Here is a 61,687-nt window from a genome sequence, read left to right as displayed (position 1 = left end):
TTTCACACATTCATATTCTAGACAATAAGTATCACATTCAAACATTTTAGTGACTTGGTTTAGCGTCCCGAACCACTTCCGACTAGGGTCACTTTGGGCTGTCACACTCTCCCCACTTAAGAATTTCGTCCCCGAATCTTACCGTAATAGTTGGGTCGTTCTTCATCGAGCTCTCGGTCTCCAGTGCTTCCTCGATCCCGTGTTTGAGCCATAACACCTTTACTAGCGGAACTCTTTTGTTTCGCAACTCCTTCACTTCACGAGCTAGGATACGCATCGGTTCTTCTTCATAGCTCATGTCGACTTGAATTTCAACCTCTGATGGGCTAATTATATGCGATGGATCAGATCGATAGCGTCGAAGCATCGAAACATGAAAGACGTCATGAATCTTTTCAAGCTCCGGGGGCAAAATCAATCTATACGCAACCGGACCAACTCGTTCAGAGATTTCGTACGGCCCAATGAATCTTGGGCTCAACTTGCCCTTACGGCCGAACCTGAGTATCTTTTTCCAAGGTGAAACCTTAAGGAACACTTTGTCTCCCACCTGATACTCGATGTCTTTTCGTTTCAAATCTGCATACGATTTCTGACGATCCGTGGCTACCTTCAGACTTTCACGGATTACCTTTACTTTCTGTTCAACATCTCTAATCAAATCAACTCCAAAAATTTTACTTTCACCGAGCTCGGTCCAAAACAATGGTGTACGGCATTTACGACCGTACAAAGCCTCGTAAGGTGCCATCTTAATACTTGATTGAAAACTATTGTTGTAAGCGAATTCAATCAAAGGTAAATACCGTTCCCATGAACTACTGAACTCGAGGATGCAACATCTCAACATATCCTCAAGTATCTGAATTATCCGCTCGGATTGACCATCGGTTTGGGGTGAAAAGCAGTGCTAAAATGCAGCTTGGTACCCAGAGCTTCTTGCAATTTCTTCCAAAATCGTGAGGTGAATCTCGGATCTCTATCCGACACGATAGAAACAGGTACCCCGTGTAATCTCACAATTTGATAAACGTACAATTCAGCTAGTTTATCCAATGAAAAATCCGTACGTACGGGGATGAAATGAGCCGACTTAGTCAGTCTATCAACAACAACCCATATCGCATCCTTCTTACTTGCTGACAAGGGCAGTCCGGACACAAAGTCCATTGTGACTCGATCCCATTTCCACTCGGGTATCATGATCGGCTGGAGTAATCCTGAAGGCACTTGATGTTCCGCTTTCACTTGTTGACATATCAAACATCTCGAAACAAAGTCGGAGATGTCCCGTTTCATACCATGCCACCAAAATTGACGTTTCAAATCGTTGTACATTTTCGTACTCCCCGGGTGAATTGACATTCGGCTACAATGGGCTTCGTTTAGAATCATCGAAATGAGTTCCGAATTCCTTGGAACACACAAACGATTTCTGAACCTCAAACAATTATCATCATCAATTTGAAACTCCGATTCCTCGTTCGGAAACACTTAGCCCGTTTGCAACCAATTCATCATCGAATTTCTGAGCTTCACGAATTTGGTGAGTCAATAATGGTTTAGCTTTTAATTCAGCTACTAACACACTGTCTGGTAGAACAGACAAATGCACGTTCATCGCTCGTAAAGTAAACAATGACTTCCGGCTTAAGGCGTCCGCAACCACGTTAGCCTTTCCCGGGTGGTAATCAATGACAAGCTCGTAATCTTTCAACAACTCAAGCCAACGTCTTTGTCGCAGATTCAAGTCTCGTTGAGTCATCAAATATTTGAGACTTTTGTGATCCGAAAATACATGGCACTTCTCACCAAACAGATAATGTCGCCATATTTTAAAGCAAACACGATGGCAGCTAGTTCGAGATCATGGGTCGGATAATTCCTCTCGTGTGGCTTCAATTGTCTCGACGCATAGGCCACGACTCGACCTTCTTGCATCAATACGCAACCCAACCCAAGTAGGGATGCGTCACTATAGATGACAAACTCTTTACCTGATTCGGGTTGCACCAAAATTGGAGCTTCAGTCAAATGAGTTTTCAGTTGGTCGAAACTTTTCTGACATTTCTCCGTCCACTCGAACTTAACATCCTTTTGAAGTAGCTTCGTCATTGGTGTGGCTATCATCGAGAAACCTTTCACAAATCGTCGGTAATAACCGGCGAGCCCCAAAAAGCTCCGAACTTCAGTAACATTTCTCGGAGGTTTCCAGTCAAGTATGGCTGAAATTTTGTTCGGGTCAACTCGAATACCCGACGCGGATACCACATGACCCAAGAAGCTAACCTCTCTTAACCAGAACTCACACTTACTAAACTTAGCATATAACTGCTTATCCCGCAAAATTTGCAGCACTAGCCTCAGATGCTCAGCATGTTCGGTCTCGTCTCTTGAATAGACCAAAATGTCATCAATGAACACCACTACGAACCGATCCAAATACGGTCTGAAGATCCGATTCATCAAATCCATAAATACTGCAGGGCATTAGTGAGCCCAAACGGCATCACTAAGAATTCGTAGTGACCATATCTCGTTCTGAAGGCAGTTTTGTGAATATCTGAATCTCGGATTCGCAACTGATAATAGCCCGATCTCAAATCTATTTTTGAGAACACTGAGGCTCCCTTCAGTTGGTCGAACAAATCATCGATGCGCGGCAACGGATATTTGTTCTTTATCGTCACTTTATTCAGCTGACGATAGTCAATGCACAACCTCATGGTTCCGTCCTTCTTTTTCACGAACAATACTGGTGCACCCCAAGGTGAGAAACTTGGTCGAGCGAAACCTCTATCCGTCAGTTCTTGCAACTGAGCTTTCAACTCCTTTAACTCGGTTGGTGCCATACGATACGGAGCTATCGAAATCAGCGTAGTCCCTGGTACAAGCTCAATACCAAACTCTACCTCCCGAACAGGTGGTAAACCCGGTAATTCTTCCGAAAAAACATCCGGGTATTCACAAACCACCGGCACAGATTCGGGTTTCTTTTCTAATTCTTTGTCACCAAGTACATACGCAAGGTATGCTTCGCACCCTTTTCTTACATATTTCTGTGCCAACATTGCTGATATTACAGCTGGCATCCCCTCCAAGTCCGCAGACTCAATTCGGACTACTTCGTTATTTGCGCATCTCAAATCAATAGTCTTGCTCTTGCAATTCACAATCGCATCATGCGCGGTCAACCAATCCAAACCAAGGATAACATCAAATTCATCAAACGGCAAAAGCATCAAGTTCGCCGGGAAACAGGAACCTCGAATTTCTAGGGGACATTTCTTGCACACTTTGTCGACAAGCACGTAACGACCCAAGGGATTTGACACCCGAATTACGAACTCAGTAGACTCAATAGGTAAAGTCTTACTGGAGGCTAAGGTTTCACATATGTAAGAATGAGTAGAACCGGGGTCAATCAAAGCAATTACATTAGTATCAAAGAGAGTGAATGTACCGGTAATAACATCAGGCGAAGAAGCATCCTCGCGGGCACGTATAGCATAAGCTCTAGCAGGCGCACGGGCTTCGGATCTGGTTATATCATCTCTAGATCCTCTTTGACCACCACTAGCATTGCCCATATTTCCAGATGATCTACCTCGAGCAGTGGTAGCACCCGGTCTCCCACTCTGATTTGTATTCTGTCCCGACAACCTCGGGCAATCTTTAATGAAGTGGTCAACTGATCCGCATTTATTACAGGAGCGGTCAGCAAAATCTACAACTCCCCGAATGCCATTTACCGCAATATCGGCATTTCGTCCTGTCTCGACGTTCATTCCCAACACTGGCGACCGAAGTGCCTCGTGTACCCACAGGGGGTCGATCACGATCTCGTCCAAAAAGGCCCGAAGTGCCTCTAAACTGGCCCGCATCATCTCGAAATCTCTTCGATGTCTGTTGAAGAGACCTTCCCGAGGATCTTTTACGAAACTCTCCAGTTCCCTCATCAACTCTTTGCTTTTCTTTTCTAAGCTCTTCGGCTTTACAAGCTCGTTCAACAAGTACCACGAACTCTCGTATTTCAAGAACGCCAACGAACATTTTTATATCTTCATTCAGCCCATCCTCGAAGCGTTTACACATAATAGCTTCGGACGAAACACATTCCCGAGCGTATTTGCTAAGTCTAACAAATTTTCGCTCGTAATCAGTAACCGACATGGAGCCTTGCTTAAGCTCAAGAAATTCCTTCCGTTTTTGATCAACAAATCTCTGACTGATATACTTTTTCCGAAACTCAGTTTGGAAAAACTCCCAAGTTACTTGCTCTCGGGGCACAATAGAAGTCAGAGTACTCCACCAATAGTAGGCAGAATCACGTAGCAAGGAGATAGCACACTTTAGGCATTCATCGGGTGTACAAGATAGCTCATCAAGTACCCGGATAGTGTTGTCCAGCCAAAATTCAGCTTGCTCGGCATCATCGCTATCCATAGCCTTAAATTCAGTAGCCCCATGTTTTCGGATTCTGTCAACTGGGGGCTTATTTGACCTTATTTGGTCCGTTACCGGTGGTATTGTAGGTGCGGGGGTAGTATTTGTCGGGAATGGAGGTTGTGGAACAGCCATATTAGTTCGAATGTATTGGTTAAACCAATCATTCATCACGCTATAGAATGCTTGTCTAGCTTCATCATTCTGATTACTAGCATTAGGTTGAGAGTTTGCCGGCACTGTCCCTTGTGCGGGAGCAGGCGCTACACTCTCAAGATCATCAGCTACCTCTCGGTCACGATCGGGATCCATTACTATAAATAAACACATTTACAATTGTCAGAAATCACCACACTATCAAGTAATCGCATAAAATGGCATGTATAGCTAGACCCAAAACATTACGGTAGTCCTAGAATCGACTAAACCGTAGCTCTGATACCAATAAAATGTAACACCCCGAACCCGAGACCGACACCGGAGTCGGACACGAGATGTTAACAAACTTTGAAAATTTTTCCAGACACTGCCCAGTCTGAGTACTAGTCGCTTCAAAAATCATATCTTGAGTTTCACAACTCGAAAATCAGTTTTGTGATTTTTCCCTGAAACTAGACTCATGTCCCCACCTATGTATTTTTTTCTAGAATTTTTGGTCGGGCCAATTAGTACAGTTTATTAGTCAAAGTCTCCCATGTTACAGGGGTCGACTACACTGACCTTTTCCCATTACGACTGGGATATCTCTCTGCACAGAGCTTCAATACTGATGCCGTTTGTTTCTATGGAAACTAGACTCAGAGAGGAATCCATAAATATATGGTATGACCCCTAATTATCTCTGGTCAATTTATAGTGAATTTCCAAAGGCGGAACAGGGAATCCAGAAACTGTTCTGGCCCTGTTCCACAAGAACCCGAATATCTCTTACTGTACTGTTCCTATGATTGTTTCGTTACTTCCATATGAAAGTAGATTCATCAAGGTTCGATTAAATAATTTATTCACTAATTAATTCCACTCCTACGAATTCTTGTGATTTTTCCAATCCACACCACTGCTGCTATCAGCTGCTGTTTTCAAAGTAAACCTTACCTAATTTGGGGTTTCATGGACCAACTAGGGCCTTGTCATACATAAGCCCACATATGATCATACTTAGCCATTCTAGTGGCTGATCATTTGCTCAACACTTCCATTCCAACTATAGTTACATCATGAAACCATCTATACATTCATAAATACGAATGGTCTAATGCCATACTCCACTTCTACAAGCCATTTTCGCATGGCTGTACACTTATACATTTCATAAAGTACTCGAAAGACAACAATGGGTAGTCCTATACATGCCATATCAAAATTCAACCAAAATAGTACCCAAAAGAGCCTTTGATAGTGTGGGCGACTTCGACTTCAAGATCCCGAGTCCGATAGCTGGAGAACCAAAAATCTATAAAACAGAGGAGCAATGTAACGAGTAAGCAATTTATGCTTAGTAAGTTTGAGCAAGGAATTCCAGCATGCACAAAGAATAGCACACATTTAGCTAAACGGAATATTTCATAATACGCAATTTACCGATATCAAACTTGCTTCACAACATTAACAACCCTTATGTACATACACAATAAACTAACTTGGCCGAAGGCCGGTAGCTCGTTTATCAACTGAGCGAACATTTATTTGTAAGGGCTCGATTAAATTCAACACATACGTAACATATCCCAATATTGGGATGTTTTCGAGTATTAGCTGGAATTTTACAGCAAGCTCATTCATTTCCAAATCACGTACCTTCGGAATTTAACCGAATATAGCTCCTCGTTCAAGTGCCTTCGGGACATAGCCCGGTTTTAGTAACTCACACAATGCCTTCGGGACATAACCCGGATTTAACAACTCGCACGAATGCCTTCGGGACTTAACCCGGATTTAATAACTCGCACGAATGCCTTCGGGACTTAACCCGGATTTAATAACTCGCACGAATGCCTTCAGGACTTAACCCGGATTTAGTATCTCGCACAAAGGCCTTCGGATCTTAGTCCGGATATATTCACTTAGCACAAAGCCTTCGGGACTTAGCCCGGACAGCATTCAATTAATCATGCACATTCACATTTCATTTTCATTTGCGAAACTCAAACACAAGACACATATCGTCCTTGCACATTCGGCTCAATAGCCACACATAGAGCATGATTTAATCACATTGTAATTTAAGCTCTCTTACTCAAGAACTTACCTCGGGTGTTGTCGAACGATTCCGCTAGCTATTCAACCACTTTTTCCTTCCCTTTATCGGATTTATTTCCCCTTTGCTCTTGAGCTTAATCAAACAAATAAATTGATTTCATCATTTAGGCATCAAAAAGATGAACACAAGGCACTTAGCCCATATTTATACATTAGACATTAAAGTCTCATACATGCAAAAATCATGCATCAACACAACATATTAGCTAATTTCTTTCCCCTTGGCCGAATATGCATGTCTATTTTTGGGGTCGATTTCAACACTTAATACACACATATACACACTAGTAAAGCATCCTCCCCCTTTTCATCAATTTAACACATGCATTGCTCATTAACATGCAAAGTTGCATTCGGCCTTAGCACACATCTTGCTAGCCGATTCTTCTCCATTTAGCAACCAATGCACATATGTGCTCACACAAAAAAATGCTAAAAAGGAGGTTCAAGAATCATCAAGCCATCATCACATGCATCATTAACAAGCTTCATATTTTGCATGCAATGGCATTAACACAACCTCCACCTAGGCCGAATCTTAACTCATCCTCTTGCCTCATCACCACAACATCAAACATCAACCAAGAATGATGCATCCATGGTCAAGTGCCATTTCCATCACATAGCAAGATTTAGACCATGGGCTAGGTAGAACTCAAGCTAACAACTAAAACATGCATGCATCTCATGGAACATCATCAAACATACCTTAGCCTAGCTACATGCATGGCCGAATCTCTTCACCTTTCTTCTTCTTTCCTCCTTAAAATTTTTGGCCAAGGATGAACCAAAGGATGAGAGATTTTTTTTTTCTTTGTTTTTCTTTCTAATTTAGGCTAAAATGAAGGTGAGAAAGGATGAACACAAAATTTTCTCCTTTCTTCTCTTTAGCTCACGGCAATGGGGGGGGCAACCACACATTTTTTTGTTTCTTTTGTTTCCATTTCTTTATTACCCATACTCCTTATTTTATTCTTCCATTAACAAAACATGTTTCATGACATGTTTTGCCCATCATTCCTTGTCATGGCCGGCCACTACTCATTAGGGGGGGAAATTTGACATGCAAGTCCCCCCTTTGTCCACATGCACTAATAGGTCCTCACACATTGACCTATCACATTTTAGAATTTTCTCACATAAGTCCTATTAACTAAATTCACATGAAATCAACCAAATTGAAGCTTGAAATTTTCACACATTCATTATTACATATTCTAGACAATAAGTATCACATTCAAACATTTTAGTGACTTGGTTTAGCGGTCCCGAAACCACTTCCCGACTAGGGTCAACTTTGGGCTGTCACATAATATTTATCTTGATAGTATTTTATTAATTAATATTAAAGTGATTATCTTAATATTAAATTTAATTTTTTATTTATCTTATAAATAAATATTCTATTAATTTAATAGATTTAATATTAAATTTAATCTAATATTTACCTTGATAAGTATTATATTAATTTAATATTAAAGTGATTAAGTTTAATCTTAATTGAACTCTCTAAACTCTCTCTACATAAAGAGAGCATTGAATCATTATTTTTCACACACTTGAATTCAAGAGAATGTTGTAGAGAGAAAATTCTCTGAAGAAATTATTTCAGAAGATTTCTAGAGATATTTTTCGTTTTTATAACTTGACCTAGAATTTTAGATATTGCGAAATTTCCCCACTGGCAATTTTGTGGAAAATTTTATTATTCGAAGCGAGCCCACATTTGATAGACGTGAGTTTGAGCATAGTGGTGAAGACTACTTGGTTGAAACGTTCGTCCTAGACAAATCGAAAAGGTACAATTTTGATTAAGTGTTTATTACTTTAGATATCACAACCAAGTTCTTGTTTTTGGAAAAAAATTAAAACCCTAATTTTTCCCTTAAACTTATTTTCTGCTGCGTTTTCCAAACATGTTTTGTCAACAGTCTTCCCATTGCCTCTTCCTGCGGCTGTCTTCGTAGCCCTACTACCTAAAGATTGGGTTGGGCTTTGTAGGCTCGAGCTACGAAATTTGATTCCTTTTGTAGATGGGTGTTCTAGTTGAAACACTGTTTTGTCATATGAGGCTCGGAAAGGCTCTTCATCATCTTCATCTCCCCCCGGTGTCATCGGAATATTGAATGAGCGCATACTTATTCGGTGGAGGGCTAGTCACCCAAATGACATACCTCTATGCGTAATCGATGCCTATCGAGGACATCTCTTGCATCCATTGTATGGCCCACTCAAAATCTGACATGTAGGGGTGTTCATTCGGTTAACCGAACCGAAATAACATTAACCGAATAAACCGACCTTTCAAAATTTTTAACCGTTAACAAAACCAAAATTTTTTCAAAAAAAAATTAATCGAACCGAAATTATTTCGGTTAATTCGGTCGGTTAACCGAAAATTATACATTTTTTATTTTTGTTTAAAAATTAACCAAATTACCTAAATTAACCGAATTGAATCACTACATAATTAGATTATTTGTAGACTTTTAGACTTTAGTTTTAGTTTTAGTTTTAGAATTTTATTTTTATTTATTAAATTATTTGTAATTTTTATGATTGGGTTGGGTTGGGTAATTGGGTTGGGTTGAATACTTGGGTTTGGATTGGGTTTAGGTAAATAGTAAGCCTATTTATATATTATAATTTTATTTATTAATTTTTTCGGTTAAATCGAAAAAATTCGATTAACCGACCGGTTTCGAACCAAATTAACTGTTAACCAAAAAATCAAAAAATAATTAACCGACCCCTAACCGAAAAATTCGGTTAACTGACCGATTAACCGAATTTGGTTGGTTAACCGAATTTTTTCGATTTTACCCGAATTTTACACACCCCTACTGACATGTACGTCAAATCGGTTAATTGGGGCTAGTTTTTGCTCTTCCACTTGGACGGTGACGGGACGCTTATCTTCTCCTTTCGGCGTTGGTTCCACTCCTTCACCTGTTTCCGCTACAAGTTAACTAATTGACCATACATGTTATACCTGAGAATGCTTTTTATCAGCATCACAAATTGCTCGGTACGTGACATAAGAACCTCCGCCCTTTTGCAGAGGGTTGTCACGAGATTGGGGAAGTACATGTGTAACACCTTATACCTAACCCGATCGTCAGATCTAGGTAGAAAGTTCTACGCTCCAAAATTTCAAGTTTTAACCATCACATTCACTTAATACATTCCACCTAACATATTAATTAATTTCCAATAATATTTAAATTATGAATCAATAATTAACTTTGCCAACCATATGAAATTAATACAATTATATTTTACAAAGTGGCTTTCATATAAAGACAGTTTTATTTAATCTTAGAAATGTCTCCTACAAACCTCTATAATTCCGACTTATGCTTGACCCTGATACTCTACCTCTGGGTCACCCCACTGTATGCATATTACAACAAAAAGCCATTCTGCCTGAGCTCGACGTTTTCTGGCCTGGTCCTTTCACGAACTCTTGAATTTCCCTTGATACCTGCAATACATAATGACACATACGTAAGTTTAAAAGAACTTAGTGAGTTATCCATACCTTGCATCAACAAAATGCTAATAAGCTGCTGATTCATGATTTAGAATTAAAGTCTGATTGTCTGGACTAGGATGGTTTGCCAATTTCATTGGCGTATTATCCACTTCACACGGGCTGACTCACTTGTATATGCTACGTTATCCTCAAAACACCATCACTTATTTATTTGCACATCTTGGAGAACAATTCATCTTACTAACTACCTTTGATCTATTATGAATAAGGGTTAGTATTCGATCGAGTCGAGTTGAATCGAGTCAATAAATTTTGAGTTAGTTAAGCTGACGAATCTTATTTTAGTAACCGAATTCAATTTGAATTTTTTTCAAATCAAACCAAATCAAGTAAAAAAATTTCGAGTCAAGTCGAGTCGAGTTCACGAATCCTATTATTTATACTCAATGTTGTGTTTACATAGACCGATTATTTAGCTAGTAGACAAAGTACAAGATTATTTAACTATATAAACAATATAATGGTTTTGCCTTTTAACTTAATGAGTAAACATTTATGAAAATGACGTAGTTTTTCATTTTAACTTAATGGTTTTGATTTGAACTTTAGAAAGGTAAACATTTATCAAAACGGCGTAGTTTTTCCTTTTCTTATTTGGATTTTCGAATAACTCGAATTGTGTAATTCATATTCAAGTTAAACCAAAAAACTTAAGTTTTTATTCAATTTGATATGAATAACTTGATTAATCAAACAACTCAAACTATTTAATTCAAAATTTGAATTAACTCAAATAACACAAACTATTTAATTCAAAATGAATTTTTTATTGAGTTTTTGGAATCGAATTGGATTTTGATCACCCCTAATTATGGATGACTTGAAAATAGAAGATTTCATATTCGACTATCAAAGCCTTGCACATAAAAATCTATCACTTACAAGACTTTACAGATGTAATATCAAAATGCAGATGAACGTTTGACCTATTGTCGAATTATTCCTATGAACTCTATCTTCATTAGTTACCTATGTGGATCCATATGCAACTACTTCTTTGATAGGAAACCTTTGCAGATTCTTACTTGCGAACTTGTGAAAGAAAACTCATGGATAATTCCCATAGCACACCTTGCATCAATGGTTACAGATAATTTAATAAGCCAAATCTTGGTGAATAGTTCTTATTGTAGATTGCTATTAGCAGCTTGTCCTAACAGACTCAGATTCATGTTACGATCCTCATGGATTCCTATTTCAGACCTAAGTTTGCGGATTCATGCTTTACGAAACATACCGACAGATTCATAAGGAAGACACCCATTACGGATTAATAAAAAGATCAACTCATCTCAATCAAGCTGGCAAATCTGGTGGTTCGTCGTATCCTGCCTCTGTCTCGTAATAATAGATAACTTATTCATAGTGGTACACTTTTAGAAATAGATAGCATGGGGGCGGAATCTTAAGAGCGAATCGCCTATTGCAGAATCCTATATGTAATATAGTCCTAACGGTTTATAATATCTTGCACATACGAACATGCATAAATAGATAGCTCATTCTTAGCGGATGTATCAAGCGGATCTCATATGTGTTGTGACATCAATGTTAACACATATACACAGATTTTCATACGCGATTTTATCTTACGAACCTCCATTGGAATATGCCACCTCGACAAGTCGGGAAAATTCATAATGTGAACTACTTTGCAGACCTCTTTGGATATTTCTATAGCCATGGATTTGAATTTATTCTTATGGCTTAAAGCCTTTGACTTCGTAGAGTCCTTTGCGTCCCATAAAGGGTTGTCATATACTAGTGTGCAGCTTTCTTCATACAGTCCGCCCGAACCTCTGCAAAACCACATATCATATATATACATTTTTTATATAGTTCGTCAAAACCTCTGCAAATCTTCCTTGTTAATTCTAACACTTACATGTTCCCCCACAAGGTCGGGGCATTCACCATTCACAGTTTGCATTTACATGTCATATTGGAGGCAAATCACATATCATTTTCCCTTCTCTGTCTTCAATCTCAATCACATTTCGACAACCCTCCACAACTCCGCATTCATACACATGCATTTCATACATAAACATTCAACGAATACTATTGTTCACATGACACATATTATGCCAAACATCTCATTCATACCTCCTAAATAAACTTACAACCAATCACATATTCTCATATTTACACATAGCATGCATCACAATATATCATCATTCGACCATAAAATTCATCATATTAGAATAGATGTTATAGACCCCACAAGCAATATTAAAACATAAACATCTATTTAAGGCTTGAGTTCTAGAAGTCACCTGGAAGGTAATGCCAAAACCTTCTATTTAGCTTTATCCCTTGGCTACTTGAGCCTCCAGCTTACAAAACAAAATAATCATTTCAGAATCTCCAACAAAGATATTTCATCATCATAAAAACCAAAATTTTTCTGCATGTAGAGACCATTAAAATGGTTATCCACAACTTTATCCAAAACAGAACAGAATTGATGGATAGTTGAAATCCTTAACTTTCTTTCCTTCACTTAAATTCATAACACAAAAAGGTTACAGAGCTTACCAGCTTGAGAAACCATCAGTTATTCATGTAAAAACTTTAGCTACCTTCTTCCATGCAGACCGCTCCTTAATCTTTCTCTCTTTCAACCAGACTAGTGGAGAAGATGAAGAAAGAACAGAAAGATGAGATAACCACCCCAGAGAATAACATCTCTCCCTTATATACTACTCACGCATTTCCTTCACTGATCTCAAATTCAACAGCCAAGTGTACATGTCCATAATCATCACGTCTCCCACTAAGAAACTTTCTAGTTCCAATGTGATCGGATTACCGTTGAAATCTAGTCTTTTATCAACCAGTCCACCAGTTGTTCTTATTTGCACTAAAGCCCGCTCAATTTGAAAAATTCTAATTTAGTACCCAAATTCACTATTTCAGTTTGAACATAGCATTTTTGGGGTGTGACAACATATCTCACTTCTAGCCACTAGTGCATTATAGCATCGCTTGATATATCCACTAACCGATACAGACCAGTTGTCGTTGCAAAATAGAGTGAAGCAAAACCGCACGAAAGGTGGTACCGTGATAGACATTTTAAGTCGGAGAAACAAGGGTGAAAATAAATGGCATCCACATCTTAACCATCCGAAACATAATGGCCTGATTAAACTTAAAAAGTATATTAGAACTGGTTCGGTGAGTCCACTTGCCACACCCCTGGGTGAGATATCTCAAGACCGTGTCTATATCTTTGTCTCGATACACCTTTAAATCAACTAATTCTAAGAAATCATAGGCATAATATGGTGTGTTATAATACAAAAAAATTTCTCGAGGTGTGACCAATACCTGTTTTCCCTGAACTGTTACATATATATGTATGTCACCCGGAACTTTGTGTATTTCATTATTCTTCAAGGAAGCATAAAATTCATAAACAATTGCGTCGATCGCCAGTTCATTTGGGGTCAAACAAAAATTATGCCTGTGGTGGAAATCCATTAACTTCTAAATAGTGTTTCACTTAATTAACAAGGGATTAAACCCCCGTTCTTGAAAGAATGTACATTCATTCATCTGTAAAGAATACTTTTCCACTTTTAGGTTATGAAAACAGACAGCATCAAAATTCGGCACTGCCTCTTGAATGTGTCGTGCTTTACGAGGTGCTATGTACAGTTTTTAATTAAACATAAATAACTATAAAACAAAACATGTAACAAATGAAGAGATTAGAAAGTCAAACCTCGATTCGATCGTGTTTTGCTTATTTCTGATGAGGTCTACCTGTCAAATAAAAGAGAACAATGCCAGAAAAGTAATGAACAAATGAGAAAAGAAGAAGCTACCAGCAAAATTAGCAGTGGAAAGCTCGAAATTGAAGCAACTGCAGTGGAAAAGAGGTGTGACGACTCCTATTTCTCTTGGGTGCTCTATTTGGTGTTTTGAAAGTGATATTTTAGGTTTAAAACCATATAGTTTATATAGAAAATCCAACAGGCCACTCACGAAAATAGGGTGGAAATTGAAGAAAAATATGTCGTGTTGCAACAAAAGAGTACACGTGTCGCGACACACCGTCATAATTTCCCATAAATTTGTGTTGAAGTGCTATGTCGTGTCACGGGTCTAGGCATGTCGTGACACAGGATTAAAATTTTTTTTAAAAATTTGGTTCAAAGTAACGCGTCACAACACAGGAGAACCTGTGTCGCGACACGACCTGGTATTTTCAAATTTTGAGGCTTTGAAGTGGACTGTCGCAACACAAGTGTACCTATGTCATAATACGTACTGTGATTTTAAAATTATTTAGGTCTGAATTAGTGTGTCTCAACACAAGGGTGCCTGTGTTGAGACACGTACTGAGTGATGTAAAATCGATGATTTTTGGACTTGTCAGACTCAGTGGTTGTGCCTAATCACATTAAAACATTTTTAGGGTCATCTAAGCTCTATATTAATCTAATTCCTACCCTAATAAAAATTAGAAATCCAAATTAAAATCCTCAAAATCCAAATAAACGAAATTACAATATTTACAAGCATAATAAAATGTGGTGATTAAAAATATAGTACGGCTATCGGACTCATCTGGTAACCTGCTACTGTCTATCATCACATTTTTTTCTGCCTCTTTCGATCATCGCAACTCGTCCATTGAAGGTCTATCAACTCCAGATCTTTCCATTTGTCTCATTCCTTTGGACCATTTTTTCCGACACACATCACACTCAAAAAATACCTTTGATCAATGTTGTTAAAAGTTTCGTGAAATAATGCAAAACAATCATTCCCTCATTGTTTTTCTAATCTCGCATCTTGGGAATCATAGTTGTATTTAAACACCTCTATCTCACCATTAATTTTCATTGTTAACTCATTTTTCTCAAGACCAATGGTTGATCTAGACGTGGCTAAAAATGGTCTACCCAATAGTATGGGGATCTTTTGATCTTCTTCATAAAATAGGACTACAAAGTCGACATGGACTATTAAATTTCTCACTTTAACCAACACGTCCTCCAGTAGACCTTTTAGGCATACTAATGACCTATTAGCTAACTATAGTGTTATCGAGGTTTTTTTAACTCCCTAATCTGAGTTTTCTATAAATCGATAGAGGCATTAAATTAATGTTGGCCCCTAAATCACAAAAGGGCCTTACTAAAATATATGTTCCCTATCTATATTAGGATTGTAAAACTACTTGGATCTTTCAATTTTGAGGGTATTTTCCTAGCAATGATAATACTACACGAAGCATCTTTGTTAATTTATTCACACTTTTTCAACTTTTTATGTCTTGACATAATTTCCTTTACGTACTTGGCATATTTTGATATTTTATCAATTAATTCTAAAAGGGGTAAATTAACATTAAGGGATTTGAATAGATTCAAAAAATGGTTAAATAAGGCCTTTAGGCCGATTTTGAATTTTTTAGGCCTTTAAGTCGGTTTTACAATTATTTAGGGAAATAAATCGATTTTGAGGGAAAGCTCGTCCAACTGGGAGAGCTTTCCGTAAACTTGTTAGGAAAGCTTTCCTAGCTAGATGTGTTTTCCCCTTAAGTTGCAATTTTTTACTTTTTTAATTTAATTAATTTCTTTGGTCAGATCGTTAAATGCTGGTAGTTTTGTCCTTAAGTCTCAAGTTCGATTCTTTTCCCACTCACATTTATATTTTTTATTTCATGTTGTATTAAGCTTCTTCTTTTTAGCTTCCTTAGTTAAATGATTAAATAATAATTATTTCAAGACCCAATTTTAATTCCCTTTTTCTAAACACATTTGTAATTTTTATTTCATACTGTTTCAAATTTTTTTATTTTTAATTAATAAATATATTATTTTCAATTTTTATATTTTAAATCATTGTTTTAATTAATAACTATTTTATTCATAAAATTAAATAATAACTATGTAATTATATAATAAAAATATATACTTTACATATATCATTATGTTAAAAATATTTGAAACTAATAAATCTTTTATATATAATATAAACATCAACTAATTTTTTAATATATTTTTCTTTCTATATAATATTTATATGTCAAATATTTATTTTCTCCACGTATATTGTGGGTATGGTGATTTCTAAAATTATAAAATCAAATAATTATCTCAAATATAATAATTGTTTTTATATGTAAAATATTTCAAATATCATTGTTTTTTTATCTACATTATGAGTATGATATTTCAAATATTTTTATATGTGAAATATTTCAATTAATTATCTGAAATATCATTATGTTTATACGTAAAATATTTTAAATACACCTACAAAAATATTTACTAATTTACTAAAAATAATCATATTTTTAATAATTATTTGATTTTAAAAATAAAAGAATTATTAATTAAAAAGATGAATTAAAATAAAAAATGGAAAAAAATATATTTTTTAATTAAAAAAACTTTAAATAGTATGAAAAGAAAATTACAAATGTGTTTAGAAAATGGGGATTGAACCTAGGTCTCAAGGATAAAATTATTATTTAACCATTTAACTAAGGAAGCTAATATGTTAAAAACATTCATTAAGAAAAAGAAGCTTAAAACAACATGAAACAAAAAATATAAACTTGAGTGGGAGAGGAATCAAACCTAGGACTCAAGGACAAAACCACCAACATTTAACCATCTAACCAAAGAAACTAATTGTATTAAAAACTTCAAAATTTGCAACTTAAAGGGAAAGTGCATCCAGCTGAGCGAGCTTTCCTGACACATATATGGAAAGCTCACCCAGCTGGACAAGCTTTCTATCAAAATTGGCCTATTTTCCTAAATAATTTTAAAATCGGCCTAAAGGCCTAAATAAATTTCAAAATCAACCTATAGGCCTTATTTAGCCTAAAAAAACTTACAAAATTCGCTTCTTCCCTCTTCTGTTTGTCCTCAATCCTTGATAGGAATGGTATTTTCGTGGTCACAAGATTTGAGATTACTGGCTCAGCTACCAATTCGGCTACTTCTTTACTCGGCTCTTCGGGCTTATTGTTGTCCATAAATTCCTCGAAAAATTTCAGTGAATCCTCGTCTACATGTATGAGACCACTAGTGTTATCAAGGGTTTTACTTGACTGTAGAGAAATTGCATTAACATGCTCTTTTCCATCCTTATGTGGATTATTTTCTTTACTACTGGGGATTATGGTACCAAGTTGCCTTTGCATGTTGCTCATCATCTCCATCATTTGGCTCATTTGGTTTTGGAGACTGTCTTTGAAGTTCATCAATGTTTCGAGTTAAAGCACATTCAAATTGTACTTGTTGTATATACATCTTCATTGACTAGGTCTCTCCCTCTATCCAATCGAGTCATTCACCACATATAGTATGGTCAATCCCCATTGATCTGTCTTAAGATCTATGCACATATGGGGGTTGGTACAGAAGGTTTAGACGATTTTGCAATGTGTTCCCACTTCCTTGATTACCTCCCCACCTTAGATTTGGGTGATCCTTCCAACTAGGGTTATACGTGTTCGAATAGAGATTGTCACTCATATTACCTACTTAACTCATCTCGTCCGATTGGTGCTCCGAGTTTTGTCCACATTTTTGCATCGACTCCATTATGTTTGGTTTAGAGGTTAATTCCAAACTGTTTAACCTCTCCAAAATTAACTGATAAGCATCCACCTTTTGTGTTGATTTCATTAACATTAGTTTTCGATTGTAAGTAAACCTTTTGTTCGACCACATATATGAGTTCATAGCCATATCATCAATTATTTGATAAGCTCGCTTGTATGTGTGGTTTATCAATTCTCCTCTGGATATGCCATCTAGTGTAGACCTCAAATGGTTATCAAAACCATTGTAAAATATTTGCATCTAGAGCCACTCTTGCATTTTGTGATGGGGACACTTCCTTAATAGTGACTTAAATCGATCCCATGCTTCGTACAAATTTTCACTTTCATATTGCTTGAATTTGGCGATCTCACGGCGAAGCTGAATGGATTTGCTTACCAGGAAAAATTTGTGTAGAAATTTTCTCGCTAATTTGTCCCATATGGTTATGGAACCAGGTTCTAATGAATCCAACCAATCAGCAACATGTTCACATAAGGAAAAGGGAAATAACCGAAGACGAACAACATCATCAGTTACTAGAGGAATCGGTTTAAGTGTTGATTTGGATCCTCCATCATGTTCCCTCAAAATTGCAATGAATTTTGGATCATTTGGATTGTAACCGTCTCGATCTCAAAATTATTGGCGTTGATCGTCGGTCTTTCAATACTACCTCGCACATCATCTAGCGTTGGTAATGTGTACTCACGTAACGCCCAGTGAGCCATCAGTAGCTCTCCATAGATCTGTCCTGCAATTCAGGTGGTTCGTCAAAGAGTAGATTTTCCCGAGGCAAATCAGGTACCACGGGTGGATCATTTTCCATCAATTTGCGATTGCATCTCAAAATTCGCTCTGGATCAGGCTATGGCTTAATTGGAACGCTTCTACTTCGGGTTATAAACTGAAATCAGAGATAGAAAAGTGAAAATTAGTAACTAAAACTAAACCTTAATAAATAAAATAAAATAAAATTAAGAACTTATCTATAATTTTTTTTATTTTACTTTTTATCCAACTAAGTGTAGAAAATAAAATAAAATTTAATGCCGAATCTTCCCCAGCAACGGCGCCAATAACTTGACCGCCTTAAAACGTACGAACATTTAGAGTAAAAATCAAGCAAATAAAAAGATATAAAATCAATGCGGTATCAACAAGAAAACAATTCAAGTTGTAGTATAATTTTAGTGTTACAACAGAACACAGGGATGTATTCTGAGGATCGTACCCAAGGGAGGTTCAATTAAATCTAACATTATTTTTTACACTAGCAGGTCTACATAGTAATCACCAAAATTCATATTACGATAAATAAAAGCAAGAATTAATATTGTAAAATAAAAACTAACTACTAAAAACAAAGTTAACAACCGAAAATCTCTCAATTAACAGACAGAAGATTAACTCACTTTAGTGGTTGCAATTAACTCTAGAATTCGGGTTTTATTAGGGAATTAGTTAATAATTAAACAATATTACCCCTCGACCTCTACTGCTTAACTAATCGACCAGTACACGCTTATCTCTTGACCTTACGTTCTGACCAGGATAAATCCATGGTTTACTCAGTAAACTTATCTCTCATCTCTTTTATCCTATATTACTTCCTAGGTTTGTCAACTCTAGGGTTTAAACGAACATGAATTTGTACCAACTAACTTTATTGGAAACCTAATTCTTTCATTAATCACTCCCACATCTACTTATTGATATCCCCACCTATCTAGCCACTCATAAACACAAGTTCCATATTTTCTAAAACCAATTTAATCATGCACAAACACATAAATAAATTAAAACAAGAAAATGATAGAAATTGCTCCGTTTCATGAATTTGATAGGCTTGGAATCACAAAATCCTTTGACAGGGATTGAGATATTGTCGATTGCAAACAAGAAACGATATAAAAATATAAAAATAGTTAATAACGAAGTTGAGGAACAAGAAACTAAGTTGTCTTTTAAAATAAACTAAAATAAAATAAAAACCTAAAATACTAACTAAAACCCTAAAATAGCTTTGCAAAAGCTCCCTAAGCCTTACCTCTACTTAATTATTTATAGATTGAGTTTAGCCGCCCTAATTAGATCAAATACAAGCCTTAATGATATAAAATATGAGTTGTGCAGATGAAAACACCCTTGCTTAATTTTTGCCCATTGTCGCCTCAGTTATCATTCCTGATGCTTTTGGGCCTTCAAAAGGATATTCTACACACTAAAAATAAATCATTAAAACCACATTGAGGCCGATACTGGACCAATAGGTCAACTAACTCGAAATAATGCGTAAAAATGCTTGTTTTGCAATATTTTAAATCTAAGCTAAGAAATGCAAAAATGTAATAAATTATATTAAAATGCCTAGTAAACAAACTCTTTAAGTTCCGAAAAGTACTTAATCTGCTACTACGATTTGTAGCAGATCAGGTATCGATACCTATACCCATATTTTGAAAACTTTTCAATTTGGTCCTTCTTCATGTTCGGGTCAACTTAAGAGCTTTCGTAAGCTCAATTAAGACTCAATTTTAATTGTGTATTCTATTATGCTTAGAATTAAAAAATAAACTGGCGTTTAAATTGAATTAATTGATATGATCTGTATATGTTTGCTTCGTTAAATGTAGTAGCATCCTGTAGCTTAGGTTTGGCAACTGGACCAAGTAAAGGGTGTTACACATTTTACATAGTTTGACTTTGACTTGGTTTTAATTTAAAATGTGTTAAAAAGGGATAATGTGTCAAAGATTTCATCCCCTTTCAACCCTACCAATCGGCTCCCTTCTCGGCTATGGGCAATTCTCTTTCTGCTTGATTTTCTTGCATTTTCTCAAATCAACCCCAAAATTCTTCGACCCACTTTGATTTCTCGCCAAAATCAAGTAGCTAACCATCTTCTAAACCTATTTTCACCATCAATCTCTCCATTTTCAAACTAAGGTTCTTGGAATTAGGGAGATAAAGTTAAAGTTGGAGAGAGAAAGTTTTAATCAAGGTAAAAAAAATATTGTTTTCTTCGTCTCCACCTTAATTATTTGAGATATTTAGTGTAAGAATGTTACTTGGATGCATAAATTTACATTTTGTTTACTTGGTTGTGTTGAAAAAATAAGGAGTTGGTGGAAAAGAGGACTAGTAGTATAAGGTTAATTGAATCCAAGTGTGTGATAGTATAGAAAAGCCTTTATTTGATTATTGGCGCATCCAAAAGGTAAGTACCAATGTATTTACTTACATTACCTTTAATAACATAAATATGTGTTTGGGATAAATTGTGAAATAAACGATTAAAAGGAAATTTTGTATTAATATGTGATTATGCAATGTTGATGTGTTGAGAAATTTGAAAGGAATTATAATGTAGGCAATTTTTGCCTTGAATCTTATAAAATGAGATTTATTTTATATTTTGAATATTTAGATGTCATGGTATGATTTTTATTGTTGGAATGAACATATATGTTAAACTGTTCTTGAAAGTGAAATGGTCAATATGACATTGAAACATGGTTAAAAGAACATAAGGTATAAAGTGATAAGAATGAATTATGAAAATAGGCAAACATGTACTATGGAAATCAAAAGATAATGGATTCCTTAAGAAACATTTAAATGTGATCAAATTCTTTGGTATTGAGAATTATATGTGATATATTGACTAATAAAGTATATAATATGATGACATGGTTACCTAGAGAGTGTGTGAAATTGAAGTAATAATAGACAAGATTGCTCAAGGAGCATGTAACACCCCTCACCTGACCCGATCGCCAAATCCAAGATAATGAGATATCATATATATTGCCGGAGCAACTACAATTTCAAAATAAATGAGCTTAAGAAAATCATTAGGTTCAATACTTATTTATAATATGTTATTTAATCAAACCCAGGTTATAATCAAGCTTACAAAAGCTCTTGAGAAAAATCGATGTTAATTGAAGGATTAAAATGTAAAGTTTTCACAATAAAAGGATGATGTCACAACCATGAGGGAATCTATAATCCCCTAAACCCAGCCTAGACGTTATGGCTAAATCTTGAAGATCACATTGGCCATGTTAATGGCGCAGAAAACCATTACTATTTTCTCTCATTAATCGTCCTTAATTTAAAAACGTCATCTTGAGTTGCTTTAAGAAAGGCCTAATATTGTCTATAAATTTTCTTTTGAAAGAATTCGTCGAAATCGTCTTTCTTTTAGAAAAATTAAAGTATTAGTTTTCAGAAAATGTCATTTTTCAGTTAAAACATTGCAACGAACATTTTATATATTTAAAACTAGTTCGTCATTTTGAAAATGTAGATTTAATATAACTTGTATACCATCAGTTTCGTAAGAAAGAATGTTGCGTTTTGAAAATAGAGTATTGAGTTTGAAAACACTATCGTTGAGCTGGATTAACCTTATTGTGAAAAAAATCCATCATTTAATTATTATTTTATAAAACCTCTTAATTACTAGTTTAAAACGTACATCATGCAAAACCATCCAAAAACCACGATAAATCTGAAGTCCAAAAGAAAGTCTCAAACAAAAGTCCACAGAAATAATAACACACCCAAAGTATATCAAATACCAAATAAATAAATTTTTCTAAAAACGACCGAGAGCACCTCCGTAAGCTGAGCCCATCCTAACCTCGATTATTATTTGGAAAATCAGAATTTAAAGGGGTGAGCTTAAAATCCCAGTGTGGGTTACAAATCAAAATAACATAATTTAACACATAACAACATTAGTTTAACCAGATCATAGACATACTAAATTTTCAATCACAGAATCACATTTATCATAATCCATATTGACGATGTCAATGCAACACATTTTTAGAAATCAATGCAGATTTTCAAAAAACAGATCCTACCCATCTCTACTACACACCATAATGAGTTTCCTAGAACTCGTCCATCCAATAACACACTAATATTGTGGACAAGCCACCAAATAGTGCAATCATGCTGCCAGAAACAGAATGTTGTGGTCGAGCCACCAGATAATGCAAATTTACTGCCAAATACAGAATATGATGGACAAGCCACCAGAAATTTGCAGATAGACTGCCAGATACTTCCTCTATACACTTTTTCTCAATCCCATACATGTGATATGGCATACAGAACAAACTGTACAGTAGGCATGCTTTACATGTGACTCAGATCTTAGTAAAATTTATCACAGTAGCATGCTTAACATGCTAATCAGAATCAGAAATATAGCATGCTTAACACGCGAATCGGAACATCAGAATATTAACATGTTTAACATGTAAATCAGAACATCAATAACTCTACATCACATTTATCGTACATACATATTCAAATCCCCATATATCATGAGTATTAGGAATCACATATTATCACATTTAACAGAAAAATCACTAGATCACATAACAACAACATAGATCTGATGTTTTAGAAACACTTACTCGAAATCCTCTTTTATCGGATTTTATCAATCCTTATGAATACTTAAAGTATTTGCCCAATATTACATTTCATAAACTTATTTAAACATCAATTAAACATTTCTCAAATATAAACATTTTATATTGATTAATTATAATATTATTTATTTAAATTAAATAGGTCCCCATACCTTCGCAAATCTTATCACAAGGATCTCGATTCCAACTTCTAACAAAAGAGTTTGATTCTTAAGCCTCTATGGTTAAAACCATTCACACATATTAGAACGGGTTACTAAATAAATAAATAAATAAATAATCCTTCTATTATATGATTCAGTAAAGTACTTACGTAATCGATCGCCTAATCTCACTATAATACAAGTAGTGTATGGATTCTGATATTTGAATAGAAAATTTTTAAACCAAATTAATATGCGTTGTCTGAATCGAATATGTGTGTATAAAATATACAAGAGTCAATCAAGAACATAGGATCGAATATACTTACGTAGTATCGTAGGAAAAAGGGATCAACAACTTCCCTCAATATGTCTATTAGAGAGGAATATTTGGCACTATCAGAAAATAATATAACGTAGAAATAAAAGTTAGAAAATAAGATGGGAAGTAAACCTTTAATAAAAAAATCTGATTTGATTGTTTAGAAAAATCGATTACAATTAAAGAGGAGAAAAGAAGGAAAAATGGAGAATTTTGGCGGTGGCTAACAATGGCGGCACGACGACGGAAGTGGTGATGGAGGAGAGGTGGTAGTGATATGGAGGTGCGATGGCCTTGAGTGGTGGTGGAGTGGAGGAGAAAGCAGAAGAAAAGGGTGATTTAGGAGGTGAAATGGAAAAAAAATGAGAGAAAGAGGGAGGAGTAAGGTGGTGGATGGCAAAGAGAGAGGAGGAGAGAAAAATGAAAAAAAAAGTAAAAATGGATATGTCTAGGTGCATGCCGGCTAAGGTAAGGTAAGGGGAAAATTTTGGCGTGTTTAGGGGACAAAGGCATGGAAAGGGTATCATGGGAGTGAAAAGGGGAGAAAAGGGGGAATGTTGATGATACGAGTCACAAAGGCCCAACCCAAGCTCAAGAACGTGATGGGCTCAAATTACCACAAGGCCCAATAACGAGGTCAAAGGTCAGACAAATGCGTTCTAAATGGGACCATTCAGGAATTTGTTAGCAAGGCCTTAGATCGTACACGAAAGAAAGAGAAAATCAAGATTCACTTTCTTGTTTTCAAGAAAATCAAGAAACCAAATCTTGGCCCAATTTTGCTATTTGGAACGATTTCAAGAATCAAGAAAATCAAGATTTCAAATCTTGGAAATCTTGATCCAAGAAATCGAATCTTACATTCAAAGCGCATTGGATCTCCGTTATAGTATCAACGAACCAATTTCGGTAGGAGATGGACTACAAGCCCGAGTTCTTGAAGGCAAGGCCCAATAAGATGATTCCAAACCCAACCAAGAAGTCAAACCATACTTAGTTGAAAATCAGGCCAAATTGTTAAAGTGACCCAATTTGTAAAAATTTTAATTCTTTAAATATCTAAGTTTAATTTTTAGAATTTAGGATTATTATATATAAAAATTCGGCCCAAGCAGCCCATTAAAATGCCTTGGCCGAATTTCCCCCTTAATTTATTAATTAGGTCTTTTTTAAGTTTTCCTAATGAGATTAGGAAATAGATAGAAGGCCTATTAATAGGCATAGCCGGCCACCTTATTGAACACATTACAATTACAATGAAAAATTTCAGATTTGCTTTGAGTAAAAATTCTCTTTGAGTTCTTCAAGAATTTTCTCTTGAGTTTTCTTTAGAAGTAGTTTTAACAATCTTTTTTATTGTGGGAGACATCTTCAGCCTTCTTCTTGCCATTGTTCTTCATTGGAGGGGAGATTAGAGCCGTTTGAAGGGAGTTGTGAAATCTTTCGGGGTTTCAAGGCTTCTTCGGACTTTATCTTTTATTTTCTTACTATTCGTTTTCCTTTTAATTCTTGTTTAGGGCCGATTTCATCATCTAACTTATTTACGGTTTCTTGTTGCGTTTCTAGCTTTCTTCAACATTAAAGAGGATGATCGGCATTCTTTTGGCAGCAAGAACCATTCGTTCAATCATCTTTTCTATTGATCTTGTCAACTTTTCATCTCAATTCTGATTAAATTCGGTTTGCTAGAATTTAGAGTTTGATTTGCTATTTTGGAATTTAATCTTTTCAGATTCGGCTTGGAAAGTTCATAAATGTCCTTGATTATCGAAGATCATTCGTAATCCCTAATTTCCCTCTTTCTTATTGCACGATTCCTCATTCTAATTCAATTTTCATTTTTTTGTGATCTGCTGAATTAATTTTCTGTTTTGGTTCAATTGACAGAATCGGCTGAATTGGTGACCTCTTTGAAGCTTATTCACGAGTTCTTAACTTCCGAATTCCTTAATAATAAGTGTTTTGATTCTTGGTTTATTTTCTACTATTTTAGGGATATTTGATTTCAAATCTGGGAATTCTAAAAGCTAATCTTTCTACTTCGTTTCAAATCTGATCGTCTAGAGTTTTCGTAGGAGTTTCCCGTGGCTTGACAACTCGATCTTGGTCCGTGCGCAACCCTCTATCAGTTGACCTTGTAATCAAGGAAATAATCTTCCCTAGTATGGTAACATGAGTTCGACGGCAAGGGCATTCACACGTAGCTAAATTTGTCCAAAATTTAATTAAAAAGGCGAACATGTGAGGGCTTAAACTTTGGACCACTTGGAATTAATTCACACACTTAACCACTAGGCTATTAAATCCCTTGTGTTATGAACTAACATAAAATAATAAATAAAATGCAGGGCATGATAGAATCATGTCGCGGCATTGATGGCAACAACTTGATGTCGCGATTTCAATGGAGGTGAGTCGTGACTTTAAAGATAGGAGGCTAACGTCATGACTTCTGTAGGGGATGTTGCAACTTCAAAGACAAGGGGTTTCAATGTCACAACTTCAACAAGGGAGAATCATGACCATGAAGAAAAAAGTTTGATAACTCTAAATTACAGACTTTTTCAACACCTTTTTACCAGTAATTCATGCAAGTTCTAAGTATTTTAATAACATTTTTTTTAATTTTATTACAAAATTACTTAGATGGAAAAAATTAAATACAAATTTAGATTTTTTGTTATTTACATGCTAATTTGACATATTTTTGCCTATTTGACACAAATTTGTGCAATAGGAGAAAAATTAGCCTTGAAGCTCACCTACTCAATGCTTGATGTTATAGAAGTCTTTTGTAGAAAAATCCATGCAAAGGATGGCTGATAACTAATCATCTATGGACGTCCAAAATTAATTAGAATTATGGATAATGGACAAACTTGACCCAACTCAGAAATTGGATTAGTGAAGTAGTCAAGTTTGCTGCTTAATTTTGAAGACAGACCATCCAATTAATGAGGAAAGAGCCCAAATTCAGCTGCAAGCAGCCCATCTGTCCATTTCATATTTAATTTATGGTCCTTAAACTTGTTAAAAAATTACAAAATATCCCCAAAAACTTTGCTAAGTGACCGTTCAACTCCCCCTTGAAAAATGCCTCGGACTAGCTAATTTTAGCAAAGTCATCCTTCTCATTCCTTTTCTCAAGGTAGCCAACCATAGGTAGGGGGATTGGCTTTCTATTTTTAGCAAATACAAGCTTCCCCTACTAGTATAAATACCACCCCCCACTCCCTTTGTAACACCCCTAACCCATCTCCTTCGCTGGATTAGGGTTATGGAGCATTACTGTACAAAATAAAATGTTTAACTTCAAAACAAAACAATAATTCATCTTCCAATTAATTTCTAATAACTCACTATAATCATGGCAAAAATACACATTTGGGCTTTAAACGAGCCTTCGGAGCCCTAAAAGCAATTTGGGAACAACGATGGACCAATTTGAAACAAATCGGAAAATTTTGAGAAAAAATGAAAAATTGATAAACAGGGGTCACACAGCAGTGTGGCTAGGCCGTGTAACATAGTCCAGATCATGTGAACATTCGAAGTAAGGACACATGGCCATGTCCCTGCCCATGTGACCGCCCGTGTGTGTATTCAAAATAGGGTCACACGGTTCTGTAACAGGCGGTGTGCTAGACCGTGTAACAAAACTATTTTGAGACACATGGTCGTGTCGTAGACTCTGCATCAAACAGTGTGAAACTTGCACCTAAAATTTTAATGACACATGACCATGTGAGGTGACTGTGTGTGGCACATGCCGTGTGACAGCACGTGTCCCAGGCCGTGTGCTCCAAATTTAGCCCCTAAAACAAGCCATTTCAATACCTATCATTGCACACCAAAATACACCATTTACACATACATTCAATTGACCATAACACTATCTAAACACACTTAAAATATACCAAATCAAACAACCTATAAATTCTAACCAATATGTCATTCAGAGGCATCTCAATTCATACCAACTCAACATTACAATATAACTCAAACATACATCATTACAACCATAACCTTTCAACCATTTCAACCACATATAAACATATCTCATGTCATATATTTACTTATCATTCAAAAGTGACCAAAAGACATGTACTTACTAACCATTACAAGTCTAACCAAACATATACTCAAAAGAACTAACCATACCAAGTTGTCCAAATAACACATTCAAAACATCTATTATATTTAAGCCTTATACATACTAGACTCACATATATCATTTGAACATTTTGTTCACACTTCAATCATCCACACACAAATCAATCAACCATTTCTTTCCTAATATCAAAAGATCATGCTCAACCATTAACAAAAGGTATTAGGGCATACCAAAACTTGGCACAACCCAAAACATACCAATTTAACATACAACCCTATACATGTCATTTATAACCATTTCAATATATTCAAAAGTTACCAAAATGGATTAATGGATAGTGTGATCGTGCTCCAATATTGATTCCAATCGTTCGAGCTTTCGATGATCTATAAAATAGACAAAGTAATTACGTAAGCAACTAGTGCTTAGTAAGCTCATATACAGGAAACTTAAGCTTACTAAACAGAAAACAATTAACTCATTCATTCATAGTTCATGAGATCATAAGGATACTTTTCCTCCCTATCCACAACACCTCACAAGGTTAGTAGATATAATTAAGAACACATCTATACATGAAAATGGAACATAACATGAAATGAATTTCATTCTGTAAATCATCCAACACAAAATCAATTAATTACCTTTTCAAACCATTTATATATATATCACAACTTCCATTTCATAAACCCTATGACATAACTCATTTCATATACATACCTTTTCAATCATACTCATTAAGTCATTTAGACATTATATTTTCTATTCATCACAATCCATATAGTTAGTAGATAACTTGAAAATATAACATCTATGAAACATAATATATATTATAAAAAGAATTCCATACATCTATCCTTCATCACATGATAAATTCTCTTCCTTTTTATTTCATTTACACATACCCATCTTTCTGTTTCATATCATCATTAGCAACAATAATTTTTTTTATACATGCCTTTCCATTAACCTTTACTAACTCGTTGAACCATTTATACTAACATTGGATACTCAGGAATACTCACACAAAGTGTGCCTTTTCATGTAATCATAACCTTTCCAATAGTGCTCACATGAGCTATAAAATGGGCCTGCTCACACAAGCTATGGGTTGGGATGTTAGCTACAAGATGCTGCTCACACAAGCTGTGGAGAATTCGCAACAAATACAGGACCTCAACCATCGATAGGACGTCCAGGACTAGCACCTGAAACAATATAATCCCTAATGACATGTCATTGGTATCCTAAGTATTCGTAAGGTTCAAATGAGACATATTCCATTTTGAATTTTTTAATTTCTTTTCATTACACCATTACAAACATATGAATCCATAAAATTCACATTTTCACAATTTGCTGTAAACTATTTAAACATTTCCATTCAACCTAATTTGCCAATTGTAAATTTTTACTCAATTGTAATTACATAAAATATAACATCATTCTTTATTCATCACAAAGAGAAATTAACAAGTTAATCCTTATACGAACTTACCTTAATCCTTATACGAACTTACCTGTACCAAAACAATGCCCTAACATGACCCAACGACTAATCTGTTATTTTGGTTTTTTTTCTCGCGATCTGTATCCATTTGAGTCGTTTCTTAATCTAGATAAATATTTTTATTCAATTAATCTCATTCCAGAATTTACAATAATCAATTTAGCTTATAACCCTTAAAGATGAAAATTTACAAAATTGTCCTCAAAGTGTACCTTTTATGCAATTTAGTCCCTAAACCCGAAACTTGCAATTTCACTATTTTTAACCATAAATCATGCTAGCCAATTTTTACCAAATATTATAACAGCCCATATTTATCATTAATTCACAATATTTTCCTTGAATTTTACCATTTTTATAAATAAGTCCATAAACCTTAAAATCATCAAAAATTACTTAACAAAATATGTCTATTTAACAACCAAGCTTAACAATCTACCAAAAAACTTGTAAAACATATTACATTCATCCATGGCATAATTTATAACATTTAATAGTTTTACAATTTAACCCTCGGGCTAGATAGATTAAGCTATTACGAGCTCAAAAACATAAATATCATTAAACACGGGATCAAAATCACATACCATGCATCAAGAATCAGCTTGGCAGAATGCTTTCTTCTCAAAAATTGAGTTTTCTTCCTAGTTTTGGTGGTGATAGTCTTTTTGAAGATGATAACCTATTTTAATTTTTGTTTTATTTATGAATTTACATGTTTAACCTTAAAAACATCCAAAATTTTCCTAATTAAAACCCACCAACCGTCCACCACCATATAAATAGGTATATTTACCATCTAAAACCATCAATCCATGGTTTCATAACCATTTACTACAATTAAAGCTATAGTGATTAAGTTTCATATCTTTTTTAATTTAGTCCTTTTCAATTAATTAACTATCTAAACATTAAAATTTCCTAACCAAATTTTACTATAACCCTAATAACACTCCATAAATATTTAATAAAATATTTACGGCATTGGTTCATAGAAACGAGGTCTCGATATCTCATTTTATAAAACCACTTAACTTCAATGATTTACCATTTAAACCTGATTATTCATTCAAATAACATAAATTATCAAATCTAAATTTATTAAAATACTATTTTTGAATCTTAAATATTAAATAATAATATTTATGAACTCACTCGTTAAATTTGTGGCCCCGAAACCGTTGTTTCCAACACCGCTGAAAAACGGTCTATTACACCCTCATTTCATCATCCATCATCCATTCATATTTCTCTCTTTTCTCTCTTTGTTGTGCTTTCCTTTCCAATTTTCTCATTTTTCAAGTGAGTTGTGCAAAAATTTAAGAGCAACCCATTCGACCATTGGAGGAGCTTTTTGGCTTGATAGCTACAGCAATGAGTGAAGCACAAAGGAGGAGCAAGGAACCTGTGTCACGGAGAACCACCGGAAATAGCTTTGCATTTCTTTCGTTTTACTCTTTTAATTTCTTGTTGTTCAATTTAAGAAACATTTTTGCAACTAAATTTTATGTTCTTAATATAATTATGGTTGTTTAATTCCTTCGGTGTTAGAATAATTTAATTTCCATAGCTTAGATTATATATGTTGTTGGTGATGTTATGTGCCTCAATTGTTTATGCATTTAGAAAAAATTTTGACTATGTTATTCATGCATTATAAATGTGAGGAATGCAACTGAATTAATCATTAAATCCTAGTCGGACTATAATTAATTGACACGCTATTTGAATGGTGCATGTTTAATCTATATTCCAGACAATTAGGTTAAAGTTTGTAATAATTCGAGAGAACCTTATTACCTTGCATAATCCTAAGATTCATGATATTAAATTGTTTCAGTATAGAAATAGTATTGTTACCTCACATTAATTTGTTTTTCTACTTATTAATTTTACTAGGTTGTTGACATAAACATATGTTATACTTAATAATTTAATAAGTTGACTTCTTAGACAATACCTGAAAAGGTAACCTTGAAGTCGTAACAGACATAGACATATGCGAACAAGAGGTTAAACTTGAAATTTTGAGAGAAGGCAAAGTACTCATAATTAAAATAGGATTAATAAAATCGAGTTGCCATGGAATTTTTCGTGATATCATTCGCATTATTTAAATATTTCTAAGTTAGGAAGAAGAATTATTCTATCAGATTCATGATATTGTGATTTCTCTAAAAGACTTGCATACCCATTTCTTTATTTATTTAATTTAATTTTAAGCATATTTAGATTAGTTTAATTTAATCAAACTCATCACTTAAATCTATTTTCATCACCGACCAATTTGCTAGTAATTAATTTTGCAATACTTGATTCCCACAGACAGTCCCTATAGAGATGATACTCAATATACTTATTACTTTATTACTTGTCAATGATTGTGTATACTTGTATATCAATCGAATCATTTCGAGACAAATCTCGATGTCGCAACTTCAAAAGGGTAGTGTCGCAACTTCGAAAGAAATATCCCTTACCTTTTTTTCTTTCAATTTAAATGTGCCAAACATACAATTCAATTGGTCTAAGTGACCCAAAAAATTAATTTAACTCATCTTAGGCATTAAATTCAAATGCCCAATTACTTCATTGATATTCACAACAACTTAATACATATGATCTTATACATATCTTCATCCATTTGAGCTTATACTACATATATATTGTAACACTCCATGCCTGACCTAGTCACCGGGTCCGAGCTACGGAATGCCACATTCATTGCCAAAGCAACTACGACTAATTATCATTCAATTCAACCATTTAAATATGCTATTAAGTATAATACGCATTCACCATATGTTTTATAATCATAGTTGGGTCTTATACGAGCTTACGAAAGCTCTTTTGATGACCTGAGTTGAATAAGGACTAAAATACAAAATTTTCAAAAATTTAATGAGTTGGTGTCAGGACCATAGTAGACCCACATCGCAACATCATTGACAAAGGCTCAGCATTGTGACTTTCGATGCGTAGTGTCATAACTTGGAAAGCAGTAGGTTGAGATCGCGACTTCAATCAGGGGACGTTGCGACGTTGAAGGCTAATGTTGCGACATTGAAGGCAGAGTCCTTCAACTCTTATATCCTATGGTTCAACCTGTCTAACTACGCAACACAATGGTCTAAAGGCCTAACATGTAAACCATTTCATCCTATGATGGTGTTCATTTACACATTTTCATCCTTTAAAAGCTTGAAACCATATATATACAAGTTATAACAATTAATATGTCAACCTCCATTTATCATTCCCTAACCAAAACACTCAATTGACCATTTACAATCTTAAAACGATTCAAACTTAGGTACATGTCATCTATTAAAACGTAAACCTAGTGCTTTCCAAGTTGCGACATTGTGCATCTAAAGTCGCGACGTCGAGCCTCTGTCGATGATGTTGCAATGTGGGTCCACCATGGTCACGATGCCAACTCATTAAATTTTGAAAATTTTGCATGTTAGTCCTTATTCGACCTCGAGTCATCAAAAGAGCTTCCGTAAGCTCATATGAGACTCGATTATGAATATAAAAAAATATGGTGAATGTGTATCATTCTTAATAGCATATTTAAATGGTTTATTTGAATGGTAATTGATTGTAGTTGCTCTGATAACAAATATGGCATCTTGTAGCTCAGACCTAACGATCGGGCCATGTTTAAGGTGTTACACATATATACTTTCAATTTATAGGATCATATTCAAGTTAACATTTTCCATTCAAGATACCAAAATGAAAACTCACAAATTAATGTTGGATCTGGTGCCCTAAGTATAATATTTTCATTTATATACACTTGTAATTTTTTCAAATAGATTGGTTAATAAAATAATTCATATATTTCATTAATATACTTTATATAATGTCCTCATGTGATTTTTGCAGAAAAAATAAAATAGAAGCAAAATATACTTAATAATATAATCATTACCGTAATATATTATCAATATTGCAATCAATTTTCTAACCGCTAATATTATGTCAATTTTTAGAAAAAAATTTATGATTTTCGTGAACAATTTTGATATTATATCTTTCCATGCATGCAAAAATGAAGAAAATTTTTTGTTGAAAAAAAATATATGCAATTAACTTTTTACCATAATTAAGACTAATTTACCTATAAAGGCCCATTTCCAAGTATATTTAAGGAAATGGGCCTATTTTTGCATTATTTACCGAAAAATGCCAATTTTGGCAAAACACATCCACGTAGGAGCGTTTTAAGGTGAAATTTCAACAAAATGCGCCCCTGGAGCAGCAATTTTGCCATGTCAGCACAAAACGTGCTGACGTGGACATGCTTTGTTGACGCAAAAAAATTGCTCCCCTAGAGGCATGTTTTGCTCATGTCTTTTTCCCCAACGGCTATTTTATTTTTTGACCGTTGGGGGGTCCGACGGTAAAAAAAAAGTATAAAACCCCCTCATATTATTTCACACAATATTTCTTCAAAATTTGGCAAAAAACTCTCAAATTTCTCCCTAATTTCTCAAAGCTCTCAAATTTCTCCTTAAATTTCTCAACGCTCTCTTTAATTAATTATTTCCTTTTAATTTTTTTTCTAAATTAGTATTATTTTTTTATAATTTCAAAAATATTTGATCGTGTTAGCAATGGTCGGGGAATTAATTCGTCTCGATCATAAACATATCTCCGTCGAACAAATGAAAATGGTAAAGGGTTAATTTTAATTTTTTAATATTATTTAATATTTTTTCATTTATATAATTTTAATTAATTTGTATTTTATAATTTTTTATAACAATCTATTGATCGGGTGTTACAATGTTATATTTGTAATATGTCTGGACCTCCATCACCGTTGATAGAAAATTACTTTAGGGAAGTAGGTTTTTGGCACGTGGCTACTATAGGCCGGGGGTGCAAGTTGGACCTGAAACTCATCAGCGCGTTAATAGAAAGGTGAAGACCCAAGAAGCACACATTTCATCTTCTATGTGGAGAGTCTACTATCACTTTGGAGGACGTGTAGTTACAATTAGGATTGCCGGTAGATGGGTTCGCACTCTCCGGATCCGTTCAATCTGCTGATTGGAGAGTCATATGCTACGATTTTTTGGGTGCGATTTCGGATAATATTTACGGAGGCCAGATCGAGATGGGCTGGTTACGAGACACATTTCAAGAGCCGGGGAATGATTCGGCTGAAGTAGAAAGAATACGATATGCTCGGGCATACATCCTTGAGATGATTGGAGGTTATTTGATACCGGACTTGTCACGAAATCTCGTACATCAAAGGTGACTACTGAAACTCTTTGATTTTAGAGCTGCTGGCGAATTTAGTTGAGGGTCTGCCGTGTTGGCAACATTGTATGGGGAGATGTGCGAAGCGATGCCACCAAATAAAGCCAAAATTGGAGGTTGCCTACCACTACTACAATCATGGGCTCGATTTTGCTTTCTATTTTTACGTCCTCGAGTGAACCACCCATATATATTCCCACTCATAACAAGGTAAAATTTTTATTTGATTTTACAATTATTACATAAATTTAAAATAAAATTGTATGCTAAAAATTTATTTAATTAGGTGGAACCATCCGACAAGTTATTTTGGAATACCTACCACTCTTGAAGATATACAGCTTCTATTAGACCAATGGTCGGAAGTGCAAGTAAGTATTAAATAAAATATATATACATAAAATAGTCGTTTCACATTTAGTATTTAGTATTTAATATTATGTATATAACTAATATTTTTATCACGTTCATATAGTTTCAATAGACACCATATGAGGATCCCACAATTCAGGAAGTAATTTCGGATGAATTCTTTCAAAACCCGAACATTTGGCATGTTAAGGTCCTATTGGTCAAGTATGCTACTGTCGAGATGCACCAGACAAATAGAGTGTTGCGGCAATTTGGATTCTAACAACTGATTTTCAAGGCACCTGAAGTGCTCGATAAATAGCACAAAATTGACTTACAGCATACAAATACGAATTAGCCGATATTCTTCTCGAAATATATCAAAATTTAGGCAAATCAGTATGATCATATACCTACTCGCCAACCGATCATCGTTCCAGAGTTAGCGTGTACGCCGGATTACATGCCATGGTTTAGGATCCATGGCAAGCCATATTTGTTATTGGAATAGCAGAGGCATCGACAAATTCATGTCAAAAGGGAATAACGGGGCCCTTTAAATCTAAGGAGAAGGGATGATGGCACGGGCCCATCAATAGCGCCCACACAATCATCGAGCCCAACGCCTCAACCGATGACACCCACACCACAGCCCCTTCAGATTATGCCAGGTGCGTATCCTAGCCCTTATATGTATCCTAACCCTTATATATTTCCTTTTCCCAGTCCTATGCCAGGTTGGAATGCATGGCCCGGTGCATCTCCTTTCCTGATGACTATGACTCAACCGACGATATATAGGTCATCGTCGCTGAAAGGATCGCACGAGGCACTGACAGGGAGCTCATCCCATTACCAATCCCCATCGCCTTATGAGATTCAAACACCTTGTCGTGGGTGATGCAAACACCTCTACATTCTTTATTCTATCAAGGTGGGTCATCCTCCCAACACCCACAACCGGAGCAACCACAACCCTCGCCGAAAGTTGAACCGAGGAGGAATCCAGCTCGTAATCGTCTACCACCCCCATGTGGCACTGATTCTGACTGGCACATACATTGATTTTTTAATATATTTGTACAAATTATTTTTATATTGTTATTTTTAATATTTTAATAGTAAAATATTTTTATATTTTTAATAAAATAGAAGTTCTTTTAAATAAGGGAATAGAAATAATGCAACATAGTTTCATTACAGCAATTATCAACTATTTCGGTTTGGACATAATCAAATTGTATGACCTAGGTTCCTACACCATCTGCACAACTTTTTTTGGTTCATTCTTTCCTGGATATTCATATTATTACGTACTCCACTCGAGCAAGGTCGACCTTTTGGTTTGCGATACAATTTTCTATCCGGTAACAACTTAAATGGAGCAAGTGATACAGACGACCACTTACGTTCATCTGGGATCGGTGGGAATACATGTCTCCACACATTGTACATGTATTCTATTTTGTACACTTTGTCGATATATCTCATGGGATCCAAAAGGAGATTCTGACAAGCTGAAATTGCATAAGCGCATGGATAAAAAAGTTCGTCAAACGTCCTACAGTCGCAAGTCCTATTTCTTAGGTGTACACGATATTTCCCGCCGGTAATACATTGGTTCAGTCTTTTAAACTCTGTCACATGAAACCATAGGTTGTTGCGATTGTGACACACTGTGTGCATGGTGTTGGCCTGTACCATTTCCTTGTTAATTTCTTGCAATACCTTCCGAAACCATACATGGCATCCCTGCATTTGGCCTTTATAACTCGCTGCTCACTTTGGAAAAAGTGCCACCAAATGAAAATATGTCTCTCACACAACCGAGGTTATAGACAAATGGCGCGTTCCTTTTAGAACAGAATTTATGCATTTAGCCAGGTTTGTGGTCATATGACAATATCGTAGGCTACCATCGTATGCTTGTTTCCACTGTTCCAAAGGTATGTTACAGAGGTAGTCTGAGTCTTGATCGTTAACTAAACGCAAAATCCCCAACATCTCATAAAAACGGTCCTTATTGATCTCGTACCCTGCCAATAAAAGTTGATAGCGAAAATTACATACCACTATTTCATTCAGAATAAATTGAATATTACAAATGAAATTATATTAATAGAGATTAAATACCGATGTTGGCCACTTGTCGTCGTTCAGTGATAAACTGATAGTGCCCGTAGTAGTTAGACGCAATGTCCCTTAGACAATACCGATGGTGTGTGCGATCCCATGGGCTTCTTTGTCTCTCAATTACGGCTAGTATTCCAGTACCCCAATCCGATATAACGCAGATATCAGGTTGGGGGAATACATGCCTCATTAACCTAGAAAGAAAGATATCTCAGTCATCACCTGACTCCCCCAGTGTTATTGTAAACGCAATTGGAAGGATTCTCTCACCGCCATCCTGTGCCATAGCTAGCAATAGCCAATGGGTATATCTACCATACATAAAGGTACCATCAATTTCTACCAATGGCTTGTAGTACACAAATGCGTTCTGACATTGCTTAAAGCTCTAGAACTGACGCTTGAACACTTGGCATTCACGGAGAAATCGGTTGTTGTAGTATGCAAAGATCATTTCAAGGTCTATTATGCAACCTGAGACGTACCTCTCCAGCACCTGACACCACTGCCACACCTCATTATATAAAGCATCCCACCCATTATGCATCTTTTCCAATGCCTTCTGCTTAGCTATCCAAGCCTTGCGGTAAGAGGGCGTGTACCTCAATTGGCTATGAATATTGGCAATTAAGATCGACACAGAAGTCCTGGGATCTGCCTTCAACATCAGTAGTATTAATCTAGCTATCATACTTGAATCCATCTTGGGATGATCTTGTGAAACACCTGTCAACGAAGTACATTAAATAATGCAACATTAAGTAATAACATTATTATTCAAAAACCCTAAACACCTAGTGATACTTTTTTATCTCCCACAAGCCTGTCTTTTTCCTGAAAGAAGCCATGATTTTCAATGAACATGTCTCGTCTTGCACTGCACACTTGACCTCGAACTTCTCGGATTTAGATTTAACCACGTTGTAGTTAACCCCGTGATTGATGTTATGTTGTTTCAATGCACCAAAAAAACTATATTTACTGGAAAACTCCTTACCAACTTCCAATTCACCTGAATCCAATGATGAACATGTACGGTCACGCCTTCTGTGTGGTAGATCTAGAAACTCCAATGCATTATCTGCTGATATATCGACATTATGCATGTGGGTTGGAGGCGAGTACGCCCTGAATCACGGATCTTCTTCTTCTTCATCTAAACCCCTTTTAACATCTTCAGGTTCAGATGGAATAGGCTCCGATTCAGAAAATAATGCAACTTCTGCACCATCATGGCTGGGCTCTCAAGGTGGATCCACATCGGACTCATCATTCAACCCACTATCATTTACAACATACGAGGTCCCCTCACCGGTGGACGTCGTAGGGAGTACATCATCCCTTCTTGTGGACGTTTCGTAACATCCCCAATCAGATGTGGATTGCCAACCACTAGAAGTTGATGTCATTCCCCAATATGTATTTCTAGCATAGAACATCAACCCACCAATGTGCATGTCCCATCCTGTAACACCCCGAACCCGAAACCGACACCGGAGTCGAACACGAGGTGTTAACTGGCTTTAGCCCCTTACAAAATTTATTTTCCAGACACTGCCCAATCTGTGTACTAGCCGCTTTAAAAATCATATCTTGAGTTTCGTAACTCAAAAATCAGTTTCGTAATTTTTCCCAGAAACTAGACTCATGTGCCCATCTATGTATTTTTTTTCTAGAATTTTTGGTTGGGCCAATTAGTACAGTTTATTAGTCAAAGTCCCCCAAGTTGCAGGGGTCGACTACACTGACCTTTGTCCATTACGACTGGGATATCTCCCTGCACGGGGCTTCAATACTGTTGCCGTTTGTTTCTATGAAAACTAGACTCAGAGAGGAATCTGCAAATATTTGGTACGACCCCTAATTATCTCTGGTTAATTTATAATGAATTTCCAAAGTCGGAGCAGGGAATCCAGAAACCGTTCTGGCCCTGTCCCACTAAAATCTGATTATCTCTTAATATACTACCCATATGATCTTTTCGTTACTTCCTCATGAAAGCAGACTCATCGAGCTTCGATTACATAATTTATTCATCAATTAATTCCACTCCCACTATTTTTAGTGATTTTTCAATCTCATGACACTGCTACTGCCAGCATCTGTTACGAAAGTAACTAGGTCCATTTCATGCCTACCCTTGATCCAATTCAATCGAACATTCGTGCCATTTTCGCATGGCTTAAAGTTTACATGCCATAATTCAAACACAACGTACTAGCTTATACATGCCAAAATGATCTTCTAAACACACTAAGAAGAAAGTACCAAAACTTGCTATCCGGTGTGATGACTTCAATGACGGCCCGACCCCGCAAAAATAGATGAGACCAAGCAACCTATAGTGGGTGACAAGGAAACATCGAGTGAGTTTATAACTCAGTAAGTCATAAGCAATGCACTACCATCTATCAACAACATTATCACAAGAGGAAACAAAATGGAACGAGACAATTTACTCTATCCATACCGAACCATACCATAGTTCCTCCAACTTATCAATTCAATTTCATATCAATTCATGCATTCACATTCTATATACTCATCAATAGGACATTGAAGCAATTTCATAAATCGATTTATTTTCGTTACAATCAAACGACTATACGACCTTTCACCCATCCTACGATAAAACTTATGTACGTGACTTCAAGTATATTTGTCACATAGGTTCGAACTTACCGAGCTCAACACCAAGTATAAGCATAGCACCTATTAGCCACGTGCTCAAGACACTTACCCGACCCGCTGTCCGCGATCGACTCAATAGTGTCGCACACATAGTGTCCATAATGATTCACGAATGTATATTGAGCCCGCACACTCAGTGCTATACAATCAAATCGCACACTTAGTGCTACATAGTTAGACTCGCACACTTAGTGCCGCATGGTCAATTCGCACACTTAGTGCATCATATTCATTTCGCACACTTAGTGCAACATAGTCGAATCGCACACTTAGTGCTGTACAATTTAATCCCGCGCACCTAGCGCCAATCTCATGGTCATAAATGGTTATCCCGCACGTTTAGTGCCGAGATCAACAACTCATTACATCTTACCTCTTTTCATTCATTCAACAATTTCATCATCACATACGTACATGCATATATATATGTATATTTATTCATTCCAATCAGCATCAATACATACACATTATGACCATTTGAAATAATACCCACTACATGCTTAATGACTTACTTTATGTTGGGTAAAATAATTCCGAGTGGGCTACTCGATGACCTTCGATTTCCCCTTGTTGGACGCCTCTCCTTTAGGTTCTTGAGCTTAAATAATACAAATAAGAGTATTCAATATTTAACTCAATAACATGAATTTATTTATCACATTCGGCAATCACACATCATTAAATTTTCAAACCAAGATGTCATTATATGACCACATATACACATATCCATATACTCAAGCTCAATAATTATAATGTAATATCATGTACCCACTTTAAGTATATTGCCGAATATACTTAATCATACATACACCTAACCAAAACAATTTCCTAAAATCTTCATATCATTTATACACTAGGCCGATTGCCCTCACCAAGTTCACCTATGTTCTTCAACAATTCCTTCATTGATCAAGCACATATTCGGCTAAGAAATGGCAATTTTAGCAACCTTCGATTTAGTACTTAACTTTTACCACATATCAAATAACTCATTTCCTTACTCATGTGACCACGTATATTCGGTCATGCATACACACATAAAATCAATTTGGAGACTCTATCAATCCCACATACATTCGGCACCTTCATCCACCATTCTACCAAGCATGTAACATTCAAACACAACCAAACTCACATTCGGCCCTAGCTCATAACAAGGTAGCCGATTCTTTTTATAGTTCAAACATTCCTCTATCATCATTCACCTAACTTTAACATGAAACCACAAAACTCACCATTTCTCATCCAACTAACATGAACAACAACCATTCCTTGAACACTTTCTCATGACCGATTGCTCATGTTATCAACAAGATTCCAGGTTTGAACATGGGCTATTTAAAACATGCATGCATCTCAAAGACAACATCAAACATACCTTAGTCTAGCAAACCACCATAGCCGATTTTCTCAAGCTCTTCCCCCTTCCTTTTTGCATTTTCGGCCAAGGATGATAAAAGATGAACAAATTTTTTTCTTTCTTCTTTAGAACATTCGGCCAAGGGGAAATGAAGAAAGATGGACACTTTTTTTTTGTTTTTCCTTCTTACTTTCACGGCAAAAGGGGAGGAAAGAAACAATTACCACCCATCCTTTCCTTTTTCCATTTCTTTATTTCCCCATACTTCTTATTATATTTCATCCTACATACCTCACTAGGCCAACATGTTCCCAACATGTTTCCACCCATAGCATGGCCGGCCACTACATATTAGGGAGGGGGAATTTGACATGCAAGTCCCCTTTTTCTTCCACATGCACTAATAGGTCCTCATGCATTGACCTATCACATTTTAAAATTTTCTCATATAAGTCCTATTGACTAAATTCACATGCAATCGACCAAATCGAAGCTTGAAATTTTCACACATTCATTATTACATATTCTAGATAATAAACATCACATTCAAACCTTTCGGTGACTCGGTTTAGCGGTCCCGAAACCACTTCCCGACTAGGGTCAATTTTGGGCTGTCACAACTCTCCCCCACTTAAGAAATTTTCGTCCTCGAAAATCTTACCAGTAAATAGGTTTGGATATCGTTCTTTCATCGAGCTCTCGGGTTCCCAAGTTGCTTCCTCGATCCCGTGTTTGAGCCACAACACCTTAACCAACGGAACCCTTTTGTTTCGCAACTCTTTCACCTCACGAGCTAGGATACGTATCGGTTCTTCTTCATAACTCATATCGGCTTGAATTTCAACCTCTGATGGGCTAATTATATGCGACGGATCAGATCGATAGCGTTGAAGCATCGAAACATGAAAGACATCGTGAATCTTTTCAAGCTCAGGGGGCAAAATCAATCTATACGCAACTGGCCCCACTCGTTCGGAGATTTCGTACGGCCCAATGAATCTCGGGCTCAACTTGCCCTTACAGCCAAACCTAAGTACCTTTTTCCAAGGCGAAACTTTAAGGAACACTTTATCTCCCACCTGATATTCAATGTCCTTCCGTTTCAGATCCGCATACGATTTCTGACGATCTGTGGCTGCCTTCAAACTTTCACGGATTACTTTTACTTTCTGTTCGGCATCTTTAATCAAATCAACTCCGAAAATTTTACTTTCACCGAGCTCGGTCCAAAACAATGGTGTACGGCATTTACGACCGTACAAAGCCTCGTAAGGTGCCATCTTAACACTTGATTGAAAACTATTGTTGTAAGCGAATTCAATCAAAGGTACATACCGTTCCCATGAACCACTAAACTCAAGGATGCAACATCTCAGCATGTCCTCGAGTATCTGAATTATCCGCTCGGATTGACCATCGGTTTGGGGATGAAAAGCGGTGCTAAAATGCAGCTTGGTACCCAGAGCTTCTTGCAATTTCTTCCAAAATCGCGAGGTGAATCTCGGATCTCTATCCGACACGATAGAAATAGGTACTCCATGTAATCTCACAATCTGAGTAACATACAATTCGGCTAGTTTATCCAATGAAAAATCCGTACGCACGGGGATAAAGTGAGCCGACTTAGTCAGCCTATCAACAACAACCCAAATCGCATCCTTCTTACTTGCGGACAATGGCAGTCCGGACACAAAGTCCATTGTGACTCGGTCCCATTTCCACTCGGGTATCATGATCGGCTGAAGTAACCCTGAAGGCACTTGATGTTTCGCTTTCACTTGTTGACATATTAAACATCTCGAAACAAAGTCGGAGATGTCTCGCTTCATACCATGCCACCAAAACCGACGTTTCAAGTCGTTGTACATTTTCGTGCTCCCCGGGTGAATTGACATTCGGCTACAATGGGCTTCGTTCAGGATCATCGGAATGAGTTCCGAATTCCTTGGAACGCACAAACGACTTCTAAACCTCAAACAACCATCATCATCAATCTGAAACTCCGATTCCTTGTTCGGAACACACTCAGCTCTTTTTGCAACCAATTCATCATCGACTTTCTGAGCTTCACGAATTTGATGAGTCAATAATGGTTTGGCTTTTAATTCAGCTACTAACACATTGTCAGGTAGAACAGACAAGTGTACATTCATCGCTCGCAAAGCAAACAGTGATTTCCGGCTTAAGGCGTCCGCAACCACATTAGCCTTTCCCGGGTGGTAATCAATGACAAGCTCGTAATCTTTCAACAACTCAAGCCAACGTCTTTGTCGCAGATTCAAGTCTCGTTGAGTCATCAAATATTTGAGACTTTTGTGATCCGAAAACACATGGCACTTCTCACCAAACAAATAATGTCGCCATATTTTTAATGCAAACACAATGGCGGCTAGTTCGAGATCATGGGTCGGATAATTCCTCTCGTGTGGCTTCAATTGTCTTGACGCATAGGCCACAACTCGACCTTCTTGCATCAATACGCAACCCAACCCAAGTAGGGATGCGTCACTATAAACAACAAACTCTTTACCCGATTCGGGTTGTACCAAAATTGGAGCTTCAGTCAGATGAGTTTTCAGTTGATCGAAGCTTTTCTGACATTTCTCCGTCCATTCGAACTTAACATCCTTCTGAAGTAGCTTCGTCATTGGTGTGGCTATCATCGAGAAACCTTTGACAAATCGTCGGTAATAACCGGCGAGCCCTAGAAAGCTCCGGACTTCGGTAACATTTCTCGGAGGCTTCCAGTTAAGTATGGCTGAAATTTTGCTCGGGTCAACTCGAATACCCGATGCGGATACCACATGACCCAAGAAGCTAACCTCTCTTAACCAGAACTCACACTTACTGAACTTAGCATATAACTGCTTATCCCGCAAAATTTGCAACACTTGCCTCAGATGCTCAGCATGTTCGGTCTCATCTCTTGAATAGACCAAGATGTCATCAATAAACACAACTACGAACCGATCCAAATACGGCCTAAAGATCCGATTCATCAAATCCATAAACACCGCAGGGGCATTAGTGAGCCCAAACGGCATCACTAAGAACTCATAGTGACCGTACCTCGTTCTGAAAGCAGTTTTGGGTACGTCCGAATCTCGAATCTGCAACTGATAATAACCCGATCTCAAATCTATCTTTGAAAACACCGATGCCCCCTTTAATTGATCGAACAGATCATCAATACGCGGCAACGGATATTTATTCTTTATCGTCACTTTATTCAGTTGACGATAGTCAATGCACAACCTCATGGTTCCGTCCTTCTTTTTCACGAACAATACTGGTGCACCCCAAGGTGAGAAACTCGGTCGAGCGAAGCCTCTATCCGTCAATTCTTGCAACTGAGCTTTCAACTCTTTTAACTCGGTTAGTGCCATACGATACGGAGCGATCGAAATAGGCGTAGTTCCAGGTACAAGCTCAATACCAAACTCTACCTCCCGAACAGGTGGCAAACCCGGTAACTCTTCAGGAAAAACATCCGGGTATTCACAGACCACCGGCACCGATTCGGGTTTCTTTTCTAACTCCTTGTCATCAAGTACATACGCGAGGTATGCTTCGCACCCTTTCCTTACATATTTCTGGGCCAACATTGCTGATATTACAGCTGGCAACCCCCTTAAGTCCGCAGACTCAACTCGGATTATTTCGTTATTTGCGCACCTCAAATCGATAGTCTTGCTTTTGCAATTCACAACCGCATCATGCGCGGTTAACCAATCCAAACCAAGAATAACATCAAACTCGTTGAACGGCAAAAGCATCAAATCAGCCGGAAAACAGGATTCTCGGATTATTAGAGGGCATCTCTTACACACTTTATCAACAAGTACGCATTGACCCAAAGGGTTTGATACTCGAATTACGAGCTCAGTAGACTCAACAGGTAGAGTCTTACTGGTTGCTAAGGTTTCGCATACATATGAATGAGTAGAACCAGGGTCAATCAATGCAATCACATTAGTATCAAAGAGAGTGAAGGTACCAGTGATGACGTCGGGGGAGGTTGCCTCCTCTCGTGCGCGAATGGCATATGCTCTAGCAGGAGTACGGTTCTCGGCGCGATCGGCCGTATCAGAGGCCCCCCTCTGACTACCACCCCTGCCTCCTAATATTCTCGGTGGTCTACCTCTAGATGTCACTCCACTAGGTCTTGCACCTTGAATCTTATTCTTCTCATCCAGCTCCGTGCAATCTCTAATGAAGTGGTCCTTCGAACCGCATCCGTAACAGGCCCTGTTAGTAGACTTGCCCCAACATTCACCTAGGTGTCGTCTTCCACATTGGGGACATTCAGGTTTCTCGTGACGATTATTGCCCACACTAGCTACCGAAGTAGCTCGGGAGCCCATCGATGGTCTTGCCCTGATGGAAATTCCCGCAGTCGCCCTCGACTTATTAATGTCCTCCCTGAACTTCTTCACAGCTGAGAACGGAGCTTTACTCGTCGATCTTTTACGATAATCTCTAGCTTCAAATTCAGCCTTCCTCTTCTCCTTTCCAAGTTCCTCCGCCTTGCAGGCTCGTTCGACTAGTGTTACGAATTCCTTTATTTCCAAAATACCCGTTAGTAGCTTTAAATCTTCATTCAATCCTTCCTCGAATCTTTTGCACATAGCAACCTCATCAGCTACACACTCCCGGGCATACCTACTAAGTCTTACGAATTCATGTTCGTATTCAGATACAGTCATACGGCCTTGCTTGAGTTCCAAGAACTCCTTACGCTTCTGGTCAATGAACCGTTGGCTAATAAATTTCTTCCGGAATTCCGTTTGAAAGAAGTCCCAAGTTACTCGCTCGTTCGGGACTATGGAAATCAAGGTCCTCCACCAATAGTAGGCTGAGTCTCGCAGCAAAGATACAGCACATTTTAGACATTCATCGGGTGTGCATGACAATTCATCGAACACCCGAATGGTGTTATCAAGCCAGAACTCGGCCCTTTCGGCGTCATCAGTTACTATGGCCTTGAACTCCTCGGCCCCACGCTTCCTAATCAAGTCTACAGGTGGCTTACTCAGCCTCACAGGATCAGCGACTGATGGCCTTACAGGCTCTTGGGGTGGATTATTCAAATTTGGGAATTGTTGGACAGCCGGGTTGGCTCGGGCATATTGCGCGGCCCACTCATTCATCATGGTAAAGAAGGCTTGTTTAGCCCCCTCACCTTGATTATTCGCAGATGACTGAGGTTCAACAGGCGGCGTCCCTTGTGCAGGAGCAGCCGCTACGCTCTCAACGTCATCCGCTAGGGTTCTTTCTTCATCGGGATCCATTTACTAATCAAGACAAAAACATTTCAACCGTCAGAAGTCATCACCCTTTTAAACATTAACATTATGGAATGTATAGCTAGACTCATACGTGCTATGGTAGTCCTAGAACCGACTAAACCATAGCTCTGATACCAATAAAATGTAACACCCCGAACCCGAAACCGACACCGGAGTCGAACACGAGGTGTTAACTGGCTTTAGCCCCTTACAAAATTTATTTTCCAGACACTGCCCAATCTGTGTACTAGCCGCTTTAAAAATCATATCTTGAGTTTCGTAACTCAAAAATCAGTTTCGTAATTTTTCCCAGAAACTAGACTCATGTGCCCATCTATGTATTTTTTTCTAGAATTTTTGGTTGGGCCAATTAGTACAGTTTATTAGTCAAAGTCCCCCAAGTTGCAGGGGTCGACTACACTGACCTTTGTCCATTACGACTGGGATATCTCCCTGCACGGGGCTTCAATACTGTTGCCGTTTGTTTATATGAAAACTAGACTCAGAGAGGAATCTGCAAATATTTGGTACGACCCCTAATTATCTCTGGTTAATTTATAATGAATTTCCAAAGTCGGAGCAGGGAATCCAGAAACCGTTCTGGCCCTGTCCCACTAAAATCTGATTATCTCTTAATATACTACCCATATGATCTTTTCGTTACTTCCTCATGAAAGCAGACTCATCGAGCTTCGATTACATAATTTATTCATCAATTAATTCCACTCCCACTATTTTTAGTGATTTTTCAATCTCATGACACTGCTGCTGCCAGCATCTGTTACGAAAGTAACTAGGTCCATTTCATGCCTACCCTTGATCCAATTCAATCGAACATTCGTGCCATTTTCGCATGGCTTAAAGTTTACATGCCATAATTCAAACACAACGTACTAGCTTATACATGCCAAAATGATCTTCTAAACACACTAAGAAGAAAGTACCAAAACTTGCTATCCGGTGTGATGACTTCAATGACGGCCCGACCCCGCAAAAATAGATGAGACCAAGCAACCTATAGTGGGTGACAAGGAAACATCGAGTGAGTTTATAACTCAGTAAGTCATAAGCAATGCACTACCATCTATCAACAACATTATCACAAGAGGAAACAAAATGGAACGAGACAATTTACTCTATCCATACCGAACCATACCATAGTTCCTCCAACTTATCAATTCAATTTCATATCAATTCATGCATTCACATTCTATATACTCATCAATAGGACATTGAAGCAATTTCATAAATCGATTTATTTTCGTTACAATCAAACGACTATACGACCTTTCACCCATCCTACGATAAAACTTATGTACGTGACTTCAAGTATATTTGTCACATAGGTTCGAACTTACCGAGCTCAACACCAAGTATAAGCATAGCACCTATTAGCCACGTGCTCAAGACACTTACCCGACCCGCTGTCCGCGATCGACTCAATAGTGTCGCACACATAGTGTCCATAATGATTCACGAATGTATATTGAGCCCGCACACTCAGTGCTATACAATCAAATCGCACACTTAGTGCTACATAGTTAGACTCGCACACTTAGTGCCGCATGGTCAATTCGCACACTTAGTGCATCATATTCATTTCGCACACTTAGTGCAACATAGTCGAATCGCACACTTAGTGCTGTACAATTTAATCCCGCGCACCTAGCGCCAATCTCATGGTCATAAATGGTTATCCCGCACGTTTAGTGCCGAGATCAACAACTCATTACATCTTACCTCTTTTCATTCATTCAACAATTTCATCATCACATACGTACATGCATATATATATGTATATTTATTCATTCCAATCAGCATCAATACATACACATTATGACCATTTGAAATAATACCCACTACATGCTTAATGACTTACTTTATGTTGGGTAAAATAATTCCGAGTGGGCTACTCGATGACCTTCGATTTCCCCTTGTTGGACGCCTCTCCTTTAGGTTCTTGAGCTTAAATAATACAAATAAGAGTATTCAATATTTAACTCAATAACATGAATTTATTTATCACATTCGGCAATCACACATCATTAAATTTTCAAACCAAGATGTCATTATATGACCACATATACACATATCCATATACTCAAGCTCAATAATTATAATGTAATATCATGTACCCACTTTAAGTATATTGCCGAATATACTTAATCATACATACACCTAACCAAAACAATTTCCTAAAATCTTCATATCATTTATACACTAGGCCGATTGCCCTCACCAAGTTCACCTATGTTCTTCAACAATTCCTTCATTGATCAAGCACATATTCGGCTAAGAAATGGCAATTTTAGCAACCTTCGATTTAGTACTTAACTTTTACCACATATCAAATAACTCATTTCCTTACTCATGTGACCACGTATATTCGGTCATGCATACACACATAAAATCAATTTGGAGACTCTATCAATCCCACATACATTCGGCACCTTCATCCACCATTCTACCAAGCATGTAACATTCAAACACAACCAAACTCACATTCGGCCCTAGCTCATAACAAGGTAGCCGATTCTTTTTATAGTTCAAACATTCCTCTATCATCATTCACCTAACTTTAACATGAAACCACAAAACTCACCATTTCTCATCCAACTAACATGAACAACAACCATTCCTTGAACACTTTCTCATGACCGATTGCTCATGTTATCAACAAGATTCCAGGTTTGAACATGGGCTATTTAAAACATGCATGCATCTCAAAGACAACATCAAACATACCTTAGTCTAGCAAACCACCATAGCCGATTTTCTCAAGCTCTTCCCCCTTCCTTTTTGCATTTTCGGCCAAGGATGATAAAAGATGAACAAATTTTTTTCTTTCTTCTTTAGAACATTCGGCCAAGGGGAAATGAAGAAAGATGGACACTTTTTTTTTGTTTTTCCTTCTTACTTTCACGGCAAAAGGGGAGGAAAGAAACAATTACCACCCATCCTTTCCTTTTTCCATTTCTTTATTTCCCCATACTTCTTATTATATTTCATCCTACATACCTCACTAGGCCAACATGTTCCCAACATGTTTCCACCCATAGCATGGCCGGCCACTACATATTAGGGAGGGGGAATTTGACATGCAAGTCCCCTTTTTCTTCCACATGCACTAATAGGTCCTCATGCATTGACCTATCACATTTTAAAATTTTCTCATATAAGTCCTATTGACTAAATTCACATGCAATCGACCAAATCGAAGCTTGAAATTTTCACACATTCATTATTACATATTCTAGATAATAAACATCACATTCAAACCTTTCGGTGACTCGGTTTAGCGGTCCCGAAACCACTTCCTGACTAGGGTCAATTTTGGGCTGTCACAACTCCCCCCACTTAAGAAATTTTCGTCCTCGAAAATCTTACCAGTAAATAGGTTTGGATATCGTTCTTTCATCGAGCTCTCGGGTTCCCAAGTTGCTTCCTCGATCCCGTGTTTGAGCCACAACACCTTAACCAACGGAACCCTTTTGTTTTGCAACTCTTTCACCTCACGAGCTAGGATACGTATCGGTTCTTCTTCATAACTCATATCGGCTTGAATTTCAACCTCTGATGGGCTAATTATATGCGACGGATCAGATCGATAGCGTCGAAGCATCGAAACATGAAAGACATCGTGAATCTTTTCAAGCTCAGGGGGCAAAATCAATCTATACGCAACTGGCCCCACTCGTTCGGAGATTTCGTACGGCCCAATGAATCTCGGGCTCAACTTGCCCTTACGGCCAAACCTAAGTACCTTTTTCCAAGGCGAAACTTTAAGGAACACTTTATCTCCCACCTGATATTCAATGTCCTTCCGTTTCAGATCCGCATACGATTTCTGACGATCTGTGGCTGCCTTCAAACTTTCACGGATTACTTTTACTTTCTGTTCGGCATCTTTAATCAAATCAACTCCGAAAATTTTACTTTCACCGAGCTCGGTCCAAAACAATGGTGTACGGCATTTACGACCGTACAAAGCCTCGTAAGGTGCCATCTTAACACTTGATTGAAAACTATTGTTGTAAGCGAATTCAATCAAAGGTACATACCGTTCCCATGAACCACTAAACTCAAGGATGCAACATCTCAGCATGTCCTCGAGTATCTGAATTATCCGCTCGGATTGACCATCGGTTTGGGGATGAAAAGCGGTGCTAAAATGCAGCTTGGTACCCAGAGCTTCTTGCAATTTCTTCCAAAATCGCGAGGTGAATCTCGGATCTCTATCCGACACGATAGAAATAGGTACTCCATATAATCTCACAATCTGAGTAACATACAATTCGGCTAGTTTATCCAATGAAAAATCCGTACGCACGGGGATAAAGTGAGCCGACTTAGTCAGCCTATCAACAACAACCCAAATCGCATCCTTCTTACTTGCGGACAATGGCAGTCCGGACACAAAGTCCATTGTGACTCGGTCCCATTTCCACTCGGGTATCATGATCGGCTGAAGTAACCCTGAAGGCACTTGATGTTTCGCTTTCAGTTGTTGACATATTAAACATCTCGAAACAAAGTCGGAGATGTCTCGCTTCATACCATGCCACCAAAACCGACGTTTCAAGTCGTTGTACATTTTCATGCTCCCCGGGTGAATTGACATTCGGCTACAATGGGCTTCGTTCAGGATCATCGGAATGAGTTCCGAATTCCTTGGAACGCACAAACGACTTCTAAACCTCAAACAACCATCATCATCAATCTGAAACTCCGATTCCTTGTTCGGAACACACTCAGCTCGTTTTGCAACCAATTCATCATCGACTTTCTGAGCTTCACGAATTTGATGAGTCAATAATGGTTTGGCTTTTAATTCAGCTACTAACACATTGTCAGGTAGAACAGACAAGTGTACATTCATCGCTCGCAAAGCAAACAGTGATTTCCGGCTTAAGGCGTCCGCAACCACATTAGCCTTTCCCGGGTGGTAATCAATGACAAGCTCGTAATCTTTCAACAACTCAAGCCAACGTCTTTGTCGCAGATTCAAGTCTCGTTGAGTCATCAAATATTTGAGACTTTTGTGATCCGAAAACACATGGCACTTCTCACCAAACAAATAATGTCGCCATATTTTTAATGCAAACACAATGGCGGCTAGTTCGAGATCATGGGTCGGATAATTCCTCTCGTGTGGCTTCAATTGTCTTGACGCATAGGCCACAACTCGACCTTCTTGCATCAATACGCAACCCAACCCAAGTAGGGATGCGTCACTATAAACAACAAACTCTTTACCCGATTCGGGTTGTACCAAAATTGGAGCTTCAGTCAGATGAGTTTTCAGTTGATCGAAGCTTTTCTGACATTTCTCCGTCCATTCGAACTTAACATCCTTCTGAAGTAGCTTCGTCATTGGTGTGGCTATCATCGAGAAACCTTTGACAAATCGTCGGTAATAACCGGCGAGCCCTAGAAAGCTCCGGACTTCGGTAACATTTCTCGGAGGCTTCCAGTTAAGTATGGCTGAAATTTTGCTCGGGTCAACTCGAATACCCGATGCGGATACCACATGACCCAAGAAGCTAACCTCTCTTAACCAGAACTCACACTTACTGAACTTAGCATATAACTGCTTATCCCGCAAAATTTGCAACACTTGCCTCAGATGCTCAGCATGTTCGGTCTCATCTCTTGAATAGACCAAGATGTCATCAATAAACACAACTACGAACCGATCCAAATACGGCCTAAAGATCCGATTCATCAAATCCATAAACACCGCAGGGGCATTAGTGAGCCCAAACGGCATCACTAAGAACTCATAGTGACCGTACCTCGTTCTGAAAGCAGTTTTGGGTACGTCCGAATCTCGAATCTGCAACTGATAATAACCCGATCTCAAATCTATCTTTGAAAACACCGATGCCCCCTTTAATTGATCGAACAGATCATCAATACGCGGCAACGGATATTTATTCTTTATCGTCACTTTATTCAGTTGACGATAGTCAATGCACAACCTCATGGTTCCGTCCTTCTTTTTCACGAACAATACTGGTGCACCCCAAGGTGAGAAACTCGGTCGAGCGAAGCCTCTATCCGTCAATTCTTGCAACTGAGCTTTCAACTCTTTTAACTCGGTTAGTGCCATACGATACGGAGCGATCGAAATAGGCGTAGTTCCAGGTACAAGCTCAATACCAAACTCTACCTCCCGAACAGGTGGCAAACCCGGTAACTCTTCAGGAAAAACATCCGGGTATTCACAGACCACCGGCACCGATTCGGGTTTCTTTTCTAACTCCTTGTCATCAAGTACATACGCGAGGTATGCTTCGCACCCTTTCCTTACATATTTCTGGGCCAACATTGCTGATATTACAGCTGGCAACCCCCTTAAGTCCACAGACTCAACTCGGATTATTTCGTTATTTGCGCACCTCAAATCGATAGTCTTGCTTTTGCAATTCACAACCGCATCATGCGCGGTTAACCAATCCAAACCAAGAATAACATCAAACTCGTTGAACGGCAAAAGCATCAAATCAGCCGGAAAACAGGATTCTCGGATTATTAGAGGGCATCTCTTACACACTTTATCAACAAGTACGCATTGACCCAAAGGGTTTGATACTCGAATTACGAGCTCAGTAGACTCAACAGGTAGAGTCTTACTGGTTGCTAAGGTTTCGCATACATATGAATGAGTAGAACCAGGGTCAATCAATGCAATCACATTAGTATCAAAGAGAGTGAAGGTACCAGTGATGACGTCGGGGGAGGTTGCCTCCTCTCGTGCGCGAATGGCATATGCTCTAGCAGGAGTACGGTTCTCGGCGCGATCGGCCGTATCAGAGGCCCCCCTCTGACTACCACCCCTGCCTCCTAATATTCTCGGTGGTCTACCTCTAGATGTCACTCCACTAGGTCTTGCACCTTGAATCTTATTCTTCTCATCCAGCTCCGTGCAATCTCTAATGAAGTGGTCCTTCGAACCGCATCCGTAACAGGCCCTGTTAGTAGACTTGCCCCAACATTCACCTAGGTGTCGTCTTCCACATTGGGGACATTCAGGTTTCTCGTGACGATTATTGCCCACACTAGCTACCGAAGTAGCTCGGGAGCCCATCGATGGTCTTGCCCTGATGGAAATTCCCGCAGTCGCCCTCGACTTATTAATGTCCTCCCTGAACTTCTTCACAGCTGAGAACGGAGCTTTACTCGTCGATCTTTTACGATAATCTCTAGCTTCAAATTCAGCCTTCCTCTTCTCCTTTCCAAGTTCCTCCGCCTTGCAGGCTCGTTCGACTAGTGTTACGAATTCCTTTATTTCCAAAATACCCGTTAGTAGCTTTAAATCTTCATTCAATCCTTCCTCGAATCTTTTGCACATAGCAACCTCATCAGCTACACACTCCCGGGCATACCTACTAAGTCTTACGAATTCATGTTCGTATTCAGATACAGTCATACGGCCTTGCTTGAGTTCCAAGAACTCCTTACGCTTCTGGTCAATGAACCGTTGGCTAATAAATTTCTTCCGGAATTCCGTTTGAAAGAAGTCCCAAGTTACTCGCTCGTTCGGGACTATGGAAATCAAGGTCCTCCACCAATAGTAGGCTGAGTCTCGCAGCAAAGATACAGCACATTTTAGACATTCATCGGGTGTGCATGACAATTCATCGAACACCCGAATGGTGTTATCAAGCCAGAACTCGGCCCTTTCGGCGTCATCAGTTACTATGGCCTTGAACTCCTCGGCCCCACGCTTCCTAATCAAGTCTACAGGTGGCTTACTCAGCCTCACAGGATCAGCGACTGATGGCCTTACAGGCTCTTGGGGTGGATTATTCAAATTTGGGAATTGTTGGACAGCCGGGTTGGCTCGGGCATATTGCGCGGCCCACTCATTCATCATGGTAAAGAAGGCTTGTTTAGCCCCCTCACCTTGATTATTCGCAGATGACTGAGGTTCAACAGGCGGCGTCCCTTGTGCAGGAGCAGCCGCTACGCTCTCAACGTCATCCGCTAAGGTTCTTTCTTCATCGGGATCCATTTACTAATCAAGACAAAAACATTTCAACCGTCAGAAGTCATCACCCTTTTAAACATTAACATTATGGAATGTATAGCTAGACTCATACGTGCTATGGTAGTCCTAGAACCGACTAAACCATAGCTCTGATACCAATAAAATGTAACACCCCGAACCCGAAACCGACACCGGAGTCGAACACGAGGTGTTAACTGGCTTTAGCCCCTTACAAAATTTATTTTCCAGACACTGCCCAATCTGTATACTAGCCGCTTTAAAAATCATATCTTGAGTTTCGTAACTCAAAAATCAGTTTCGTAATTTTTCCCAGAAACTAGACTCATGTGCCCATCTATGTATTTTTTTTCTAGAATTTTTGGTTGGGCCAATTAGTACAGTTTATTAGTCAAAGTCCCCCAAGTTGCAGGGGTCGACTACACTGACCTTTGTCCATTACGACTAGTATATCTCCCTGCACGGGGCTTCAATACTGTTGCCGTTTGTTTCTATGAAAACTAGACTCAGAGAGGAATCTGCACATATTTGGTACGACCCCTAATTATCTCTGGTTAATTTATAATGAATTTCCAAAGTCGGAGCAGGGAATCCAGAAACCGTTCTGGCCCTGTCCCACTAAAATCTGATTATCTCTTAATATACTGCCCATATGATCTTTTCGTTACTTCCTCATGAAAGCAGACTCATCGAGCTTCGATTACATAATTTATTCATCAATTAATTCCACTTCCACTATTTTTAGTGATTTTTCAATCTCATGACACTGCTGCTGCCAGCATCTGTTACGAAAGTAACTAGGTCCATTTCATGCCTACCCTTGATCCAATTCAATCGAACATTCGTGCCATTTTCGCATGGCTTAAAGTTTACATGCCATAATTCAAACACAACGTACTAGCTTATACATGCCAAAATGATCTTCTAAACACACTAAGAAGAAAGTACCAAAACTTGCTATCCGGTGTGATGACTTCAATGACGGCCCGACCCCGCAAAAATAGATGAGACCAAGCAACCTATAGTGGGTGACAAGGAAACATCGAGTGAGTTTATAACTCAGTAAGTCATAAGCAATGCACTACCATCTATCAACAACATTATCACAAGAGGAAACAAAATGGAACGAGACAATTTACTCTATCCATACCGAACCATACCATAGTTCCTCCAACTTATCAATTCAATTTCATATCAATTCATGCATTCACATTCTATATACTCATCAATAGGACATTGAAGCAATTTCATAAATCGATTTATTTTCGTTACAATCAAACGACTATACGACCTTTCACCCATCCTACGATAAAACTTATGTACGTGACTTCAAGTATATTTGTCACATAGGTTCGAACTTACCGAGCTCAACACCAAGTATAAGCATAGCACCTATTAGCCACGTGCTCAAGACACTTACCCGACCCGCTGTCCGCGATCGACTCAATAGTGTCGCACACATAGTGTCCATAATGATTCACGAATGTATATTGAGCCCGCACACTCAGTGCTATACAATCAAATCGCACACTTAGTGCTACATAGTTAGACTCGCACACTTAGTGCCGCATGGTCAATTCGCACACTTAGTGCATCATATTCATTTCGCACACTTAGTGCAACATAGTCGAATCGCACACTTAGTGCTGTACAATTTAATCCCGCGCACCTAGCGCCAATCTCATGGTCATAAATGGTTATCCCGCACGTTTAGTGCCGAGATCAACAACTCATTACATCTTACCTCTTTTCATTCATTCAACAATTTCATCATCACATACGTACATGCATATATATATGTATATTTATTCATTCCAATCAGCATCAATACATACACATTATGACCATTTGAAATAATACCCACTACATGCTTAATGACTTACTTTATGTTGGGTAAAATAATTCCGAGTGGGCTACTCGATGACCTTCGATTTCCCCTTGTTGGACGCCTCTCCTTTAGGTTCTTGAGCTTAAATAATACAAATAAGAGTATTCAATATTTAACTCAATAACATGAATTTATTTATCACATTCGGCAATCACACATCATTAAATTTTCAAACCAAGATGTCATTATATGACCACATATACACATATCCATATACTCAAGCTCAATAATTATAATGTAATATCATGTACCCACTTTAAGTATATTGCCGAATATACTTAATCATACATACACCTAACCAAAACAATTTCCTAAAATCTTCATATCATTTATACACTAGGCCGATTGCCCTCACCAAGTTCACCTATGTTCTTCAACAATTCCTTCATTGATCAAGCACATATTCGGCTAAGAAATGGCAATTTTAGCAACCTTCGATTTAGTACTTAACTTTTACCACATATCAAATAACTCATTTCCTTACTCATGTGACCACGTATATTCGGTCATGCATACACACATAAAATCAATTTGGAGACTCTATCAATCCCACATACATTCGGCACCTTCATCCACCATTCTACCAAGCATGTAACATTCAAACACAACCAAACTCACATTCGGCCCTAGCTCATAACAAGGTAGCCGATTCTTTTTATAGTTCAAACATTCCTCTATCATCATTCACCTAACTTTAACATGAAACCACAAAACTCACCATTTCTCATCCAACTAACATGAACAACAACCATTCCTTGAACACTTTCTCATGACCGATTGCTCATGTTATCAATAAGATTCAAGGTTTGAACATGGGCTATTTAAAACATGCATGCATCTCAAAGACAACATCAAACATACCTTAGTCTAGCAAACCACCATAGCCGATTTTCTCAAGCTCTTCCCCCTTCCTTTTTGCATTTTCGGCCAAGGATGATAAAAGATGAACAAATTTTTTTCTTTCTTCTTTAGAACATTCGGCCAAGGGGAAATGAAGAAAGATGGACACTTTTTTTTGTTTTTCCTTCTTACTTTCACGGCAAAAGGGGAGGAAAGAAACAATTACCACCCATCCTTTCCTTTTTCCATTTCTTTATTTCCCCATACTTCTTATTATATTTCATCCTACATACCTCACTAGGCCAACATGTTCCCAACATGTTTCCACCCATAGCATGGTCGGCCACTACATATTAGGGAGGGGGAATTTGACATGCAAGTCCCCTTTTTCTTCCACATGCACTAATAGGTCCTCATGCATTGACCTATCACATTTTAAAATTTTCTCATATAAGTCCTATTGACTAAATTCACATGCAATCGACCAAATCGAAGCTTGAAATTTTCACACATTCATTATTACATATTCTAGATAATAAACATCACATTCAAACCTTTCGGTGACTCGGTTTAGCGGTCCCGAAACCACTTCCCGACTAGGGTCAATTTTGGGCTGTCACACATCCAATAACCGAGTGGCATGCAGGAGTTGTATATTCCATACTGCCACCAAACACGAGTGCTTCTGTGTTCTGCCTCCCACTAACGGAGTGTCGGGTAGGGGTCGTGTATTCCTCTCGAACAACAGTAGATGTTGAAGTCGCAAATGTTTCATTTGGCGGTGAAATTTGTACATATAACTCAAGATAGGGTGATCCACTAGCGAAATGAGTCTACACCATTGCCTTAAAGCTACGACCACCTTTGATATCAAATGAGTCATATCTCATAGGATCAATCAAAGCACAAAATCAATACTTAATAGAAGAAACTCTCATTGGCGTCGTTTCGAAGATTTTGCGCCTAATTCTTTTACGAAATTCTGTCAAATCTATAGTCTGGATAAAAACCAATTGCGTTGTGTTCTCCGATAAAAAAATAACGCCGTTATCGATGTCACGGACCTCACCATCATAGTAATAATAGTACTAATACGTTCACTCATCTTCAATTTCTATTCTGCTTAGCCTCTCTAATGTTTCTTGCTATAACTTATGCAACCTGAGAATGAAATTTGGCTCATTTATAGCCTAAAGCCAAACATGAACTACTGTAGAAAAAGAGTGTCGACATGGGAGCTTTTTTCATCAATTTTGCTGACAGTGCATCCTGCTTGAAGCGTTTTTGACACTATTTGTTTAGAAACGTCTTCTCAAAATTATTTTTTCAGGAACTATTGTAGAAAAAGAGCGTCCACATGGGAGCTTTTTTCAATAATTTTGCTGACAATGCATCCTGCTTGAAGCGTTTTTCATACTATTTGTTAAGAACAGTATTCTCAAAATTATTTTTTCAGGAACTACTATAGAAAAAAAAACAAAATCCTTATTGTCAATTTAATTTTCCCTATATCCTAAACCTAAATACAATATTATTTTAAAAAAACTAAACCCTAATTTAATTAATTTATTTAAAATACTTAAACCCTAATTTAATTAATTTTTAAAAAATAACACTAAATCTTGATTTATTTTTTTAAATTCCTAAAATCCAAAACCCTAAATTATTTTAACAAAACCCTAAAAACCTAACCCTAAATTATTTTAACAAAACTTTAACCCTAAAAACCCTAACCAAAAAACTCTAGGGACTAAACATTTAAAAAGCCCTAACCTAGAAAAAAACACTGAGCAAAATGCGCCACTGGGGAAGCAATTTTGCCACGTCAGCAAAGTGCGTCTACGTCTGTGTGTTTTATGCTAACATGGCAAAATCGCTCCCAGGGGCGCATTTTGTTGAACTTTCACCCTAAAACGCTCCTATATGGACGCGTTTTGCCAAAATCGACCCTTTCCGGTAAATAATGTAGAAATTAGTCCATTTCTATAAATATACTTGAAAATAGGCCTTTATAGATAAATTAGTCCGAATAATTTATATAAATAAACATTTTCACATTGAATAAATTAACGGGGATAATTGAGTGAAAGAATGAAATTCGGTCAAACAAACATGTTCGCGTTGAAAAATTTTAACAGGTTTGTAAGGAATACAAGTGGCAGTGTAGACAGTAGCTCATGTAACTCATCCAACAAATATAACTTACCATATTTGGTAAAAACCCAACTATAAAATATATCTTAGATCTATTGAATTGATTTAAAAATTAGATAATATATATAATTGATCAGATATATGACAAAGATCAAGAGGCCCGATTTAAAAGTAAAGGGCAGCAAATTCCAGTCTGTGTTGTCGGCGCCACTTGCATGTTTTTGGGAGTCAACCTTTTTTATTAAAATATTATTATTTGATTATATTTTATTCTATTGAGATTCTTGTTATTTTCTTTATAGATAGAAGCTAAGGTTTAGGTCGAAAACATAGTTCATTACGTTGATAAAATAAATTTTATTTTTTTGACCAAGTTTGTATTCTTATTTCTAACTCTTAAAGTTTGATTAAGGTTTTCATCGATTTTCGACTAGAGCCCATACTCTAGTAAACTATAGTCAAGATTAGCAGAGAAGATCAAGTAGTTGAAAACTAAAAATGACATAATTCGTCTAATTCAAAAACATAAGTATAATTCGGGTAAAAGGTTTATTGTTCTAAATATTAATACGATTAACACGACTAGAATTCAAGCCATACCTGAGGGATGAATACCCTAACCATCAGGCCAACACACGGATTTACTATTAATTAAATTTTTAGTGAATAATATATAAAAATAATAAGATGACGTTACTTATATTATAATATGTTTGGCATATTAAATTTTGAAAATGACTATTTGACTTAATTATTTTAATAATAATTGTTTGGTAAAATTTGATTTTTTAAAATGTGAAAAATATAAACACCAAAAATCATGAAAATAAGGAATACATTTTACTTAAAGCAGAATTTAACGTAAAACAAAACTTGAGCTAATAAAGAAGTATGAATTGGTATTTGGTAGCAGTAATTAATTAACACGAAAGAGAAAAAAAAGTTCAAAACGAGCAAAAGAATAGGAGAACCATGTAAACGGTTGCGTTTCAGCGCGAAAGAAAAACGACGGCGTTTGACTCTGCCTTTCAACGATTTACACATAATAAAGTTTGCTCACTGCAGCAAAACCGATCGCCATTATGCAACCAAAAGTCTAACCTGAAGAAAGAAGAGAGTTTATGAGAATTTCCCAAATGGATGCTTTTCAGTGGCACAAGATTGCTGCTGTTTCTGGTTTTTAACTTCTTTCTCTCATCTTTTTCAATTCCTTTTTCGTACTTATTTATGGGTTTTTTTTTAAATAACAGGAATAGCAGCCCTTGGATTGGGCACTTATGGCTTCCATATCTTTAAACCTGAAAATCCCGTTTACAAGGAGGTTGTTTTTTTAATACCCTTTCATTTTTTTCACCCAAATTTTCACTTTTCAACGTTTTTGTTGTTCAATTATTTTCTTGTTCTTGTTTTTTTCCTTACTATAATTGGATGATGAACTTAGGTATGGCAAATCGCTTCTACTTACCACTTGTTTCACACAGCTGCTCTTCTTTCTGCTCCTATTACCAAACGCCCCCACATTGTTAGTTCCCTTTTGCCCTTTTATTTTTATAATTTCATTATTGATTTTCTGGGCATGGTTTGCTTAATATTCTTAGGAAAATACTTGTTGTTTTATTGATTGGTTTTATGGTTTTAGTTTTAAGAGACTAATCATACAATCCCCTGAATTTTATTGCTTCGTGTCGAGTTATCAATGGGCTAACTGCTCTCGTTTATTGTGCTTCAGTTTGGAGGCCTTTTGACTGCTGGCATTCTTTCTTTCTCTGGGTCGTAAGTTCCCTTCCCCTTTTATCTTCTTTTTTGAATTTGTTACTTGTTAGAAGTTTGTAATTGATGAATGCTAATCTGAGGGAAAAAAAAGATTTGGTGAAAGGGATTTGAATGATATTCATCGAGATTTCATACTTTGGGTTACTTTCCTTGATGAAAATGATACATTTAATTGTTTTAAACTTGTGTTTTTTTGTTGTTGCATGTGTTTGGTCATAAATCAGTGTCTTGTTTTTAAGTGCAATTCTTAGGTTAATGTTTCTTGAAAAGTTCATATATTTGGTCATTCTACCTGATGGATGCGGATGCATTTAACGGTTTAAAATTTGCATTTCTTAAGGTTTTTCTTTTATATTTTTATTGAGCTTCTTGTTTAGTTCATAATTAGCGAAGGCTTTGAATGTAATGTAGTTGGATGATATGTAAAATTGAGGGGACTCTAATAGCAATTTGACATTTTGCAACAATATGTTATTTATTGCAAATTTTATAGTTTTACAAATATTTAAATTTTGGCAGCATAAAAAGACTTTCG

The 61,687-nt window shown here is 37.2% G+C and overlaps 1 protein-coding gene, 1 long non-coding RNA gene and 1 other non-coding gene across 3 annotated transcripts in view; 2 read left to right on the top strand and 1 right to left on the bottom strand.

Moving 5' to 3' along the window:
• Positions 1-11,299: 11,299 nt before the first annotated feature.
• Positions 11,300-14,213, bottom strand: LOC121219066 (uncharacterized). The gene is made up of 3 exons (XR_005915656.1): positions 12,800-14,213; positions 12,538-12,597; positions 11,300-12,060 (listed from the first exon to the last, which is right to left on the bottom strand). It is a non-coding gene; the product is annotated as an uncharacterized lncRNA (long non-coding RNA).
• Positions 14,214-18,115: 3,902 nt separating this feature from the next.
• Positions 18,116-18,221, top strand: LOC121219702 (small nucleolar RNA R71). The gene has a single exon (XR_005916593.1). It is a non-coding gene; the product is annotated as a small nucleolar RNA R71 (small nucleolar RNA).
• A 42,070-nt stretch (positions 18,222-60,291) lies between these two features.
• Positions 60,292-61,687, top strand: part of LOC107954737 (transmembrane protein 256 homolog) — a 2,867-nt gene continuing 1,471 nt past the window's right edge. The window contains exons 1-4 of the mRNA XM_016890388.2: positions 60,292-60,555; positions 60,630-60,700; positions 60,821-60,901; positions 61,109-61,152. Coding sequence (XP_016745877.1) covers positions 60,501-60,555; positions 60,630-60,700; positions 60,821-60,901; positions 61,109-61,152 — 251 coding nt within the window. The 5' untranslated portion in view covers positions 60,292-60,500. The remainder of the gene's footprint in view (positions 60,556-60,629; positions 60,701-60,820; positions 60,902-61,108; positions 61,153-61,687) is intronic.

Source organism: Gossypium hirsutum, chromosome D07, assembly GCF_007990345.1.
Source record: "Gossypium hirsutum isolate 1008001.06 chromosome D07, Gossypium_hirsutum_v2.1, whole genome shotgun sequence".
In the NCBI taxonomy this organism is placed as follows: Eukaryota; Viridiplantae; Streptophyta; class Magnoliopsida; order Malvales; family Malvaceae; genus Gossypium; species Gossypium hirsutum.
This window is presented reverse-complemented; position numbering and strand designations above follow the sequence as displayed.